The 72,089-nt window shown below is 37.1% G+C and overlaps 2 protein-coding genes and 1 pseudogene across 2 annotated transcripts; 1 reads left to right on the top strand and 2 right to left on the bottom strand.

Annotated features, from left to right (window-relative positions):
• The first annotated feature begins 7,823 nt into the window (after positions 1-7,823).
• On the top strand, positions 7,824-9,215 carry LOC117915231 (crocetin glucosyltransferase, chloroplastic-like). The gene has a single exon (XM_034830793.1). It carries the CDS (start codon positions 7,824-7,826, stop codon positions 9,213-9,215), a length of 1,392 nt encoding a protein of 463 aa, XP_034686684.1.
• Positions 9,216-15,987: 6,772 nt separating this feature from the next.
• Positions 15,988-53,660, bottom strand: LOC117915230 (annotated as a pseudogene).
• A 2,376-nt stretch (positions 53,661-56,036) lies between these two features.
• Positions 56,037-57,772, bottom strand: LOC117915043 (UDP-glycosyltransferase 75C1-like). Its single transcript, XM_034830591.1, has one exon. The coding sequence runs from the start codon at positions 57,744-57,746 to the stop codon at positions 56,349-56,351; it is 1,398 nt and encodes a 465-aa protein (XP_034686482.1). The 5' UTR covers positions 57,747-57,772; the 3' UTR covers positions 56,037-56,348.
• Between the last annotated feature and the right edge of the window lie 14,317 nt (positions 57,773-72,089).

Genomic DNA, 72,089 nt, shown 5'->3' with positions numbered 1-72,089 from the left:
TGCATATGTCAAGCTAGCTTTTATCATTTCTTGACACTAGCATAGATGACATATGTGAATACCGATCTACCTTAACAGATATACCTTATCTTGACGATGAAAAACTGTCAATGAAGAGCTTTTTTTCTTGTAGTCTGGAAGCTCACTAAGGCTCATTGGTTGTTGCAAAAAAAGAAGCATGTTGCACTTAATTTGTACAAGACTCAAGGGAAAGTTTGTAATGATGAGTTACATGCTATAAAGGGTACTTCCTTGGAGTTGTGGCATAAAAGTTTGGGACATATGAGTGAGAAAGGATTGCAAGTTTTGGCAAGGAAGTTCTTAATTCTCTTGGCCAAAAATGAATCCTTGTCTTCTTGTGATCATTGTTTGGTTGGAAAACAGCATAAGGTTTCCTTTAATAGTAGATATAAGAAGTTAAAAAAGTTGGAGTTGGTACACTCTAATGTTTGTGGCCCTATGGATGTGGAAACTCTTGGAGGAAATAAATATTTTATCACCTTTATTGGTGATGCTACTAGGAAGGTATGGATTTATTTGCTCAGATAAAAGGATCAAGTATTTTAGTATTTTCTACGATTTCATGCCATGATTAAGAAAGAGAATGGAAGGAAATTGATATGTCTTAGGTATAATAATGGAGGTGAGTACAACTCAAGGGAGTTTGAAGTTTATTGCACTACAAATGGTATAAGACATGAGAAAACAATCTCAAGCACTCCACGACATAATGGTGTGGTTGAAAGGATGAATCACTCCACATCATTGAGAGGGTTGGTGTATGTTGAAGATTGCAAAGTTGTCTAAGGTGTAAAACTTTTGTCCATGTTCCCAAATAACAGAAATCCAAACTTGATGATAAGGCAGTTCCACATGTCTTTGTTAGGTATGATGATGAGGACTTTGGATTCAAATTTTGGATCTAACCAAGAAGAAATTGGTAAGAAGTAGAGATGTGGTCATTCAAAAAGATCAAAATTTAGGAGATTTTAACAAACTTAATTGTAAACCCCTTAAAAGACCAAGGGTTCTTTTCATTTGTTTGGGACCACCCGGTGAGAGAAGGGAGGGGGGGGGGGGGGGGGGGAGAGAGAGAGAGAGAGAGAGAGAGAGAATTTTCCATTCATTTTTTTGAGATGAGGGGGGACCCCTTTTCTGCCATGAAGAAGCTGCATGGACAAGTGGCCAAGAACACGACTCGCCCATGGTGGTGGGTGAGGATGACGCATTGGCGGAATGGTGCACATGAGAGCAGGTAGTGGCTTGCTAAGGAAGACGGGAAACAGAGGAGATTTGGAGGTGAGGGGATTCTTTCTAAAAGAGGGGTTCTTTGGCTGAGTAGGAAAAAGAAGGGAAGAGAGTAGAGCAGGTGGCCAAGAAACTTTTGGCTTGAGGAAAACATCTAGGTATGACTACTAGACCACTCGTTTGCTTTGAGGGATCTATCCTTTGTATGCATGCTCTGTTTTGGTTTTGTTTCTGGTGTTTTTTGTTTTTTTTTCTATCTTTCTTGTCAATGCCTGATGCTTTGTTTCCTCTTCTGAACTTGATGTATCAAAATCATTTTTCTTTTTTTTTTTTGCTTCCTTCCTATGCCACCTGTATCCAGCCCATTGATCGTTATGAAATGGAGCCGAGTTTAGTAGTATCTTTTTCATTTGTATATGCTCTGTTTTTCTTCACTTCCTCTGTTTTGTGCACTTTTGGAATGTTGGGTATCATGTTTGGGTTGGCTATGAGACAGGAAATTAGTATTGCATCGAACCTGGACAATGTGAAGGTCATTTCGGATATATCGAATTGCCTAATACCAGTATGTCATCCTAGACATGTTAGTGAACTAGAAAAGACGTTAAGCTTGCTGAAAATAAAAGAAAAAAAACAAGGTGACAAATAATGGTATAACTGAACAACTATCATCTCCATGTTGTCGGAATGCTTCCTAAGTTCCTATAAGGGTATCCAGACCAACAGAGGGAGTTTTGTTTCTTGGAATTGAAGATATCATTTGGACCAAGACCAAGGACAGTCTCTGAGATTTTTTTTAGCCAGATATGGTTACTGCTAGGGTCACAACTCATCTAGAATTATGTTTCCTTTTGAGGTAATGGGAATTCCAAAGAGGATTCCTAGATATATTCGAAAGAAGTTTGATAAGAAAGAGTGATCCAGTTGATGCGAGCTCCACTGCATGGTTTTGCTTTCTGGTTTGATGTCGAATTAAATGGGTTTGTAGGATTTTTATTTTTTATTTATTTCCTACTAGTGGCTGACTCCATTACCTTGCCCATGTCATTATTTTTCAATACCCACTCATCAATCTTCATTCAAAAGCTGTTTGCTCAGGTGGTGGAAAAGAATATATAAAATGGGTTTATGGCCATTACACTAGAGACGTGCACTTGAAGATCACCACAATCCATATTTCTTTTTATTATTTCTTCACATTTTGATATCAAAACAAAATTTTCAAGATTCAATTTTCCAACATTCCATTCTCAAAATAATTTTTCAGGTTTCCAGTTTTCGAAATTTAATTTTCCAACATTCCGTCCTTAAAATAATTTTTCGGGTTTCTAGTTTTCGAAATTTATATTTCCGACATTCCATCCTTCAAATAATTTTTTTGGGTTTCCAGCATTCAAAATTTAATTTTTTGATATTCCATCCTTAAATTAATTTTTCGGGTTTCCAGTTTTCGAAATTTAATTTTTCGACATTCCATCCTTAAATTAATTTTTCGGGCTTCCAGTTTTCGAAATTTATATTTCTAACATTCCATCCTTAAATTAATTTTTCGGGTTTCCAGTTTTCGAAATTTAATTTTTCGACGTTCCATACTCAAAATAATTTTTCGGGTTTCCAATTTTCGAAATTTAATTTTCCGACATTCCATCCTTAAATTAATTTTTCGGGTTTCCAGTTTTCGAAATTTATATTTCTGACATTCCATCCTTAAAATAATTTTTCGGGTTTTCAACTTTTGAAATTTAACTTTCCAACATTCCATGCTTAAAATTAATTTTTTGGGTTTCCAGTTTTCAAAATTTAATTCCATCCTTAAAATCCTCACGCATGCATGGCCATACCAACCTCCACACCCACTCATCAATCTTCATGCAAAAGTTGTTTGCTCAGGTGGTGGAAAAGAATATATAAAATGGGTTCATGGCCATTATACTGGAGATGTGCACGTGAAGATCACCACAATTCATATTTGTTTTTATTATTTCTTCACATTTTGATATCAAAACAAAATTTTCAAGATTTAATTTTCCGACATTCCATCCTCAAAATAATTTTTCGGGTTTCCAGTTTTCGGAATTTAATTTTCCAACATTCCATCCTTAAAATAATTTTTTGGGTTTCTAGTTTTCGAAATTTAATTTTTGACATTCCATCCTTAAAATAAATTTTTTTTGGGTTTCCGGTTTTCAAAATTTAATTTTCCGACATTCCAGCCTTAAAATAAATTTTCGGGTTTCCAACTTTCAAAATTTAATTTTCCAACATTCCATCTCTAAATAATTCTTCATTTTTCCAATTTCTAAATTAACTTTTCAATTTTCACAATTATTTATCTAATCATTATTATTCTCGTTATTACTATTATTCCATTTATTTATTTGTTTATTTATTCTAAAAATTCCCTCTTTAAACAATTTTTCAAATTTCAAAAATTCGACTATTCACGTTCATTCGTTTAAATATTGCTTTCATTGTTATTATTATTATTCTATTTCTTTCTTTCTTTCTTTCTTTCTTTCTTTTAAAAATTCCAATCATTAAAGTTCAATTTTTTCAAAATTCCATTTTCCAAATTTAATTTCCAATCTAAAAAATTCCACTATTCACTTTCTGTTGTTTAATGATTATTTTCGTTATTATTATTCCATTCATTTATTTATTCACTTATTCATATATTTAAAATTTCATCCCTAAATAATTCTTTAAATTTCTAATCCCTAAGTTCAATTTCCAATTTCCAAAATCCTAACTTCCGTAATTATTCATCCAATCATTATTATTTCGTCATTATTATTATTTCATTCATTTATTTATTCACTTATTCATTTATTTAAAATTCCGTCCTTAAATAATTCTTCAAAATTCCGATTTCCAAATTTAGTTTTCTGAAATTCCAATTTTCCAATTTCCGAACTTAATTTTCAATTTCCAATATTATAATTCTTGCATTTATTCTGTTACTTATTATTATCATCATTATTATCATTTTATTCATTTACTTCTAAAAATTCTGCCTTCGAATGATTTTCAAGATTTCCAATTTTTATAATTCAATTTTCATAGTTTCTACTTCTAAAATAATTTTCAATTCTGATTTCTTTCAAAATTTAATTTCCAAAAGCCCTTATTTCGTAATTTAATTTTTAAAAAATCCCAAACTCTCAAATAATTTTCAAAATTCAAATTTCTTTCAAATTTAATTTCTAAAATTCTCATTCTTACATTTAATTTCTAAAAATCCAATTTTCAAATAATCTCCAAAACTCCAATTTTCAAATAATCTCTAAGACTCCAATTTTCAAATAAATTTCAAAAATCCAATTTTCCCTCAAGCAGTTTTAATTTCTGTTTGGTGATGCATGTGATATGTTTTGTTCTCTTTATTGTACACTGACCCCATTTTTATGATAGTGCATTGCTCGTTCGTGGCCTAGGTACCCATCCACTCCCATTCTAGTCATTCTCTATGCATGTTTTGATTCCCATATGTGCATGACCGATTTGAGTATCCATTAATTTTCCTATTGATTGCCACGTCAGCTTCATTTTATTAGTAGAGACCCGACTTTAGGATCTTAAAGGGGTGCTACAGTCTTTACCGTACCTTCCCGATAAGTAACCTGACCCCCGAGCATGATCCGATTTTTCATAGACCACATTTTCCAAAATAAGGAGTCACACTTAGGGTTTTCTTTCTTATTTTGTTTACCCTTGTAAAACTAAAACAAAAATAAGTGGCGACTCCAAGTCTTTTTTTAAAAAAATAAAATCATTTTCAAATAAAAATCGAGCTCGCCATCGAGTGGAAAACGCATGAGCCAAAATACGGGGTCCACACTAATCAATCCAAAGCTATAAGTGATGACTTTATTGAGTTGGTACTTATTCCTTCATCATTAGAGCAGCCCAAAAATGAAGAGGAGGAAATTGATGAGCTACCAAGATATGATAGTGCAAATGACATAGCTACACAAGAGCCAAGTGAGCATGGGGAGCAGGGGGAGCAATCACTTCATTAGGAGGCTTTGGTACCCCAAGCTAAGAGGTCTACTAGAGAGCATCGTCCTTCTACTAGATATTCTTCCTCTGAGTACATGTTAATAATTGATGAGAAGGAGCAATAGAGTTTCCAGAAAGCTAAGTCTTATGAGAATAGTTGCAATTGTTTGAGAGCCATGCAAGATGAGATGGATTTCTTGCATAAAAATTATATGAGTTGGTACAACTTCCTAAAGGAAGAAAATCATTAAAAAACAAATGGGTATTCAAGTGGTTAAGGGATATAGTTGAAGAAAATAAGTCAAGTTGATAAAGATTCACACCAACAAAAATGTCTCAAATATGACAAAGGTTGTCCCTAAGCAAAAGCTTTAGTTCTGCATTGACATAACAGGTTTGAACTCCATGTGATGGGGTTATGGATTCACATTCCTCCCTCATATGTTGGAGGGGGAGATTGTTGGGCTAAGTTTGTCCAGCCCATGAGCCCATATATTAGACTATTTTATATTTGGGTATTCCTTAAGCGCAAATATAAATAACATTAAAGTTTTGGTATTATGAGAGAAGGGGTGATTGAGAAAAGGAATATATATATAGGATTGTTTTCTGGGCACTTTTCTAAGGCTCAAGGGTGAAGTTACAAGTTCTTTCATCAACCTTTTGGGGAAATCCCTGTGGTACGAATAATTTCTTCCTAATCTTTTTTTGTTCATTGTTTTCTAAGGTGATGGATTCCCACCTCAAATATTGAGATATATTTGTATAAGTTTTCAAAGTGAAGAAACCTATGAGGACTTAACTATTGTATCACCATTTGGAGGGTTTTTCCATGTTATATTTGATGTCCCTTTTTTTATTAAATGTTCTTGGATTATCATTCTTGATCCTTGTTAGGTTGCTATTATTGTTGAGTGGTGGTTATTATTGTGGAAAATCTTTTGAACTTGGCAAGTGAATACTCTAGATCTCTCATTTTAACTTCTTAACAAAGCCATGGGTGGATTGACCATTTTCTTCACAACAAAGCAAGATGATCAGAGGACATATTGTAGCACCAGCAATTGCGATCATGATTGTCCTTACATATTGGCCTTGCTTTCCTTCTTTCTTTTACACATTTACATCAGGATGATTTATTGCCCTTTTTTGAACATGTGATTGTTCTACACTTCACTTAATTGTTCATTTTCTTTCCTCCTCATGATAAAAGTTCATAATTTGGTCCCTTGCTTCCACTAGTTGTTTGAACTTTAAGGAAGTTCTTTGGCGATTTTCTTTGCCTCCATCAACCTCATGTAATAACCTTTCCTTGAAATTCACCTAAAATGCCTCATTTCATTCTATTTTGTTGCATACCCATGTTAGCTCTAAAATACGACTTACAAGAATTCAAGTAAAAAAAGATATGATTAATACTCAAAAATGATAATAAAATCTATGTTTTTAAGTGTGAAAATAATGTTTTTTGTAGTGTTAATCACTTTCATCTTGTTATATGAAATAGAAAACTCATTTTTCTCAAAAACACAAAGGCCTTGCTAATAAATGTTATCATCTAAGATAGCATCAAGTTCAACAAACATAATGTTATAATGACTTTGTATCCTTCTTTCTAGTTGTTTGAAAGGTTGTTAATAGAAAATGTGTGCCACAAGTCCAAATACACCAATAACAAGGTTGAGAATGAGGAGCCAAAACTTGTAGAAGTAGAAGAAGAGGAAAAAGAAGATGAACCTAATAAGGGGTGGTTCTCTTTGTCATTGATTAAAGTTGAGATCGATTAATAAGGGAATGCAATATATCATTGATTAAAGGGATGATATATTGCCTCAATAGTGTCAAGCCCCCAAGTGCAAGGACTTAAAATTGTAATAACTTCTAAAGAAGGTTGAATTGTGAGATTATGATTATAAAGATGTTGACAATGCAGTAACTTATTGAGAATTCATAATAGGTAACATTTCTAGCTACTAAATTGTCCAATCTACAAAAGGAGAAGATGAGGCTTGAGGATCCCTGAAATATCAATGATAACCGATTTTATTCTTTATTTTGCTCCCTTGTGATGTAACTTAGGAGTTAATTTAAATTTTATATGTTTTAATTTTTACTTAAGTTTTTTAATTAATTTTTTTAGAATTAGTCATTTTATAATTAAAATTTAAAATTTTAAACTATTTTACCTTTTCAATTTATTTATTTATTTTATTTATGTATGCTTTTCATCCATCTTCTGAAATTTACTTTCGGTAAAATATAAAAATACACCTCTCTCCTTTGATTCACAATAAAGACTTGAAAAATAAATATAATAATAATTATTATTCGAATTGAAATTGATGAACTAAGGAAAAGGAAATAAATTCATGGTTGAATCAGTAGAATCCGGTCAGATACTGTTTCCATCCATAAAATCTGAAAACACATTTTTTTCCTTTCAATATCAAATGTAATTTAATACAATATTCATTCTGCAAACTGCAGCCCTTTATTTAAGGTTTCACACCCCTTTACAATACCAGTCATGAGCAATTCTCCACATTTCACCCCTTCCCTGTAAACTAGCCCCGGCCATGGCTCCTCCTCACTTCCTCCTTGTCAGCTATCCAGCGCAAGGCCACATCAATCCAACTCTCCGGTTGGCCAAGCGGCTAATACAAACCGGTGCTCAGGTCACCTTTGTCACTACCGTCTATGCCCAACGCCGCATGGTCAAACCGCTGTCTGTTTGTGGATTATCCTTCGCCCCCTTCTCTGATGGCTACGACGATGGGTGTGAAAACAAAGACAATTTACATCACGTTCTGTCAGAGATTAAGCGCCAAGGAACGCGAAAGCTCACTGAGCTCGTGCTGGAATGTGCTGACCAAGGTCGGCCCGTTGCTTGCATAGTGTACACCATGATCTTTGATTGGGCACAAGAGGTGGCACGTAGGGTTCAGGTCTTATCTGCTTATTTCTGGAATCAAGCGACCACAGTGTTTGACATCTACTACTATTACTTCAATGGTTATGGTGATGAGGTTAGAAATAAAAGCATTGATCCCTCATCGTCCATTGAGCTTCCAGGACTGGAGCCACTGTTCACTAGCCGAGACCTTCCCTCTTTTCTACTGTCTTCAAATAAATTGACTTTTGTTCTCGAATCGTTTCAAAAGAATTTCGAAGCACTTAGCCAAGATGAAAACCCTAAAGTACTGCTAAACACCTTTGATGCATTAGAGCCCAAGGCTTTGCGGGCCCTGGACAAGCTTAAATTGATTGGAATTGGCCCCTTGATCCCATCTGCTTTCTTGGATGCAAAAGATCCAACTGATCTTTCTTTCGGAGGTGACCTATTTCAAGGTTCCACTGACTACATAGAATGGTTGAACTCCAAGCCCAAATCATCAGTCATTTACATATCCTTTGGGAGCTTAGCTATTTTGTCAAAGCCGCAAATGGAGGAGATTGCCTGTGGTCTGCTAAATAGTGACCGACCTTTTTTGTGGGTCATAAGAGAACCCGATAAGGGAGAAGTGAAAGATGAAGAAATGCTGGGTTGCAGAGAAGAATTGGAACAGAGAGGGATGATAGTACCTTGGTGTTCCCAATTGGAGGTTTTGACCCATCCATCATTGGGATGTTTTGTGACGCACTGTGGGTGGAATTCAACCTTGGAGAGCATGGTTTGTGGGGTTCCGGTTGTGGCATTTCCCCAAGCGACAGATCAAGCCACCAACGCAAAGCTGATCACGGACATGTGGAAAACTGGCATTCGGGTGTGGGTTAATGAAGAAGGAATGGTTGAACGTGATGAGATAAAGATGTGCTTGGAAATTGTTATGGGAGATGGAGAAAGAGCAGAAGGATTGAGAAGGAATGCTGAGAAATGGAAGGAGTTGGCGAGGGAAGCTATGAAGAATGGTGGAATTTCGGACAATAATCTCAAGGCTTTTGTGGATGAAGTTGGACAAAAATTGTAACTAGTCAGTGCATCTAGATTCGTTCATGAAAAGTATCTTTTCTGGGATACAAAAAGCTCCTAGTCAGTGCAGTTATATTACCTGAAGATCAGTGTGTTCAAGTTTATGTTTATTTATTTATTTATTGTTTTTTTCCTAAGTGGAGAAAGTTTTTTAAAATTTTTAGATGTCTTAAAATAAGATTTGAATATTTATTAAATAATGGGATCTGACTGTTTGATTTTGAAATCAACTACTCTTACCAAATGTGGTGAGCAATCGGTAGACCTCAAGCCACTATCGTTTGTATCCCCATGTTGGTTTGCAATTTGACATCAAAATGTGGTATCAAAATAAATAGATAGTGTTTGAAAGAAAGAGAAAAAGCAGAAAAGAAAGAAGGAAGATTACCAATACCTTCTATGTTTTTCATCTTATTATTATTCTATAGAAAACAGAGTTCTTTCAATAGTAAGTCACCTGTAATTGCTTGAAGAGTTTTTAATAACAAAAAGAGAACTAACTAAGCTATAGCTCAAGTAATCAACAACTGTAACAGTTGTAGCTGAACGAATCTTCTCTAACAGCCCCCTCAAACTGAGTAGGGACCTTGTGTGACACTGAGTTTGTCTCACATGCTAAGGAACTGAGAGCTAGGGAATAGCTTAGGTGAAGAGGTCTACAAGTTGAGCGCATGAGGGAGCATGATAGATATGGATTTACTCAAAGGTGAACTATGTTGAGGTTGCCGCACCAGATTATCAGAGTGGTAGAGGAAGTAATGTGGAGTTCTAGAAGAAGAGATTAGAGCCATGAAATTTCGACCAACAATGTAACAACACTATGATATTCACTCATGGCCTGTTTCCAATGACTAAGTTGGAGTGCTTCAATGACCGAAGTTGGTATGGTTGAGATAGTAAAGTCCTTGGGTTTAAAGATGTCAAACTTGGAGTGTGTGGTCATGTGATGGCTAGTAGAAAGAGGCTAAGTAGGGGGTGGAAGTAGGAGTTGAACATATAATGAGAGGTCAGGCGGAGAGGCGTGAGTGAGGTAGGGTGATTTGGAAATTGGACTAACAAATGAGGAAGGGGATACTTGTGAAGGAGCCAAGTAAGAAGAAGAAGTGGGGAAAACCATTAACGAGAATGAAGGAAGTGGGGAGGGAGATGGTGAAATGGGGGAAGATGGAGATGCTTATTGTGCAAAAGGGAAGGTGAATTTATCAAAAATAACATCCCGAGAGATAAAGATACAATCATCAGGGCTAAGACATTTGTAGCTCTTGTGGTTTAGACTATAGCCAAGAAATGTGCAGGGAATGGAGTGGCATTAAAGCTTGTTTTTTTGTGAAGCTGGAGATTAGGATACCTGTTGAATTTTGACTTAGTATCTGCTGGAATTTGAATTTTGAAGTTAAATATTGCAGCTGGAGTCCTTAACAAAATATGCAACATCCAAATATTTTCTTGTTTTTTATTTGGTCAAGATTTGGTTATTTGGTTTCTATTTTATAGGAAGTAGTTGCTCATTATCTAGTAGCTTGATTTTCTGCTATTCTAATGTCATTTCAGTTACAAACTCATGTATAAATTCATCACTCTTCATCAATAAAACGTGTGTTCCAGCAACCCAAAATATATATTCTACATAAGTGTTTAAATCTTAGACCAACATTGTGGTATCAGAGCTAAAGTTATCTTGAGGGGCCAGTGAGTTGAGTAAGCCTGAATACCTTGAGAGTGCCTAAACACCTAAAAACCCGTGAGGTGAGTGAACCCAAACACCTTCTAAAATCATATAGCAATGGAGGAGTCAAGTCTCACAGCTGCACCATCAATTCTTGATGGAGACAATTATGAAACTTGGGCTGTTAGAATGACAGTTCATCTACAAGCACTTGATGTTTGGGAAGCAGTGGAAGAAAATTATGAAGTTCCTCCCCTGGTAGCCAATCCAACTGTGGCTCAAATGAAGTTGTATAAAGAAAGAAAGACAAGAAAGGCTAAAGTGAAGGCTTGCTTGTTTGCTACAGTTTCACCTTCAATTCCCATAAAAATCATGAACATTGATTTAGTTGCGGAAATTTGGGAGTATCTCAAGGAGGAATACAAAGGAGATGAAAGAATCAAGAACATGAAGGTGATGAACTTGATTCGAGAATTTGAAATGAAGAAAATGAAGGAGTCTGATGCTGTTAAAGACTATGGTGCACAACTTCTTTCAATAGCAGACAAAGTTAGGCTACTTGGAAAAGAATTTTCCAATGAGAAGATTGTTCAAAAGATATTGGTTACACTTCCTGAGAAATATGAAGCTACAATTTCCTCTTTGGAGAATTCAAAGGATATGTCAACTATTAGCTTGACAGAATTATTACATTCCTTGGAGGCTGTGGAACAAAGAAGACTCATGCGACAAGGAGATTCTATAGAAGGAGCATCATTTCAAGCAAGAATGCAGAAAAATGCATGCCATAAAAATGGCAAGATGAACAACAACAAGCCAAGCAACAACAACCAAAAAAAATGGATTTTTTCCACCATGTCCTCATTGTAAGAAGACAAATCATTCTCCACAAAAATGTTGGGGGAGACCAGATGTGAAATGCAATAAGTGTGGTAAACAAGGACATGTAGAGAGGATATGCAAAAATCAACAGCGAAAAGAAACTAGTGCAGTAGTTGACTATTTTCAGGAGGAGCAATAATTTGCAGCAACGTGTTTTGCTAATAAAAGCACCTCTGAAAGCTGGCTTGTGGATAGTGGTTGTACAAACCACATGACAAATAATCAAGATCTCTTTAGAGAACTTGATAGAACAACTATTTCCAAAGTCGGAATTGGAAATGGTGAGTATATTCCAGTAAAGGGCAAATGAACAGTTGCTATCGAAAGCCAAACAGGTTTGAAACTCATTTATGATGTTTTGTTTGTGCCTGACATTGACCAAAACTGACTAAGTGTTGGACAACTCATTGAGAAAGGATTTAAAGTTTATTTTGAAGATAGGAATTGCATTATTAAGGATGCTGAAGGCAAAGAGGTGTTTAACATAAAAAATGAAGGGCAAGAGTTTTGTCTTGAATTTATTGGAAGATGAGCATGCTGCTATTTTACAACAAGATAGCACAACAAGGCTTTGGCACAGAAGGCTCAGGCACTTTCATCATGATGTTGTGCTCTACATGAAGAAAAATCAAATAACCGAAGGACATCCTGACTTAGAAAAAGATCTTCCTATAAGTGCTACTGGTCAATATGGGAAGCAAACTAAACTTTCCTTTCCAAAAAAAAAAAACATCCTAGAAAGCAACCCAAAAATTGCAACTGGTGCATACGGATGTTGGTGGACCTCAAAAGACGCCATCCTTGAAAGGAAATGCAGGCATCGTTCACCAGCTCACTGCACCATATAATCCACAACAAAATGGAGTTGTGAAGAGGAAAAATAGAACGATTTTGAAGATGACAAGATGTCTTCTGCATGAAAAATGATCTACCTAAAAAATTTTGGGTTGAAGCTGCAAGTACAACAATATATTTGCTGAACAATTTGCCAACAAAAGCATTAGAGAAGCAGACCCCTTTCGAAGTTTGGTTTGAGTTTTTACGTGGAAGACTTGGAGTTTGCATCTACTAAGTCAACGAGGAGTGTTGAATTTTGACTTAGTATCTGCTGGAATTTGAATTTTGAAGTTAAATATTGCAGCTGGAGTCCTTAACAAAATCTGCAACATCCAAATGTTTTCTTGTTTTTTATCTGGTCAAGATTTGGTTATTTGGTTTCTATTTTATAGGGAGTAGTTGCTCATTATCTAGTAGTTTTATTTTTTGCTATTCTAATGTCATTTCAGTTACAAACTCATGTATAAATTCAGCACTCTTCATCAATAAAACGTGTGTTCCAGCAACCCAAAATATATATTCTGCATAAGTGTTTAAATCTTAGACCAACAATAACAAGTATAACTAAATACCTTTAGCTGGTAGTTAGCTGGTTTTGTGCAGAAAAGTAGTTCAAGTGGGGTTATGTTTTTTCGAATCAGGGTGGGTAATCTATTGGTAACAAAAACACAGGTGCGAAAGGCCTCATCCCAATATTTGAGAGGTAAAAGAGTCTTATGCTAAGAGGGTAAGTATTTGCTCAATGATATGTTTACGCCTATTTTGTTGATGAGTGTAGGGACATGAGGTTTTGTGGATAATGCCATTTGAGAGAAGATAATAGGTGGAGGTACAACACTCTCCACCCTAATCAGTTTGTAATATAGCTTTAATTTTGTATCCTAGTTGAAGTTCAACTTGAGACTTGAAGGGAAGAAAGGATTGAAATGCTTTAGACTTTTGTTTCAACATGTAAATCTATGTAAGCTAAAAGTAGACATCAACAAAGTGAATATGATACTGATATCCATTCAAAGAGGGTACTAAGCTGGGCCTCATAAATCAGAATGTATTTGTTCTAACGGTGTTGTATATGAAGAGGTTGAAGGAAAAAGTGGAAACTTATGAATTTTCTCATGCAACAAGCAAAACAAACAGAAGAAGACCTTTTCTGTTTTCTCAACAAATGAAGGTTACATTTGTTGAGTACAAGAGATAAGAATTGAGTAAATAGGTGACTTTGGTAAGCCGAAAACTATTTTCTGTTTTCTGTTGTCAAGAACAAAAAATAGGGTGTTTTCAGATAACATCTTTTAATTGTTTTTAGTTTTCACTTGTTTTTAGAGCTATTTTAAAAAAAAAATTATACAAACACGTATAATGATTAAAAATAAAGCTCTAGATATAAAAATTATTTTTAAAGCATATTTAAAAATATTAAAAATAAATTAGAAATATTTTATATTTCCAAATAGACTTTTGTTTTATAAATCATCATATAACAGTTTATAAAAACTATTCTTAAAAATTATATTTTTAGAACTATTTTAAAGAATAATTACCAAATAAGGCCTAAATATAGATAATATATATGCCAATATGTTATCAAAAAACAAATGGCCATCTTAATGCCAGGGTTTCCAACCCACCCTCCCTCTCCTTCAACGACAAGAAGTGGTAAACAAGAAAATAGTAAAGCACATTAATGGATTGTATTTGTTAATTTACACAAAAATAATAATAATAATAATAAAAGTATCTTAATTTTCAGATTAATTTCTTATTTAAATAAATTAAAGGTCGCATGCATCTTCCTCTCACTCACATTACTGTTTGACATTACTAATACTTCTCCCATTCTAACTTACAAACCAAATGCTCCACTTATCCTTCTTTGTGACTTGATTGTGAGTACTCCTTTTTAAACAAAAGAATTATGAAAATTTTTATTATTTATGTTCTTCTACTTTTTAGTGTTTAATACATGATAAAGATCCAACTTCTTTGTAGAATTTTCTACCAAATTTTTTAATAAAATTATTAAATCTCTCAAATTAATTAGGTATGCAGAAGATTGTCAATAAATGATATGTATAGTTTAAAGTCACATTGGAGCCATAAAAAATTATCCATAGCCTACCTCTATGCCACTGAAAAATTACTCTTTAGTTGTACTAAAAGTAAATACGATAAAATTATAATACAAATGAAATTCAAATGAATATTAATAAAATGCTAATGAAGTGTGAATAAAATAAATTATAAAATTTTATTTCACTCTTTAATAATATATGATATTTCTTCTAAATAATTAAATACAATAATTCTCCTATTTAATGAAATAAAAATATTAACACATTCATATTTTATAAAAAGTATAATAATAGTGAAAATAAAATACTAAAATATTAATGCATTTGTGTTTTATATTTAATATAATAATATTAAAGATAAAAGAAGTAAATATTTTAAAATTTTAAATTATTTAGTCATAATTTTAACTTCTTCCCAATATTTTGAATTATAATAGTTCATAAATTATATATTTATAATATAATATTAATGGTTGGATTACAATTTAACTATGGGTAAGAGATTAAAATTCTTTATAATAGTGATTCTAACAAGTGTTTCTAATTTAATACTTGAAATTTTTTATCCTTTGATCATATATTGGAGAAAACAAAAATGTTTTCTAGGATCATTATTATATGTACTCTAAGAGTATGTTTGACAATGATTTTCTAAAGTATTTTTATTCTAAAAAGTGTTTTTGAAAAATATTAGGCATTTCATAAAATTTAAAAAATATTTTTAAAATTTTAAAAAATCATTTGTAGTATTAAAAAATTACTTATAATATTTTCTAAAAAAACACGTTATAGGTGACTCTTTTAATTAGAAACACGTTTTGGAAAAATATTTCCACTAAAAACAATTTGAATAGATGCATTTCAAGTATTTGTTTGTAAGTAATTTTAAGAAATATTTTTATTTTTTTTAATATTTGAAAACAACTTTTTTAATAAAAAATTTCAAACATTAGAATTTTTTGTTTTTTCTAAAAAAAAAGAAAACCATCTTATATCAAACTATTCTAAATTATCCATAGTATAGAAAAATAAATATGGATTTTATTTCAAAATCAATTGATTAAGCCAAGCAAATGGCTTAGAGAGAGATCTTTTAGTTCATGGGCTGGAGATCACAAATTTGAAATTTCTCTTTTTTCCAGAAGCAGTTACACTCGCACCTAGGACATGGTTCAGAGTACAAATGTCTTTTATTTGAATGTGATCGCCCCATGCTAAATTGGGACCAAAGCAAGCACTCTAAGCATTTAGGAAAGCCATAAAACAGCATAAAGTAAGTCGTACAACTTCATATCAACACAAGTTAACTTTCATTAAAGAGTATTGCCTCCTCCAAATTCATCCAAAAAATCCTTCAGATTGTTGTTGGAAGATCCACCATCTTTCATAGTTTCCCTTGCCAAATCATTCCATTTCCCAGCATTCCTTCTCAATTCTTCCCCTCTTTCTCCACCTCCCATGACGACTTTCAAGCACCTCTTGATCTCCTCGCCTTCAACTATTTCGTCCTCATTCGTTGTCACCCGAACGCCTGTCTTCCACACATCTTCAATTAGCTTCCCGTTGGTCCCTTGATCTGTCTTTTGGGGAAATGCCACAACTGGAACCCCAGAAGCCAAGCACTCTAACTTTGAGTTCCACCCATAATGTGTAATGAAGCATCCCAACGATGGATGTGACAGAACATCCAACTGAGGACACCAAGCCACTATCATCCATTTCTCTTCCAACTGTTCTCTGCAACTCAGCTTCTCTTCTTCCACTTCTCCGTTTCCGGACGCTGATCTTATGACCCACAGGAAAGGCATGCTACTGTGTAGTAAAGCACGTGCAATCTCCTCCATTTGTTGCTTTGACACAACACAAAGTGTCCCTAACGATACATAAACGACTGATGACTTGGGTTTGGAGTTCAACCAATCGATGCAGTCACTTGGATCTTAGAAAATATCTACTCCAAAAGAAGTATCATATGGATCGTTGGCATCCAAGAAAGCAGATGGAACCAAATGTCCAATTCCAATTACTTTAACCTTGATGCGCCTCGGCTTCCAGTGCGTCGAAGGTGTTCACCAACACTTTGGGTTCGTCTCTTGCCTAAGTGCCTCAATTTCCTCTTGAAATTTTGAGAGCCATATGTTGAGATATTAGGAATGTTTAGATATTAGGAAAGTTAAGATATTAGGAATGTTGAGATATTAGGATATTAGTTGTTATTTCCTTATATCATTCCTTCCTTGTATCATTCTTTCCCATTCTTAGAATGGTGATTACCCTTTATATATACTTTGTACATGAACGAATGAAATAATCAATGAAAAACAACCATTCATCAATTTGAAGATGGTATACTAGAAGGAAATTCAGACTCTTGATTATGATTATCATATCTCTGAGGAGGATGAATCTCGACAATCTAAACTAGTGAACTAGGAAGTGAGTGAGTTGGATATGAGTGTTACAACTTTGGAACCAAGTAGTAATGACCACCCAGAAACTAAAGAAGAGATAGAAGAAGAAAGAAACAATACAATTGAATCATCACCACCATCTGAACAATTTGGGTCCGAAGATGTCTTCACTGAAATACCAAACCAATCGTCGTTTGTTGAGGGTGTTCTTAATTTGGAACCTGGTCCATTGATGAAACGGTTACCACACCGTCATAATAGGGGTATTTGATTACTACCAAAAAGTGCTATTTTGTAGACCTAATTATAATGGTTTTAAGCACCTTTGTGTAGTAATCATATTCATTTAACCCAATTAATTCATTAAGGTCCTTAGTAATTGGTTTTAACCATTTTGTGGCAAGTTTACATGTTTTTATCAGTTTATGAATCAATTCAAGCATGCCAAATGATGGAGGAGCTACTTGGACAAGTTAAAGCAAGGATTTTGGAAGTTTACAGGCTTGAATTTCAAGTGGAAGCACGAGCACAAGCAAAGAGAAGCGAAGAGGAGAACAGAGGACAGCAGCTGCAGTCTTCTTTCGCACTTTTGGGGCACTTCCCAAAGTCAATTTTCTACATACTATATACCATTTCAAAGCTCAGGAAGTCAAGAATCCAACACTTCAAACCGTGTACAATTTGGAGCTGAAATGAGGAAGATATGGCCTTCGGAAGACAACTGCATCAAACCTTGCGGGAATTTCGCAAGGTGAATTTCTCCTTGCGAAATTTCGCAAGGGGATTTTCCTCACGATGCGAAATTTTGCCATTTCGCAACATTGCGAAATTTTCGCAAGGAGAAATTCACATTGCGAAAATGCCAAATCTCCTCTGTTTCTCCACGCACGCACCACCGACTTCCCAGATATTTTTAGCTTGATATTTTCTCATGTAAATTCCTTTTGTAACCTTGTATTCAGCCATCATAAGGCTTTATCTTGTAATTTTGCTATATATAGAGGTGCACAACACCTCCAAACGAAATTGGATTGGAATATAGGATTGGGGGGATCGATCCTCTGTACATGAACTTAGTAATATATAAAGCTCTTTTTTCTCTCTTCTCCGGTTCTTCCCCATTTATATTTTCTTAGAAGCCAAACAGCCTCTGAGGACTTTTCCTCAGAGGATGGTTGGATAAAACCTTTAAGTTTCTCAAAGTATGGATGTTATGTGATGGCTTGGATGCAATCCCATGGAAATTTCTCGCACCCAGAAGGTAAGGTAGTCGTTTTTCATTAATGGTTCATTAATGCAAAGTTTGGTTTTTATTTCCTTTGGACAACTTCCAACGGCCAATACTTGATAAGCTTTTGGATTTCTATCCATTAGTTATCTCCTACGAGCTATTGGAAGGTGAGGTTTTCAATTCCAAGTTTTGCATTAATCCATTAAAACCAATTTCAATGGCCATTGAAAGGTGAGTTTATCACCTGGAATGACTTTGAGTTGCCAATATTTGGTAAGCTTTTGGCTTTAGACCATTAGTTATCTCTTACGAGCCATTCAAAGGAAGTCTAAGTGAATAACCATTGATGAAATTCACTACCATCTGTTTTGCCATTTTAAAGGATTAAAACTTGATTTGCTAAATCCATACCGGTTCGGGAAGCAAGCATCACCATAGTTGCAACCCCAACGCAAGGAGCCTATCCTGAGATTTCCAATTTGCATAAGAGCCAGAGCATAGTTATCCTATCTTTGAGAAACTTGTTTTTACACCCTTTCATTTTAGTCTTTAATGTTAGCTTAAGTTAGTTTAAATCTCTTTAAAATATTTTCATCTTCTTTTAAAGCTAACATCCATAAGAAAATCACATATTTTCCTAATTTGAATATCACTAGTGTTTGCGAAAACCCTTCCCAGTGAACGATCCTAGAACCACTATGCTATAGTAGCTTGGCTACTTTAGTAATAGTATTTAAGGTATAAGTTTTGTTGATACGCCTTTAAAGCTAAGCTACCATGAGTCGCATCAGTATTCCTAAACCCATATATGAACCTGAATTGTCTACCAAAATCAAATATCCCATGAGCAACTGTGTGTCTAACCATCGTTTGTCTGAATCAAATAAGTCATTTGTAAATCAATTATCTACTGTAGTTATTCCTAACAGTGTGCAGGAAGCCTTAGCTGATCCAAGGTGGAAAGCAGCCATGAATGAAGAGATGAAATCATTACAGAAGAATGAAACATGGGAACTCGTAGAATGTCCACAAGGAAAGAAGTCAGTTGGATGTCGTTGGATCTATAATGTGAAGTACAAGGCAGATGGTAGTATTGAACGATTTAAAGTAAGACTGGTAGCAAAAGGGTACACTCAAACTTATGGAATTGACTACATAGAGAGATTTGCACCTGTAGCTAAGATCAACACAGTTCGAGTATTACTGTCTTTAGTTGTAAACCTGGATTAGCCATTACAACCGTTCGATGTGAAAAATTCCTTTCTGCATGGCGAGTTATCTGAAGAAGTATATATGGATCTTCCACCAAGATGTATTGTGTTAGAAGGTGTGCAAATTGAAGAAGTCATTGTATGGGTTGAAGCAATCCCTGAGAGCATGGTTTGGAACGTTCACAAAGTCAATGAGAGCTTTTGGCTATCATCAAAGTAATTCAGATCACACTTTGTTCCTGAAAAAGCAACATGGTAAGATAACGACACTCATTGTATATGTGGATGACATGGTAGTTACAGGAAATGATCCTGAAGAAAGAAAAGTTGTGCAAAATTATCTATCTAAAGAATTCGAAATGAAAGATCTAAGTCCTCTGAAATACTTTCTTGGGATTGAAGTTTCTCGATCAAGTGAAGGAATTTTTCTGTCTCAAAGAAAGTATGCTTTAGATCTTTTATAGGAGACTGAAATATTGGGATGTTAACCTGTTGATACACCAATAGAAGAAGGTCTGAAATTGTGTGTTGAGACTAATCAAGTATTAACTGATAAGGGAATATACCAGAGACTTGTGGGGAGATTAATATGCCTAGCTCATACAAGACCAAATCTTGCTTATGCATTGAGTGTAGTAAGTCAATACATGCATAATCCTAGAGAGCAACATATGAATGCAGTCATGTGTATTTTGAGGTATTTGAAGAATTCTCCTGGGAAGGGAATTTTGTTCACTAAAAATGTTGATCATCAGAGTATAGGAGTATATATTGATGCTGATTGGGCCGATACAGTGGATGATAGGCGATCTACATATGGTTACTTTACCTTTGTAGGTGGTAATCTTGTGACATGGAAAAGTAAGAAGCAAAATGTCGTCGCTCGATCAAGTGCAGAAACGAAATTTAGGGATATGGCTTTAGGACTTTGCGAGGCATTATGACTAAGATTCCTCTTACAGGATTTAGGTTACCTATCTAGGCAACCAATCCGATTGTTTTGTGACAATAAAGCCGCATGTGATATTGCTCATAATCCAGTACAACATGATCGTACAAAGCATGTCAAGGTGGACTGATTCTTCATTAAGGAGAAGTTGGATGATAAGATTGTGGAATTGCCTAAGAGTCGATCAGAAGATCAATTGGCCAATATCCTCACCAAAGCTGCAGTCTCAAGTTGAGTGTTCTCAAAATTTTTAGACAAGTTGGGCATGTGTGACATCTATGCACCAACTTGAGGGGGAGTGTTGAGATATTAGGAATGTTTAGATATTAGGAAAGTTAAGATATTAGGAATGTTGAGATATTAGGATATTAGTTGTTATTTCCTTATATCATTCCTTCCTTGTATCATTCTTTCCCATTCTTAGAATGGTGATTACCCTCTATATATACTCTATACATGAACGAATGAAATAATCAATGAAAAACATGTGTGATATTTCACGAGTGTTGTGTGCTTCAACATGAGGGAATCCGGATAGCATTGCGCCGCCTTTCCGCTGGGGGAATCCGGATGGAGTTGATCCGGATAGCCATGTGCACTCCGTGTCATCCGGGAGAGGGGTCCCTACACCTTGCACACACAGACGATCCCCCTTGCGCAACATAGCTCAGTCCACCCGGAGAGGAATTCCGTGCGCCGACATTTTACATCCGGATATCTCATAGCCGATGGGAGAGGAGGACGTTTCAACTTCTCCGGTCAGACATATCTGGACCCTCTGGTAGCGCCTACTCGGTCAGACATGCATAGCTGCGGTGTTCTCCTGAAGCTTCCTGATATTTTCGACCGACATGTTGAGATATTTTGGGATATTTTGCTTTAGATATTTGTTGTCTAAATCCTCAAACTCTCCTTGTAATCCACCTATCATAGGATTCCTTACTCTTTAAGCAAGGAAAAGGGTGAATAAGCTTATATATATAGTTTGTAATTTTCTTTACAAAGATATCGATCAACCTATTATGTAATCGGCAGAAGAAAGAAATAGATTTTAGAGAGCACTTGCTCTGTTTTTTCCTGCAAATATTTGTTTTCTTGTTAGTTTTGTTTCTAGCCAAACAAGCTATGAGGAAGTTTCCTCAGGGAATGAGTGGCTAGACTTTTAGTTCCTTGGAGTTAAGGTAGCCGGGAAAGGTTCCAAGTGCATAAATTAGTAGCTTTGTGGTTTCAACCATTAATGAAGAGAAAGTGTGATCCTTTAATGATTTCTATGTTTTTAGTTAACTTAAAACACCTTCAAGTCACTTGAGCCAACACTTGGTAAGGCACGTGATCTCCGTCCATGGAGATGCACTTGTTTATCTCTTGTGAGCTTTTGGGAAGTGACTTGGAGGTAGGATTTTCTAGAATTGCCAACACTTGGTAAGCTTTTGGACTCCAAGGAGGCATCCATTAGTTATCTCTTGCGAGCTTGAGAAGGGAGGTCCAAAGTTAAAGATCACCTTGAATGGCAAATGCTAGGTGAGAGGCACGAGCCATTGCAAGTTGCATCAGTGAGAGGGAATTAGAGCTGAAATCCATTTAAAGGTTACCTCTGTACAGCACTGGTTAGAGAATTGACTATATGTTAATTATCTAATGCGAGGAAATGAACCAAATGACCAGAGCTCTGTTTTTGCATAAGGAACCTCCCCTGTGAACCTAAACCTCCAAGGAATGTTTTTCTTCGTAAGTAATTTCCATTACTTTCTTTTTGGTTAGTTTAAGACCAAACCCTTTTCACTCAAACCTCTTTATGTTTTCCTTTAAAGTTAACCTTGAAATGAAAAAGCACCAATTTAACTTTGAATTGGTATCAGTTGAGAGTTGAAAACCCTTCCCAGTGAACGATCCTAGAGCCACTATGCTATATTAGCTAAGCTATCCTAATGCATGGTGATATAGGTTATAAATTTTGTTGATCACTCACTCAGTCAAGGAACACTAGCTGAACATGAGTCAGCTGAGACACCAATTGGGAACGAATCAAATGGCGTCGTTGCCGGGGAAGGTGCCAACTTCATATTGATATTATTTCAGTGTACTTGTGGTTTTCATCACAAGTTTGGTGAATTTTCCTTCATTTTACTAACTCTTTTAGTTGTTTCTTTTACTTGTTTATATTTTAGCATAGTTTTTAATTTAGTTTTAGTTAATCGAACTCTTTTTGGTAGTTTTGTTTTTGTTTTCCTCTGCTTTTGTTTTTCTTTTCTTGTTACAGTCGATACTTAATTCATGCCTAATTGGTGTCTCAGCTGATTCATATACAGCTGGTGCTCCTTGATGGCGGGAGTAATCAACAAAATTTTTAACCTATAACACCATGAACTAGGGTAGCAAAGAAAAAGCTACTATAGCATAGTGGCTCTAGGATCGTTCACTGGGAAGGGTTTCCAAGCTGAAAATGATACCAATTCAAAGTGAATTGGTGCTGTTTCTTTTCAAGGTTAGTTTAAGAAGTAAAACAATAACTTTGGTTGAAAAAGATTTAGACTTAGACTAATGACACAGCAAGTGATGAAAATTACTTAAGAAGAAAAACATTCCTTGGAGATTCAGGTTTACAGGGGAGGTTCCTCATGCAATAGCATAGCTCCGGTCAGTTGGTTCAATTCTTCACATTAGAGAATTAACATAAAGTCAATTCTCTAACAGGTGCTGTACAAATGCATCCCTCAATTGGATTTCAGCTTTAATTCTCTCACTGAAGCAACTTGCAATGGTTCTAGCCTCTCACTTAGCCTTTACCATTCAAGGTGATCTTTAACCTTGGACTTCCCGTCAAAAGCTCGTAAGAGATAACTAATGGATGTCTCCTTGGAGTCCAAAAGCTTACCAAGTGTTGGCTATTCTAGAAAATCCTACCTTCAAGTCACCTCCCAGAGGCTCGCAAGGGGTAAACTAGTGAATCTCCATGGTTAGAGATCACTTGCCTTACCAAGTGTTGGCCCAGGTGACTCTAAGGCGTTTTAAGTTAACTAAAAACATAGAAACCATTCATGGGACACACTTTCTCTTCATTCATAGCTGAAACCACAAAGCTTCTGATTCTTGCACTTGGAACCTTTCCCGGCAACCTTCACTCCAAGGAACTAAAAGGTTTAGTTACTCATTCTCTGGGGAAAGCTCCTCAAAGAGTGCATAACTTAGTAAATGAAAAATACAATCAAAGTGAGAAGGTAAGGTAAGATAGAGCTCAAGCTCTGTATATTACTTTCTTTGAAACTTACAAAATGTTCAACACCCTCAGAACAGGCTCCTCGGGCTATATTTAAACCAAAAATTACATTAACAGCTATTACATGGATATTTAGCTAATTTCCTAACTTAAAAGCTAAGGAATCCTATAATTGGTGGGATACAAGGAGAATTTGGGGATTTAGACAACAAAAATCTGATGAAAAATATCACCAAGTGTCGGTTACAAATATCGGGAAGCACTAAGGACCATTTCGTAGGAGAAAAAGAGGTCTGCGAAATTTCGCAGACAAACAAGAAGGGCTGCGAAATTACTTCGCAACAAAAGGCTGATTCCGCAGCGCTGCGAAGTTGGCTTTCATCTTGTGGTGTTTGGCTTCCATCATGTCGTGAAACTTCAGGGGAAATCCATAGCACTGTGCAAAAAGGCTGCGAAATCATTCCGCAACAAAAGGGTGATTTCGCAGCACTTTTCTGAATCCTTCCTTCAGCTTGGAGCAGTTGTCTTCCAAAGGCTGTAACTTCCTCATTTCAGCTCCAAATCGAACACGGTTTGAAGTATTGGATTGTTGACTTCCTAAGATTTCAAATGACATATAGCATGCATAATTTGGACTTCAGGAAGTGCTCCAAAAGTGGCTGAAATGACTGTCATCAAGAATGCTTCATGACAGATTTCTCTTTGCTTCCCCTCCTTGCATTTCAACTTTGCTTATGGCAAAGGGCTTCAAAGCTTTGATTCTTCATGCCTTTGAGATTCCCATTGCTTTGCCAAGGATTCCAAATAACTCTCCTCAATCTCAATTTGCTTTGGTGATCAAAAAGCTATCAAAACACCAAAACTTAAGACAATTTGATTAGAATTGATTGAAAGGGGCCTTAACATGTTAATTGGGTTAAAAGGCAATAACTACTACTCAAAAGTGTTTAAAAGGATTAATTACAAGCTATCAAATAGCACTTTTTGAGTAGTAATCAATACTAGTTGTGTATGCCAAAGTGGATACGAGATTGTGGAGGAAGGCTTGTTAAACTTGAAACACCTCATAACAAGGAGTTGGAAGTAATCTTGAACATCATGGAAACTACACTGATTACTACCCAAAAGTGTCATTTTACACCTTTAAGTCATTATGTTTTAAGCACTTTTGTGTAGTAATTCTTCACCTTTATTCCAATTGGCATGTTAAGGACCTAGCAATGACTTCTAATCATATTTGTGGCTAGTTTTAGTGTTTTGACATCTTTTTGGATCATTAAGACAAGCCAACCAAAGAAGAAAAGCAAAGAGAAGCAAAGAAAATCAAAAGAGAAGCAAGGAGGAAATCTGAAGTGAGCAGCTGCAGTGTTCTTTGGCACTTTTGGAGCACTTCCCGAAGTCCATTTTTTACATGCTATATACCGTTTCGAAGCTTAAGAAGTCAAGAATCCAACGCTTCAAACCGTGCACGATTTGGAGCTAAAACGAGGAAGTTATGACTTTCGGAAGAGAACTGCTCCAGGTATGCGAAAATTTCGCATACCTTCTGAAGGGTATGCGAAATTCGCATACCTGTGCGAAATTCCTTTTGAGGTGTGCGAAATTCGCACACCCCCTCCCCTGTTTTGCCGACTCCACTTTAGATATTTTCTTAAGTTCTTTTGATGTAATTTCCTTTCTTCTCCTTGTAGCAAGCCAATGAAAAGCTTTGCTTTTGTAAAAACTATATAAGGGGTGGAAATCACCTCTTGAAAAAAAGAACACGAGTGTTGAGCTGAACACTTAGCAATATACAGAGCACTCTTATTTTCTATTTTCTCGTTACTATTTTCTCTTTCTTGGAAGCCAAACAACCTCTGAGGATGTTTTCTCAGAGGATGAGAGGCTAAACTCTTGGTTTCTTGGAGTGAAGGAAGCTAGGTGAAAAGTCCAGATGAAAAGTTGGAAAATGCTCGTGCATTAAATTCAGGTAGTTGAAGTTCATAAATGGCTTTTTAATCTAAAGTTTTGCTTTAAATCCCTTAGAATCACTTTGAATGGCCAATACATGGTAAGCTTCAGGTCTTTATGGATGCTTATTGCTAGATCCATATTAGTCCATTAGTTATCATGTACGAGCCATTGGAAAGTGGTTCAAGGTGAAGACCTATATAGTATCTAAAGCCATTAATGGACCTTGACTACCATTTCTATTGATTTTTATGGATTAAATCTTCATTGTCAAACCTACACCGGTTCGGGAAATAACTATAGGTTAAATCCCCAATGCGAGGAGAAAAATCCGGAATTTTCCACTTTGCATTTTAAACTTGATCCTAGCAATCCTTAGCTCCGAGAAACTTTCTTTCTTCCATTTTTAATTAGTTTATGTTAATTTAGTTTCAAATACTTTCAAAACAAATTTTATTTTCTTTTTAAGCTTTAAGTTTTTGATAAAGGAAATCATTAAATTTAATTTCTAATCATGAGTATATCACTGGTAGAATGAAAACCCATCCCAGAGTTCGACCCTAGAGCCACTATACTATAGTAGCTTTGCTACACTAGTATGAGGTCATAGGTTTTATAAATGTTTTTTATTAAATGACCCGACTGGGAATCCATGTGTGAATCAAAATGGCGCCGTTGCCGGGGATGGTGCCATAATACAGTGATACAACCTTTTAGAGGCTACTTGTGATTTTCATCACAAGTTTGGTGAATTCCTTTTTCACTAACTTCATTTTTTTTTTCTTCTTTTAATTTTAGAATTTTTTTTTTGTTTTCTTTCTAACCTTAACTTTCTTCTAGTTTTCTTTTGTTTTAGTTGTTTTTGTTTTGTTTTCAGACAAGTAGAGATTTGTGCATGCCCTATTGGATTCGGGACCAAGAGGGAAGATTAGTAAGGATTGAGAATCCTCAAGACACAGAGTTGAATATCTGTGTAAACATCATGGACCCTCCACAAGAGGATCAGAATTCTCAACAAGGTCAAGGGGGGGGGGGGGGGGGGGGGTAATCCAAATGCATATCTATCCATGAGGGATAGGATGCACCCACCAAGGATGAGTGCACCCTCATGCATAATACCTCCTCTTGAGCAGCTGATTATAAGGCCCCATATTGTGCCCCTTCTACCAAATTTCCATGGAATGGAGAGTGAGAATCCATATGCCCACATCAAGGAGTTTGAGGAGGTGTGCAATACCTTTAAAGAGGGAGGAGCTTCAATAGACTTGATGAGACTCAAGCTATTCCCTTTCACTTTGAAGGACAAGGCAAAAATATGGCTTAACTCTTTAAGGCCAAGGAGCATAAGGAATTGGGTTGATCTTCAGGCCGAGTTTTTGAAGAAATTTTTCCCCACCCATAGAACCAATGGGTTGAAGAGGCAAATCTCAAACTTTTCTGCTAAAGAAAATAGAAATTCCATGAATGTTGGGAAAGGTATATGGAGGCTATCAATGCTTGTCCTCATCATGGCTTTGATACATGGCTCTTGGTGAGCTATTTCTATGATGGAATGTTTCCTCCATGAAGCAAATTCTTGAAACCATGTGTGGGGGAGATTTTATGAGTAAGAATCCGGAAGAAGCCATGGATTTTTTAAGTTATGTATCTGAGGTAACAAGAGGATGGGATGAGCCCAACTCAAAGGAATTGGGAAGGATGAAAGCTCCTATCAATCCAAAGGGTGGATTGTACATGTTAAGTGAAGAAATGGACATGAAAGCTAAAGTGGCAACAATAGCAAGGAGGTTGGAAGAACTTGAGTTGAAAAAGATGCATGAAGTTCAAGCCATTTCCGAGACTCAAGCCCATGCCATGCCATGCACCATTTGCCAATCATGTGATCATGTGGTAGATGAGTGTCCAACCATGCCAGCTGTGAGGGAGATGTTAGGTGATCAAGCCAATGTTGTGGGGCAATTTAGGCCTAACAACAATGCACCTTATGGAAACACCTATAATTCAAGCTGGAGAAACCATCCAAATTTTTCTTGGAGACAAGACCACCTCCATACCAACCACAAGCCCAAATTCAAGCACCTCAACAAACCTCTTCAGTGGAGCAAGCCATGGCAAACCTAAGCAAAGTCATGAGTGACTTTGTGGCTGAACAAAGGACAATCAACTCCCAATTGCATCAAAAGATTGAGAATGTTGAGAGTTCTCTAAATAAGAGAATGGATGGGATGCAAAATGATCTATATCAGAAGATAGATAACATTCAATACTCCATCTCTAGGCTTACCAACCTCAACACAGTGAATGAGAAAGGAAAGTTCCCCTCTCAACCAAGCCAAAATCCAAAGGGTGTTCATGAAGTTGAAACCCAAGAGGGGGATTCTTCAAAGTTGAGGGAGGTCAAAGCCGTGATCACATTGAGGAGTGGAAAGGAGGTTGATCAACCTTTGCCTAAGGTGAGGCAAGATGAAGAACCTTTGTCAAAGAAGACCTTGGTTAAAGAGAGCAATAACCAAGAAGAGAAGAGTGGGAAGAAAAGTGCATCCAAATCAAGCATTGAAGAAGAGCCGAGGATAGTGATTAAAGAAGATATGATGAAGAAACATATGCCTCCCCCTTTTCCTCAAGCTTTACATGGAAAGAAGGAAATCAAGAATTCACCAGAAATTCTTGAAGTCTTGAGACAAGTGAAGGTGAATATACCCTTACTTGATATGATCAAGCAAGTCCCCACATATGCAAAGTTTCTGAAGGATTTGTGCACGGTCAAGAGAGGGCTACATGTGACAAAGAATGCATTTCTCACTGAGCAAGTAAGTGCTATCATTCAGAGTAAATCTCCAGTCAAGTATAAAGATCCGGGTTGCCCCACCATTGCAGTCAACATTGGAGGAACACTGGTAGAGAAAGCTTTACTAGACTTGGGGGCGAGTGTGAATTTGCTCCCATACTCTGTGTACAAGCAACTGGGACTTGAGGATTGAAGCCCACAGCCATCACTCTCTCCTTAGCTGATAGATCTGTCAAAATCCCAAGGGGAGTGATAGAGGATGTTCTAGTGCAAGTGGACAAATTCTACTATCCCGTGGATTTTGTTGTGCTTGATACCGATCCCACTGTTATGGAAGCCAATTATGTGCCAATCATCCTTGGGAGACCTTTCCTGGCTACCTCCAATGCCGTCATCAATTGTAGAAATGGGGTGATGCAACTCACATTTGGAAACATGACCGTGGAATTAAACATATTCCATCTTTGCAAGAGGCATCTTCACCCAGAAGAGGATGAAGGATTGGAGGAGGTGTGCCTGATCAACACCTTGGTTGAAGAGCATTGTGACAAGAGCTTAGAAGAGAGCTTGAATGAAAGCCTTGAAGTTCTCGAAGAAGGGTTACCTGAACCCTTTGATGTGCTAGCTATCATGTCTCCATGGAGGAGACGGGAAAAGATCTTACTACTGTTCAATAGGGAGGAAATCACAGGAAAGAGAAAGGGGAAAAGTACAGAGAAAGATGACTACATAAATGAAGAACCACAAAGGATAGTCATCAAGGAAGAAATGATGAAGAATTACATCCCTCCACCTTTCCCCAAGCTTTGTATGGCAAAATCATACAAACCAAGTCTCAAAAGAGGGATGCAAACTTCATATGGGATCCGGGCAAGCTAAATCAGGGTCAAATTTCATGGGTGAACTTAGTCTCTCCAAAGACTAAAATGTTCATCCTCTTTTTGTTTTCTTTTAAGTTGATTTTAGTTTAACTTAGTGTTTTCTTGTATTTATGCATGTTTTGATTTCTATTTTTGATGTTAAATTCATTCTAATATGGTTTGAATTGTGTTTTTTGTGTTAACATGTAGGTAGGAAGGCTTGAAGAATGGAGTCTTGGTGGAAACAGAGGAAAACAGTGGAGGAAAAATCAAGTTCAGCAAATTTCGCACACCCCCTTTTGAGGTATGCGAATTTCGCATACCTCCCCTACCCGGTGCGAATTCATTTTTGCTCCACTTTTCAAAATTGCATACTCTCTGTCCCCCTGTGCGAATTTCACAGGTATGCGAACCTGATGCGAACCCGGTGCGAATTTGTTTTTGCGCCAATTTTCAAAAACACACTCTCTGTCTTGGAGAATTACAGGTATGCGAAATTTTCGCACACCATTTTAAGGTATGCGAAACTCATTTTTCTCTTTAAAAGCTTTCATTCTCCATTCAAAACTTCAAGCTCCTTCTTCAATTCTCTCAAAACCTCTCTTCCGATCACCCATTCCCATCCATAAAACCCCTTTTCTTCATCAATCATCATCATCAACACCACCATAGCAGCCCATCTCCAATATTCCACTCCATTCCCGCGGCAATCACTATTCATCATCTTCCAAATTCGGCAATTCCATCCTCCTCCACCATCAAAATCCTTCCAATTCATCACCCAACACTCTAAAAACTTCCATAATCCCATCCAAACCTTGTTCATGCTAATCCAAAGCCCAAACCATAAGCATCCAAGCCTTAATTTCTTCAAAAGAAATTCATTGCCGCCGGCCATGGGAGCTCCAATTCTCCAATTTTCCACTTAAATAGCTCCAAATTCCAAGCCCATTCACCATGACAAATCCTTTCCTTACCTAAGCCACCAATTCCCATCCTCAAAAGCCCCAAATTCTCACCATTTCAAAAGAGCCATAATTCCTTAGCCGCGTGGGTGAATAGTGCCCTGTGCGAAATTCGCATACCCCCTCTTGAGGTATGCGAAATTCGCACACCCCCTCTTGAGGTATGCGAAATTCGCATACCCCCTCTTGAGGTATGCGAAATTCGCACACCCCTGTGCGAAAATTCTAGCTTCTCCACCCTTACCTGCCATAAACCCAAGCTTCTGAGCCTCCTTTCATCATTTCATCATGCCCAAGACCCGAGGAGGATCTACTTCAGCTTCCCAGAGCAGTCAGAGAGCCGCCCCTGTGCGGGCCCCACTTGATGCGCCCTCACTTTTACTTGATTCGGCACCTCAGAGCAGATATTATACGAGGAGAGCATCCGCCACGTCTGTGGCCCCTACACAAATTCCACCTCGAAGTCCTCCTTTAAAGAAAGCGAAGACTACAAAGCGAGGAGAGTCATCCAGAGCACCTCAGCCTTCTTCTCCCAGGCGCCCTAAACCCAGCTCGCCCATTGAGGGCAACTCCGATTGCCGATCGAGAGACTTTCATGGCGAGACCTATTTCGATCATTCTCTGATGCGACAGCGGCATGAGTTACGAGATTCATATCATCTACTTAAGAGGTACCATCTTGTACCCTTTATGACTTTGCCCCAGTTCTTCTATCCTCGAGTAGCTCTAGACTTTTACCAGTCTATGACTACTCGTGGCGTCCCGATACCAGCCTCGATCCTTTTTACCATTGATGGACGCCAGGCTATTTTGGGGGCTAGACAGATTGCCGATGCTTTCCATATCCCTTATGCACCGGCACATCCCGCTGCATTTAGACGCTGGGCCCCACTTTCTGAGTGGGACATGGTTCGTAGCCTATCTCGAGGGACATCTTCCCAGAGGACCATTTTCAGGAGAGAGCTCCCACCAGAGATGCTCTTAGTCGATGTGGTGCTTCGCGCCAATCTTTTTCCTCTCCAGCATACAGTGCAGAGGCGAGGGGCCATTTTGGAGGCATTATTTCGTATCTATGAGGGCTACTACTTTGCCCCTCATCATTTGATTATGGCCGCTCTCCTCCATTTTGAGGAGAAGGTACATAAACGACATCTTGCGAGGGCAGACTCCATTCCTTTACTTTTCCCTCGGCTGCTATGCCATGTTTTGGCGCATATGGGTTTTCCTGCAGACCCTCATTCTGAGCCTCGCCGCCATTGTCGAGAGACCTTCTCTCTTGACCAATGGACTCAGATATGGCTCCATCGCCAGTTGCCAGAACTTCCCGAGCCAAGGGAAGTCCTTCCTGCTCCATCCACTTCAGAGCCTCCACAGCCAGTACCAGAGGCCGCATCATCTGATGCCCCACCTGCTGTTCCTCCTATATCAGAGCCGCCCATTACTATCCCTGGTGCCGAGTATCGTGCTTTGCTCGCTTCTTTCCAGACTTTGACCACTACTCAGACAGCCATTATGGAGCGCATGGACCACTTCCAGCTTCAGCAGGACCAGCAGACTCTCATTCTCCGGGAGATTCAGCAGCATCTCGGTCTTTTATCATCAGTTCCACCTGTAGAGGTTCCTTCCACAGTTGCAGCGGAGGACCCCTCCTATCCACCAGAGGAGCCTACCACTTGATCATACGATCACTCCTCTCCTTTTTTGTATCTATATGCTACGTGTTTAGATGTCTTATATATTTTGGACCACTGTTATACTGGGATTGGATGTACTCCATGTTTATTTTGTATATTGTACTCTCTCAGTTTATATAGACATCTTCTCTTTTTGTGTATGTTAGCTTCGATTTTATTTCCTCTATTCAGTACACTTATGATTTTCCTTTTCTTATGAAGCATGTGGTTTCTCCTGTTCATTCAGAGTCCCTTACTATCAGGAGGTATCACTTCCTCCCTTATTTTATCTTTTCTTTTGGAACATTGGGGACAATGTTCGTCCTAGTTGGGGGGAGAATTGAGGAAGTAAGTTGTTGAATTGTTGGTTAAATTATTTTGCTAACAAATTTTTTTGCAAACTCTCTTTGTTTTCTCAAAGATAAATTCTCAAAAGTAAATGGGAGAAATTAAATTCTTATCTTATTGCCATAGTCTTAGAGTTTGTATTATGCTTACTAAAGTTGATAAATTGTTGAAACTTCTATTGAATTCAAGCTTAGTTCTTCCACTTTAAGCCATCCACACACTAAACACAATAGGTTCCGATTATAAGATGAAGAACTATTTCCCTCTTGACTTAGAAAAATTTTAGACTTGGTACCTTTGACCTCAATTAATAGTGTTGGGACACCTTGTAAAAGGCCAATGAGCCCTTGAAAAAGAAAGAAAGAAAAATGTTTGCTTGCCTTGAAACCCGAGCAAGGTCTGAGGGGTATATGGTGAAAATCTTTGAAACCTGGTGCCCTAAGCCTTAATTGGTTGGGAGTCACCGACCTCAATGCTCGTTACATGGGTGAATAGGTGGAGTTTAACATACTGTAGGTGCTTGGGTATTTAAAAATTCATTCTCAAAAGTCCGGGGTGAAATCCGAGGAGTTAGTGGTTGAAAAATCCTTAAAGCTTGATGCCCTAAACCTTGATTGGTTGGGAGTCATCGATGGACCCCCGTTACATGGACAATTTAGAAAAGAATGCCTTTAAGCTTTGCACTCCTACAAGAAAAAAAATGTGAAAGAAAAGAGGTGCGTTCTTAGCCTATTGGAGGTTGATTAGTTTGCTAAGCTTTGAAAAGAACTAGGTTGAGGGGAGAGATTAGTTTGACATACTATATTCGGAAACTAATAAATAACACATAGATTTTTGTGGAAGATTAAGTATTGATCCTTTGGGAGTGGAAATTATTTTGATACTCAAATTTGCATAATGCCCACTCTTTGCAAGTTGTGATTGGTAAGTTATTTGATAACTCTTGTTGATGATTGAGTTTTATATCTTTGACTTGCCATGTGAGAGTTTGATCCAATCATGCCACTTGATTATTTTTTGGAGTGATCAGCATGATTTTGTGAATTATTATTATCTATTTTTCTTTCTTTTTCTCTCCTTCATTGCTCAGGGATGAGCAATGTGTCAGTTGGGGGGAGTGATTACTACCCAAAAGTGCCATTTTACACCTTTAAGTCATTATGTTTTAAGCACTTTTGTGTAGTAATTCTTCACCTTTATTCCAATTGGCATGTTAAGGACCTAGCAATGACTTCTAATCATATTTGTGGCTAGTTTTAGTATTTTGACATCTTTTTGGATCATTAAGACAAGCCAACCAAAGAAGAAAAGCAAAGAGAAGCAAAGAAAATCAAAAGAGAAGCAAGGAGGAAATCTGAAGTGAGCAGCTGCAGTGTTCTTTGGCACTTTTGGAGCACTTCCCGAAGTCCATTTTTTACATGCTATATACCGTTTCGAAGCTCAAGAAGTCAAGAATCCAACGCTTCAAACCGTACACGATTTGGAGCTGAAACGAGGAAGTTATGACTTTCGGAAGAGAACTGCTCCAGGTATGCGAAAATTTCGCATACCTTCTGAAGGGTATGCGAAATTCGCATACCTGTGCGAAATTCCTTTTGAGGTGTGCGAAATTCGCACACCCCCTCCCCTGTTTTGCCGACTCCACTTTAGATATTTTCTTAAGTTCTTTTGATGTAATTTCCTTTCTTCTCCTTGTAGCAAGCCAATGAAAAGCTTTGCTTTTGTAAAAACTATATAAGGGGTGGAAATCACCTCTTGAAAAAAAGAACACGAGTGTTGAGCTGAACACTTAGCAATATACAGAGCACTCTTATTTTATATTTTCTCGTTACTATTTTCTCTTTCTTGGAAGCCAAACAACCTCTGAGGATGTTTTCTCAGAGGATGAGAGGCTAAACTCTTGGTTTCTTGGAGTGAAGGAAGCTAGGTGAAAAGTCCAGATGAAAAGTTGGAAAATGCTCGTGCATTAAATTCAGGTAGTTGAAGTTCATAAATGGCTTTTTAATCTAAAGTTTTGCTTTAAATCCCTTAGAATCACTTTGAATGGCCAATACATGGTAAGCTTAGGTCTTTATGGATGCTTATTGCTAGATCCATATTAGTCCATTAGTTATCATGTACGAGCCATTGGAAAGTGGTTCAAGGTGAAGACCTATATAGTATCTAAAGCCATTAATGGACCTTGACTACCATTTCTATTGATTTTTATGGATTAAATCTTCATTGTCAAACCTACACCGGTTCGGGAAATAACTATAGGTTAAATCCCCAATGCGAGGAGAAAAATCCGGAATTTTCCACTTTGCATTTTAAACTTGATCCTAGCAATCCTTAGCTCCGAGAAACTTTCTTTCTTCCATTTTTAATTAGTTTATGTTAATTTAGTTTCAAATACTTTCAAAACAAATTTTATTTTCTTTTTAAGCTTTAAGTTTTTGATAAAGGAAATCATTAAATTTAATTTCTAATCATGAGTATATCACTGGTAGAATGAAAACCCATCCCAGAGTTCGACCCTAGAGCCACTATACTATAGTAGCTTTGCTACACTAGTATGAGGTCATAGGTTTTATAAATGTTTTTGATTAAATGACCCGACTGGGAATCCATGTGCGAATCATACACCTGAGGATCAGCATAGTCACCATGATCATCAGGACAATCCCAATGAATTCAGATCAATGAGGGACCGTATGCATCCACCTCGTATGAGTGCACCATCATGTATAGTGCCCCTTACAGAGTAGCTAGTGATCAAACCTCATATTGTGCCACTTCTGCCAACTTTCCATGGAATGGAAAGTGAGAATCCCTATGCCCATATCAAGGAATTTGAAGATGTTTGTAATACATTCCGAGAGGGAGGAGCTTCTATCGACCTGATGAGGCTTAAACTATTTCCTTTTACTTTAAAGGATAAGGCCAAGATTTGACTTAATTCTTTAAGGCTAAGGAGTATCCACACTTGGACTGATTTACAAGCTGAATTCCTCAAGAAGTTTTTTCCTACTCACAGAACAAATAGCTTGAAAAGGAAAATTTCAAACTTCTCAGCTAAAGAGAATGAGAAATTCTATGAGTGTTGGGAAAGATACATGGAAGCCATTAATGCTTGTCTTCACCATGGCTTTGATACATGGCTGTTGGTGAGTTATTTTTATGATGAGATGTCTTCCTCAATGAAGCAACTCCTTGAAACAATGTGTGGAGGGGATTTCATGAGTAAGAATCCTGAGGAAGCTATGGATTTCTTGAGTTATGTAGCTGAAGTCTCAAGGGGATGGGATGAACCGAATAGAGGAGAAGTGGGAAAGATGAAGTCTCAACCAAATGCTCTTCATGCTAAGGGTGGGATGTACACCTTGAATGAGGATGTTGATATGAAAGCAAAATTTGTAGATATGACAAGAAGAGTGGAGGAGCTAGAACTGAAAAAGATGAATGAAGTGCAAGCTGTTGCTGAAACACCAGTGCAAGTAAAGCCATGTTCTATTTGTCAATCTTATGAACACTTGGTGGAGGAGTACCCTACAATTCCAGTTGCTAGAGAAATGTTTGGAGAACAAGCAAATGTCATTGGACAATTCAAGCCCAATAGCAATGCTTCATATGGCAATACTTACAACTCAAGTTGGAGGAATCATCCAAATTTTTCATGGAAGCCAAGAGCACCTCAGTACCAACAGCCGGCTCAACCATCTCAACCATCCTAACCTGGTTCAAGTCTGGAACAAGTAATAGTGAATCTCAGCATGGTTGTGGGAGATTTTGTTGGAGAACAAAAATCCATCAATTCTCAACTTAGTCAAAGAATTGATAGTGTAGAGAATACTTTGAATAAAAGGATTGATGGGCTGCAAAATGACTTATCTCAGAAGATAGACAATCTCCAATACTCAATCTCAAGGCTCACTAATTTGAACACAGTGCAGGAGAAGGGTAGATTTCCTTCTCAACCTCACCAAAACCCCACATGAGGGAGAATCTTCACAGGTGAGAGATGTTAAAGCCTTGATCACTCTAAAGAGTGGTAAAAAGGTTGAGTCACCAACACCCAAGCCATATGCGGAAGAAAAGGAAGAAGAAGAGACAAAGAAGAGGGAGGAAATGAAAGGAAAGAAGAAAGATAACAGTGAAGAGAAGGAGAACCGTGATTCAACAGTGAATGCAAATCCGGAGAAAGAACTTATTAAGGAAGAATTGATGAAGAAACGCACATCTCCGCCTTTTCCTCAAGTTTTGCATGGGAAAAAGGGGATAAAAAATGCATCAGAAATTCTTGAAGTATTGAGCCAAGTGAAGGTCAACATTCCATTACTGGACATGATTAAGCAAGTTCCATCATATGCAAAGTTCCTAAAGGACCTGTGTACTATCAAAAGAGGGTTGAATGTGAACAAGAAAGCCTTCTTGACTGAACAAGTAAGTGCCGTTATACAATGCAAATCTCCTTTGAAGTACAAAGATCCGGGATGTCCTACCATTTCAGTCATGATTAGAGGAAAGGTAGTGGAAAAAGCTTTATTGGATTTGGGAGCAAGTGTGAATTTGCTACCACACTCTGTTTATAAGCAATTGGGACTTGGTGAGTTAAAGCCAACATCAATCACTCTATCTTTAGCTGATAGATCAGTGAAAATTCCAAGGGGGATAATTGAAGATGTTTTAGTTCAAGTTGATAATTTCTACTATCCAGTAGATTTTGTTGTTCTTGATACTAATCCTTTAGTTAAGGAAGCTAATTATGTTCCTATCATCCTTGGAAGACCATTTCTTGCTACTTCAAATGCAATCATAAATTGTAGGAATGGACTTATGCAACTCACTTTTGGCAATATGACACTTGAGCTTAATATCTTTCATATGTCAAAGAAGCTGATTACTCCGGAAGAAGAAGAAGGTCCAGAAGAGGTATGCATTATTGACACTCTAGTGGAGGAGCATTGTGATCAGAATATACAAGACGAGTTGAATGAAAGTATTGAGGATCTTGAAGAAGGGTTGTCTGAACCCACTGATGTCCTTGCTACTCTACAAGGCTGGAGGAGGAAAGAAGAGATCCTACCTTTATTCAATAAGGAGGAAGGACAAGACGATGTAACAGAAGAATTCCCGAAGCTCAACTTGAAACCTCTGCCCATGGAGTTAAAATATACATACCTGGAAGAAAATAACCAATGTCCTGTTGTTATATCTTCATCTCTTACCAGTCATCAGGAGATTTCTCTACTGGAAGTTCTTAAGAGGTGCAAGAAAGCAATAGGATGGCAAATATCTGACTTGAAAGGAATCAATCCTTTGGTTTGTACACATCACATATATATGGAGGAAGAAGCTAAACCAATTCGTCAACCTCAAAGAAGATTGAATCCTCATTTACAAGAAGTGGTGCGAACTGAGGTACTGAAGCTACTCCAAGCGAGTATTATTTATCCCATATCTGACAGCCCTTGGGTGAGTCCTACTCAAGTGGTACCAAAGAAGTCAAGGATTACTGTGGTTCAGAATGAAAAAGGAGAAGAAATTGCTACACGCCTCACTTCAGGCTGGAGGGTGTGTATTGACTACATGAAATTGAATGCTGTTACAAGGAAATATCATTTTCCACTCCCATTTATTGATCAGGTGCTGGAGAGAGTCTCTGGCCATCCTTTCTATTGTTTCTTGGACGGGTACTCAGGGTATTTCCAAATTGAAATTGATGTTGAAGATCAGGAGAAGACCACTTTCACATGTCCGTTTGGAACATACACCTACAGAAGAATGTCGTTTGGTTTATGCAATGCACCTGCAACATTCCAAAGATGTATGCTTAGTATCTTTAGTGATATGGTGGAGTGAATTATGGAGGTTTTCATGGATGATATCACCGTATATGGAGGTACATTTGAAGAATGCTTAGTAAATTTGGAAGCGGTTCTTAAAAGATGCATTGAAAAAGACTTGGTGATCAACTGGGAGAAATGCCATTTTATGGTACATCAAGGAATTGTCCTTGGTCATATTATCTCCGAGAAAGGCATTGAAGTTGATAAAGCAAAAGTGGAACTTATTGCCAAATTGCCATCCCCAACCACTGTCAAAGGAGTAAGACAATTCCTTGGCTATGCAGGGTTCTACAGGAGGTTTATACAAGACTTCTCTAAGTTGTCAAGGCCTCTTTGTGAACTTTTAGCTAAGGATGCTAAGTTTGTTTGGGATGAAAGATGTCAAAAGAGTTTTGATCAACTGAAGCAATTTTTGACAACCGCTCCAATAGTAAGGGCTCCTAACTGGAAATTACCTTTTGAAGTAATGTGTGATGCTAGTGACTTTGCTATAGGAGCTGTACTTGGCCAAAGAGAAGATGGGAAGCCCTATGTGATCTACTATGCAAGCAAAACATTGAACGAGACTCAAAGAAACTACACAACTACAGAGAAAGAATTGTTAGCTGTGGTGTTTGCCTTAGACAAGTTTCGTGCTTATTTGGTAGGGTCTTTCATCATTGTTTTCACTGACCATTCAGCCTTGAAGTATTTATTGATGAAGCAAGATGCAAAAGCAAGGTTGATTAGATGGATTCTTTTGTTACAAGAGTTTGATCTCCAAATCAGAGACAAGAAAGGGGTGGAGAACGTGGTAGCTGACCACCTTTCAACGTTGGCTATAGCACATAATTCCCATGTATTACCTATTAATGATGACTTTCCTGAGGAATCACTTATGTTGCTAAAGAAAGCTTCTTGGTATGCTCATATTGCTAACTATTTGGTTACTGGTGAAGTTCCAAGTGAGTGGAAAGCGCAAGACAGGAAGCACTTCTTTGCAAAGATTCATGCTTATTATTGGGAAGAACCCTTCCTTTTCAAGTATTGTGCAGATCAGATCATAAGGAAGTGTGTCCCTGAAGAAGAGCAACAAGGGATCCTCAGCCACTACCATGAGAATGCCTGTGGAGGCCACTTTGCCTCTCAGAAAACAACCATGAAGGTTTTGCAATCAGGGTTTACTCGGCCATCGCTTTTCAAAGATTCCCACATCATGTGTAGGAGTTGTGATAGATGCCAAAGACTCGGGAAGCTTACAAAAAGAAACCAAATGCCCATGAACCCCATCCTTATAGTTGATCTTTTTTATGTTTGGGGTATTGACTTCATGGGACCTTTCCCAATGTCTTTTGGAAACTCTTATATATTGGTGGGGGTGGACTATGTTTCCAAATGGGTGGAAGCAATTCCCTATAAACAGAATGATCACAAGGTGGTTCTCAAATTCCTTAAGGAGAACATCTTCTCAAGATTTGGGGTGCCCAAGGCCATAATCAGTGATGGAGGTACTCATTTTTGCAACAAACCTTTTGAAGCCCTATTAGCCAAGTATGGAGTGAAGCATAAGGTAGCTACACCTTATCATCCTCAAACTTCCGGACAAGTGGAATTAGCAAACAGGGAAATAAAAAACATACTGATGAAAGTGGTGAGTACAAGTAGAAAAGATTGGTCTATTAAGCTGCATGATTCATTATGGGCATATAGAACAGCTTATAAGACTATTCTTGGCATGTCCCCCTATCGTCTCGTCTATGGCAAAGCATGCCATCTCCTTGTGGAAGTTGAATATAAGGCTTGGTGGGCAATCAAGAGATTGAATATGGACTTGATCAGAGCTGGGGCAAAGAGATGTTTAGACCTTAATGAGATGGAGGAATTAAGAAATGATGCTTACATCAATTCCAAAGTTGCAAAACAGAGGATGAAGAAGTGGCATGATCAACTAATCTCCAACAAAGAATTGCAGAAAGGACAAAGAGTCTTACTCTACGACTCAAGGCTCCATATTTTTCCATGGAAGCTCAAGTCAAGGTGGATAGGTCCTTTCATTATTCACCAAGTACATCTCAATGGAGTAGTGGAATTACTAAATTTCAATGGCATAGACACCTTCAAAGTCAATGGTCATCGCCTCAAGCCATTCATTGAACCGTTCAAGCCAGAAAAGGAGGAAATCAACCTCCTTGAGCCACAAAAATCCTGATCAGAGAAGGATTAAATGGACTTGGTTTCACCAAAGTCCATAATTTTGTTAAATATGTTAATTTTTAAGTTTTGTAAATTATTTGATTGTAATTTTGGTTTTGAAATTATGTAAATTTTAACTAACTTAATCTTTTTGAATGATTAAAATCAGCAGGAGCAGATTTTTGCCACCCAAGCCCAGCACACTGCCATCCTGAGGCAGATTCAGCATCATCTTGGCAGTATATCAGCTCCTGAGCATGCCATTCCCACCTCATACGAAGCCTCCTACAGGAGAGACAGCTGAGCCATTATTTCCACAACATCACTTCATGTCTCTAAGGAGGTACCACTTCCTCCCTATTTTTCAATCGCTTTTATCACATTGAGGACAATGTTCAGTTTGATTGGGGGGAGAGTTGAGGAAGGAAGTTTTTATTATTAATGCTAAATTATTTTGGTAATTTAGTTGCTTTTTGCTTAATTTTGGTTTTTGCTTAATTTTTAAGTTTTTATTCTACTCTCCATGGTTATTAAGGAAAAATTTTCAAAATGAAATGAGAGAAATTGAATTTTTGTCTTTTTACTTGACTTAGAGTTTGTATTATGCTTACTAAAGTTGATGAATTGTTGAAACTTCTATTGAATTCAACCTTAGTTCTTCCACTTTAAGCTATTCACACACTATGCACAATAGATTCTGATTATAAGATGAAGAACTATTTCCCTCTTGACTTAGGAAAATTTTAGACTTGGTACCTTTGACTTCATTTTAATAGTGTTGGGACAACTTGTAAAAGGCCAATGAGTCTTTGGGAAAAAAAAAAAAAGAAAAAAGTTTACTTGCCTTGAAACCCGAGCAAGGTTCGAGGGGTATATGGTGAAAATCTTTAAAACCTGGTGCCCTAAGCCTTAATTGGTTGGGAGTCACCGACCTCAATGCTCGTTACAAGGGTGGATAGGTGGAGTTTAACATACTGTAGGTGCTTGGGTATTAAATTTCATTCTCAAAAGTCCGGGGTAAAATCCGAGGAGTTAGTGGTTGAAAAATCCTTAAAGCTTGATGCCCTAAACCTTAATTGGTTGGGAGTCATCGATGGACCCCCGTTACATGGACAAGTTAGAAAATATATATATATATACCTTTAAGCCTTGTACTCCTACAATGAAAAAAAATTGTAAAAAAAAAAGGTGCGTTATTAGCCTATTGGAGGTTGATCAGCTTGCTAAGCTTTGAAAAAGAGCTAGGTTGGGGGGAGAGATTAGTTCAACATACTATATTCGGAAACTAATAACTAACACTTAGATTTTTGTGGAAGAGTAAGGGTTGGCCCTTTGGGAGTGGAAACTCTTTTAAAGCTTAAATTTGCATAATGCCTTCTCTTTAAGAATTATGATTAGACAAGTTATTTGATAACTCTTGTTGAAGTTTGAGTTTTATTTCTTTAATGTTCTATGAGAGAGTTAGATCTTCATGCCACTTGAAAATTGTTTTTGGATGAGCATGATGTTGTAAATTATAGTACTGTTTATTTTTATTTTTCTCTCCTTTATTGCTAAGGGACTAGCAATATGTCGGTTGGGAGGAGCGATTACTACTCAAAAAGTACTATTTCATAGCTTGTAATAAACTCTTTTAAAACACTTTTGAGTAGTAGTTATCACTTTTTAACCCAATTAACATATTAAGGACCCTTGCAATCAATTCTAATCAAATTGTGTTAAGTTTTGGTGTTTTGATAGCTTTTTGATCACCAAAGCAATAAGAGATTGAGGAGAGTTCTTTAGAATCCTTGGCAAAGCAATGGAAAGCTCAGAAACATGTAGAACCAAAGCTTTGAAGTCCTTTGCCATAAGCAAATCCGGAATGCAAGGAGTAAAAGATGTCCGGACAGGATATGCTATCGTTCGGGTGTGATATTTCACAAGTGATGTGTGCTTCAACCTGAGGGAATCCGGATAGCATTGCACCGCCTTTCTGCTGGGGGAATCCGGATGGAGTTGATCCGGATAGCCATGTGCACTCTGTGTCATCCGGGAGAGGGGTCCCTACACCTTGCACACGCAGACGATCCCCCTTGCGCAGCATAGCTCAGTCCAACCGGAGAGGAATTTCGTGCGTCGACATTTCATATCCGGAATTCCGTGCGTCGACATTTTACATCCAGATATCTCATAGCCGATGGGGGATGAGGACGTTTCAACTTCTCCAGTCAGACATATCCGGACCCTCTGGTAGCGCTTACCCGGTCAGACATGCACAGCTACGGTGTTCTCCTGAAGCTTCCTGATATTTCCGACCGACATGTTGAGATATTTTGGGATATTTTGCTTTAGATATTTGTTGTATAAATCCCCAAAGTCTCCTTGTAATCCACCTATCATAGGATTCCTTAGTCTTTAAGCAAGGAAAATGGTGAATAACCTTATATATATAGTTTGTAATTTTCTTTACAAAGATATCGATCAACCTATTATGTAATCGGTAGAAGAAAGAAATAGATTTTAGAGAGCACTTGCTCTATTTTTTCTGCAAATATTTGTTTTCTTGTTAGTTTTCTTTCTAGCCAAACAAGCTCCGAGGAAGTTTCCTCAGGGAATGAGTGGCTAGACTTTTAGTTCCTTGGAGTTAAGGTAGCCGGGAAAGGTTCCAAGTGCATAAATTAGTAGCTTTGTGGTTTCAACCATTAATGAAGAGAAAGTGTGATCCTTTAATGATTTCTATGTTTTTAGTTAACTTAAAACACCTTCAAGTCACTTGAGCCAACACTTGGTAAGGCACGTGATCTCTGTCCATGGAGATGCACTTGTTTATCTCTTGTGAGCTTTTGGAAAGTGACTTGGAGGTAGGATTTTCTAGAATTGCCAACACTTGGTAAGCTTTTGGACTCCAAGGAGGCATCCATTAGTTATTTCTTGCGATCTTGAGAATGGAGGTCCAAAGTTAAAGATCACCTTGAATGGCAAATGCTAGGTCACTTTGTGAATATTAATTACTTGATTCCAATCAGGTTTCAATGGCCTTGCATATAAAATCTCCATGGATGACTTTTATAACGGCTTAATGGAGATAATGGCCTTGAATTTATAAATCTCCATGGATGAATTTTATAATAGCTTAATGGAGATAATGGCCTTGAATTTATAAATTTCCATGGATGAATCACGGAATATATGGTTGTATATGGAGAATTCCTTTGAAGGTAGTGATTACTACTCAAAAAGTGCTATTTCATAGCTTGTAATTAACTCTTTTAACCACTTTTGAGTAGTAGTTATTGCCTTTTAACCCAATTAACATGTTAAGGACCCTTGCAATCAATTCTAATCAAATTGTGTAAGTTTTGGTGTTTTTGATAGCTTTTTTTATCACCAAAGCAATATGAGATTGAGGAGAGTTATTTGGAATCCATGGAAAAGCAATGAAGAGCTCAAATTCATGAAGAACCAAGCTTTGGAGCTCCATAGCCCTTTGCCAAAGTCGTTCAAAGTATGCATGAAAAGAACAAAGGAGAGAAGCAAGGAGAGAGGAAAAACAGAGTGAAGAAAACAGAGGACAACAGCTGCAGTCTTCCTTCACACTTTTGGAGCACTTCCCGAAGTCCATTTTCTACATGCTATATACCATTTCAAAGCTTAGGAAGTCAACAATCCAATGCTTTAAACGGTGTGCAATTTGGAGTCGAAATGAGGAAGTTACAGCCATTGGAAGCCGATCACTCTAAGCTGAAGGAAGATTTTGCAAAGTGCTGTGAAATCACCCTTTTGTTGCGAGATATTTCGCAGCCTTTTTGCACAGTGCTTTGGAATTCCCCCTGAAGTTTCACGACGCGATGGAGGCCAAACACCACAAGATGAAAGCTAATTTCCCAGCGGTGTGGAATCAGCCATTTGCTGCGAAATGATTTCGCAACCCTTTTTGTACATCTGCGAAATCTCGCAGACCTCATTTTGCACAGTGCAACGGTCCTGAAGCTTCCCGATAGTTGTGCACCGACTCTTTTAGATCTTTTCTTCTGATATTTTTGTGTCTAAATTTCCATTTTCTCCTTGTATTGAGCCACTCATGTAATTCCTTAGCTAGAAAGTATCCAAGGAAGGGTAAATTACCTTCCTATATAAACTCTCAGGGAGACTCTCGAAGGAGCTTGTTCTAGGGGATCCTTTGTACAAATTTGCAAGGAAGTAAAATACAGAGCACTTGCTCTGCTTTTCATATATATTTTTGTTTTCTCGTTCTTTTTCTTTCTAGCCAACCAAACTCTGAGGATTTTTCCTCAGAGGATGAGATGCTAGGCTCTTCATCTCTTGGAGTGAAGAAAGCCGGGTAAGTTTCAGAATGCATAAATTGGAAGTTTTGTTGTTTTAGTTTTTAATGAAGAGAAAGTGTGACCCGTTAATGGTTTTTATCTTTTTAGTTAACTTAAAACGCCTTTAAATCACCTGGGCTAACACTTGGTAAGGCAAGTGATCTCTATCCATGGAGATGCACTAGTTTACCCCTTGCGAGCCTCTAGGAGGTGACTTGAAGGTAGGATTTTCTAGAATTGCCAACACTTGGTAAGCTTTTGGACTCCAAGGAGACATCCATTAGTTATCTCTTGCGAGCTTTTGACGAGTAATCCAAGGTTAAAGATCACCTTGAATGGCAAGTGCTAGGTGAGAAGTATGAGCCATTGCAAGGTGCATCAGTGAGAGGGATTTAGTGTTTGAACCCATTAATGGGAAGCATTTGTATAACACCGGTTGGAGAAGAAACTATATGTTAATTCTCTAATGCGAGGAAAAGAAACAAGTGACCGGAACTCCCTTTTTGTACAAGGAATCTGAGCCTAGTGATCTGAAACTCCAAGAAACACTTTTCTTTGTAAGTAAAATCAGTTACTATTTTTGGTTAGCTTAAAACCAAACCTTTTTCATTCAAACATCTTTATGTTTTCTTTTAAAGCTAACCTTGAAATGAAAAGCCACCAATTCAGCTTTGAATTAATATCATTTGTGAAGTGAAAACCCATCCCAGTGAACGATCCTAGAGTCACTATGCTATAGTAGCTTTGTCTTTGCTACCCTAGTATATGGTGTAATATGTTATAAATTTTGTTGATTAATCCCTCAATCAAGGAGCACCAGCTGGACATGAATCAGCTGAGACACCAATTAGGCATGAATCAAATGGCGTCGTTGCCGGGGATGGTGCCACTTTGCAGTGATATGATCTTTTGAGAACACTTGTGATCTTCATCACAAGTTTGGTGATTTTTCTTTTCTTTTACTAACTCTTTTTAATTGTTCTTTTTCTTTATTTATGTTTTAGTTTACCTTTCAGCTAGTTTTAGTTAGTCGTAATTTTTCTTAGAATTGTTTTTCTTTTGTTTTATTTTGTCTTCTCTGTTTTTAATTCACAAATTGCTAGTTGTGCATGCCATATTGAATATGAGATAGCAGAGGAAGCCATGAACTTCATCAGTTGTATGGCTGAATTTTCAAGAGAATGGGGTGAACCAAATGCTAGAGATATGGGAAGAATGAAGTCTCAACCTAAAGCTAAGGGTGAAATGTATATTTTGAATGACGGCATGGACATGAAGGCAGAGATTGCAGCTATGGAAAGGAGATTGGATGAGTTAGAAATGAAGAACATGCAAGAAGTGCAAGCCATCTCTCAGACACCATTGCAAGCTATGCCTTGTGCCATTTGTCTATCTTATGAGCACTTGGGGGAAGAGTGTTCTACCATACCAACGGTGAGAGAAATGTTTGGTGATTGCAACACCTACAATTCCAATTGGATGGACCATCCAAATTTCTCTTGGAAACCACAACCGCCTCAATACAAGCAACCTGCTCAAGCACCATAGCAAGCCTCAAACCTTGATCAAGCTATGATGAATCTTAACAAGGTCATGGACGACTTTGTTGAAGCTAAAAAATCCATCAATGCTCAGCTCAGTCAAAGAATTGATAGTGTAGAGAGTTCATTGAACAAAAAGAGGGATGAAGTGCAAAATGATCTATCTCAGAAGATAGATAATCTCCAAGATTCAATCTCAAGGTTTGCTAACCTCAACACAGTGCAAGAGAAAGAAAAATCTCCTTCTCAACCTTATCAAAATTCCATGAGTATCCATGAAATGGAGGCTAAGGAGGGAGAATCTTCACAAAAGAGGGAAGTCAAAGAAGTGATCACTCTGAGGAGTGGTAAAGAGGTTGATCTGCCCACATGCAAGCTAGAGCATAAGGTAGAGAGTGAAACAGAGAAAGAAAAGAGGGAGGGAATCAAAGGAAAGACAAAGGGGAAAAGTATAGAGAAAGATGACTATATACATGAAGAACCACAGAGGATAGTCATCAAGGAAGAAATGAAGAAATACATGCATCCGCTTTTTCTCCAAGCTTTGTATGGCAAAAAGGGAATTGGTTTTGTTGCCATCATACACAGCAAGCCTCAAGTGAGGGATGCAAACTTCAGATGGGATCCGGGCAAGCTGAATCAGGATCAAATTTTTTGATGGACTTAGTCTTTCTAAAGACTAGCTAGTCCATATCTTTTTGTTTTACTTATTACTTGTTTTAATTTTGATTTCAATGCTTTAATTTTAATTTTAATGCTTTAATTCTACTTTGTTTTGATGTAATATAGGTTTTTGAATGATCTCAGGTGGGAGAAAATGCAAAAGAAGAAATCGGGAAGAAATCGGAGCGAAAACAGAGCAAAAACAGAGCAAAAACAGGGGAGGAAAAGAGCTCTGCGAGATTTCGCAGCAAAAGAGGAATTCTCTGCGAAATCGGCCTTTTGTTGCGAAATCAATTCGCAACACTTTTCAATCCTCTGCCAAAATTTTCGCAACTGCGAATCCAAGATTGGCACATGAGTGCCACTTCGCAGCACAGGAGCCCCCATTTCGCAGCTGCGAAAGCGGTTGCGAAGCTCCAAAGCATGAACTCCTCCATTTCACAGGGAAAGCTCCATTTGGAAGGGTGTTTCGCAGCTGCGAAGCCAATTTTTGGCACACGAGTGCCATTCCGCGATACAGTGACCCCAATTTCGCAGCTACGAAACGGCTGTGAACCACCAAAGCATGAAAGATCCCATTTCCATAGGGAAAGCTCCATTTCGCAGAGGATTTCGAAGCTGCGAAGCCAACTTTTGGCACACGAGTGCCATTTTTGCAGCACAGTGACCCTTATTTCGCAGCTGCGAAACGGTTGCGAAGCATAAAAACTCCCAATTTCGCAGCCAAAGCCCCATTTCGCAGGGTGTTTTGCAGCGGTGAAATGGCTGCGAACGTAAAAACTTTCAATTTCGCAGCCAAAGCTCCATTTCGTAGGGCACTTTTGGGCTGCGAAATCACTTTTGAGCTTCGAAATGGCCTTCAAATTCTGAAATTGACTTGCAAAATGGAGGGAAGTTTGCAAAAACACCTTGCAAAGCTAAGGGAAGTTGCTAAAATGCCAACAGAGCCCCACGCACCAGCTGAGTACCCTCTGGAACTCATGAACAACCATCTCTCCATTTCAGCCATGGTTAAGAGAAGAGGAGAGCCCCGCGCACCCTGAGATCACACATGAAGCCTCTCATTCCATTTCTTACCTCCTTAAAACTATCAAATCCCATAGCTACCAACTGAGAGCTCCAGTTGAGGAGACTATGCCATCTAAGGAGACTACCAGAACAAAGGCCAAAGTTATGATCCAATCCACTCAACAGGCCACCACAGATGCATAAGCTCCACAGGACCTTACCATTACTTGATCATCTCTTTATTTTTTGTATTTACTTATTATATTAGTATAGATAATTCCATGTTTTGATGTTTTATATTGGATGTATTACTGATGATGCCTCATATATAGACATCATTTTTTGTTTAAACTTGGCATTTTTCTATTTTCTCTTCTCACTAATTCTTTTGTTTTTTTTTAAACATGTGGTTTCTCCTACATGACTCAGACTCCATGTCACTCAGGAGGTACCACTTCCTCCCTATTTTTCAATCGCTTTTGTGACATTGAGGACAATGTTCAGCTTAGTTGGGGGGAGAGTTGAGGAAGTAAGTATTGCTATTAATGCTAAGTTATTTTGGTAATTTAGTTGCTTTTTGTTTAATTTTTAAAATTGTTAAGTTTTTTATTCTACTCTCCATGGTTATCAAGGAAAAATTTTCAAAATGAAAAGGGAGAAATTGAATTTTTGTCTTTTTACTTGACTTAGAGTTTGTATTATGCTTACTAAAGTTGATGAATTGTTGAAACATCTATTGAATTCAACCTCAGTTCTTCCACTTTAAGCTATTCACACACTGTGCACACTAGGTTCCGATTATAAGATGAAAAACTATTTCCCTCTTGACTTAGGAAAATTTTAGACTTGGTACCTTTGACCTCATTTAATAGTGTTGGGACACCTTATGAAAGGCCAATGAGCCTTTGAAAAAAAAAAAGAGAAAGAAAAATGTTTGCTTGCCTTGAAACCCGAGCAAAGTCTGAGGGATATATGGTGAAAATCTTTAAAACCTGGTGCCCTAAGCCTTAATTGGTTGGGAGTCACCGACCTCAATGCTCGTTACAAGGGTGAATAGGTGGAGTTTAACATACTGTAGGTGCTTGGGTATTAAAATTCATTCTCAAGAGTCCGGGGTGAAATCCGAGGAGTTAGTGGTTGAAAAATCCTTAAAACTTGATGCCCTAAACCTTAATTGGTTGGGAGTCATCGATGGACCCCCGTTACATGGACAATTTAGAAAAGAATGCCTTTAAGCTTTGTACTCCTACAAGAAAAAAATTGTGAAAGAAAAGAGGTGCGTTCTTAGCCTATTAGAGGTTGATTAGTTTGCTAAGCTTTGAAAAAAAAAAACTAGGTTGAGGGGAGAGATTAGTTCAACATACTATATTCGGAAACTAATAAGTAACACTTAGATTTTTGTGGAAAAGTAAGGTTTGACCCTTTGGGAGTGGAAATGATTTTAAAGCTTAAATTTGCATAATGCCTTCTCTTTATGAATTGTGACTAGGCAAATTATTTGATAGCTCCTATTGAAGTTTGAGTTTTATTTCTTTAATGTTCCATGTGAGAGTTAGATCATCATGCCACTTAAAAATTGTTTTTTGATCAACATGATGTTGTAAATTATAGTATTGTTTATTTTTATTTTTCTCTCCTTCATTGCTAAGGGACTAGCAATATGTCAGTTGGGGGGAGTGATTACTACTCAAAAAGTGCTATTTCATAGCTTGTAATTAACTCTTTTAACCACTTTTGAGTAGTAGTTATTGCTTTTTAACCCAATTAACATGTTAAGGACCCTTGCAATCAATTCTAATCAAATTGTGTAAGTTTTGGTGTTTTTGATAGCTTTTTTATCACCAAAGCAATATGAGATTGATGAGAGTTATTTGGAATCCATGGAAAAGCAATGAAGAGCTCAAATTCATGAAGAACCAAGCTTTGGAGCTCCATAGCCCTTTGCCAAAGTCGTTCAAAGTATGCATGGAAAGAACAAAGGAGAGAAGCAAGGAGAGAGGAAAAACAGAGTGAAGAAAACAGAGGACAACAGCTGTAGTCTTCCTTCACACTTTTGGAGCACTTCCCGAAGTCCATTTTCTACATTCTATATACCATTTCAAAGCTTAGGAAGTCAACAATCCAATGCTTCAAACGGTGTGCAATTTGGAGTCGAAATGAGGATTTTACAGCCGTTGGAAGCCGATCACTCTAAGCTGAAGGAAGATTTTGCAAAGTGCTGTGAAATCACCCTTTTGTTGCGAGATATTTCGCAGCCTTTTTGCACAGTGCTTTGGAATTCCTCCTGAAGTTTCACGACGCGATGGAGGCCAAACACCACAAGATGAAAGCTAATTTCGCAGCGGTGTGGAATCAGCCATTTGCTGCAAAATGATTTCGCAGCCCTTTTTGTACATCTGCGAAATCTCGCAAACCTCATTTTGCACAGTGCAACGGTCCTAAAGCTTCCCGATAGTTGTGCACCGACTCTTTTAGATCTTTTCTTCTGATATTTGTGTCTAAATTTCCATTTTCTCCTTGTATTCAGCCAATCATGTAATTCCTTAGCTAGGAAGTATCCAAGGAAGGGTAAATTACCTTCCTATATAAACTCTCAGGGAGACTCTCGGAGGAGCTTGTTCCAGGGGATCCTTTGTACAAATTTGCAAGGAAGTAAAATACAGAGCACTTGCTCTATTTTTCATATATATTTTTGTTTTCTCGTTCTTTTTCTTTCTAGCCAACCAAACTCTGAGGATTTTTCCTCAGAGAATGAGAGGCTAGGCTCTTCGTCTCTTGGAGTGAAGAAAGCCGGGTAAGTTTCAGAATGCATAAATTGGAAGTTTTGTTGTTTTAGTTTTTAATGAAGAGAAAGTGTGACCCGTTAATGGTTTTTATCTTTTTAGTTAACTTAAAACGCCTTTAAATCACCTGAGCCAACATTTGGTAAGGCAAGTGATCTCTATCCATGGAGATGCACTAGTTTACCCCTTGCGAGCCTTTGGGAGGTGACTTGAAGGTAGGATTTTCTAAAATTGCCAACACTTGGTAAGCTTTTGGACTGTAAGGAGACATCCATTAGTTATCTCTTGCGAGCTTTTGACAAGTAATCCAAGGTTAAAGATCACCTTGAATGACAAGTGCTAGGTGAGATGTATGAGCCATTGCAAGGTGCATCAGTGAGAGGGATTTAGTGTTTGAACCCATTAATGGGAAGCATCTGTATAACAACGGTTGGAGAAGAAACTATATGTTAATTCTCTAATGCGAGGAAAAGAAACAAGTGACTGGAATTCCCTTTTTGTACAAGGAATCTGAGCCTAGTGATCTGAAACTCCAATAAACACTTTTCTTTGTAAGTAAAATCAGTTACTATTTTTGGTTAGCTTAAAACCAAACCTTTTTCATTCAAACATCTTTATGTTTTCTTTTAAAGCTAACCTTGAAATGAAAAGCCACCAATTCAGCTTTGAATTAATATCATTTGTGAAGTGAAAACCCATCCCAGTGAACGATCCTAGAGCCACTATGCTATAGTAGCTTTGTCTTTGCTACCCTAGTATATGGTGTAATAGGTTATAAATTTTGTTGATTAATCCCTCAATCAAGGAGCACCAGCTAGACATGAATCAACTGAGACACCAATTAGGCATGAATCAGGTAGTTTCATGCAAAGGGAGAATTCTTGAAAACTGAATTTTGTGGTGGACACGTGAGAATTGTGGCTGTGAATGGAAGCTTTTTCATGGTTGAAAATTCACAATGAAATGTGTTGGAAATTTGATGAAAGACTCTCACTCATGGTGCATGCGATTACTCGATTAAGTTTGTCCGAATTAAGGCACTGAAGAACATATGGCAGTATGTGGTTAGGAAGATCATGCTCTAAGAGGAATTTCTCTCCAATATAGACGGTTCAGTGAGATTGGAGCAGCAGCACACACTCCCATTGATAACAAGAACATGCACCAGATGGAGAAGCATCACGACAGTCGCATAAAGAAAGCACAACATGCACAATTTTATTTTTTTAGGAAAAAGGTAGCACGCATCACCAGATTTTAGAGGAACCACGGCTGCACCTTGAAATAGACAACACCGACACATCACCAGATTCTTGACCACCCACCAGAAGATGGATGAGGTCATTGGAAAATCATGAAGATTGGCCTCTACCCTCACCTTTATTAGTCTTGTTGATTACTGAGAAAATTTTACTTTGTAATTTTGTTTTATTTTGGGTCGTTTATATTTGATCTTTGCGAATTGTTTGTTTGTGAATAATGTCTTTCCTTTTAAAATAAAATAATTTTCTCAAAATGTTCCTTAAAAACCCCTATTTCAAAAATTCATTTAGAGTCCTTAGAATCAAAAACCCCATTTTCTTAAAATAATATGCAACCATTTTTTTTTATCAGTTTGCATCTTTCTCAGTTTTTAACGAAAATTTTGGTTTGAAATCAGACACTAATCAAAGCTCGTGGTCTCAAATAAATGGGATAATTCTAAGCTAAATTCGTGTATATCGATTGGGGAATTGGTGAAACCCTTACATAAGAAAATCTTTTCAAAAATTATTTTTGTTGCCACCTTTGTCACTTGTTGAAATTATGTCTATCTTTTTTAGGAATTGTATACAAGATGAGTGTGATAATTAGTGTTTTCATATACTTTGATAATTTCTGCTATGCTAATTAGTTAACGAGCATGCTAGGATTTCTATATTTTATTATTTATTATCTAACCCCTCATGTCTTACGGAAGCGCATTGTAAGTTATCTATGTTATCCAGGTATGTCCCCTATCGCCTACTTTCTAAATTTTGTAAACAATCATGTCACTGTGAAATATGCATATGTTTGATAATCTTTAGGTGCTTAGATGTATGCTAGATTCGCTATGATTAAATACATGTTGTGTGCTATACTTCTATACTAACTTTGATGTCTTGTGATAGCGCTTAAGAAGCAGTCCAGGTACGTACCCTAAAACTTCTTCATGATTGTGATTGGTTTTCCTGCTAAGCATGCTATTTTTCGAAATCACCTAGCCTACTTAGGTATCCATAATTAGCCGATTAATTGCCACATTCCTCTTAAGTTAGTTAGTAGAGACCTTTATAGGGCTTAGAGGGGTACTACCTTTTAAAGGTACCTTCCCAATAGGTAACCTAATCCCCGGATCTAGACTCGGGTTTTTTTCAAAGACATGCTTTTTCCAAAAATTATGGAGTCATTTTTTAAGGTTTTTTTTTTCTTGTTTTATTTTTTCTTTAAAATAAAAATAAAAGGCGACTCCAACTTTTTTTTTTTCCAAAAGTTAATTTTTCACAAATAAATAAAAAGCGAGTCTCGCCGATCGAGTGGGGGCGCACGTGAAAAATGCGGGTCCACAGAACGAATCAGACTTTAATCCTCATTGCTGCAGTTACCAACCACATAACCATAACCATTGAAGTAATGATAGTAAATGGTGAAAACAGTGGTGCTCTGAATCCAAAGAAGTGCAAACGGAACCTGAAGGCTACGCACTAGTTTTGCCGCCCAAGCAAGGAGGATGATGTGTACTAAGCAAGTAACTGGTCGGCCTTGGTCAACGGTTATTGCAGTGATCCGCCTGAAGGTTTCTGATCCGCAACGCTTGATCTCGGACAAATAGTGTTGGGGATGATCTTCAAGCTTGAACCCATCATCATAGCCATCGGAGAAGGGGACTAGGGTTAAACCGAGGAGGGCTGGACCTTTGGGCATGCAGCGATGGGCAGAGACGGAGACGGCGAAGGTGACGTGGGCGCCAGTTCTGATCAGGCGCTTGGTGAATTGGAGGGCTGGGTTGATGTGGCCTTGCATTGGATGTGATATAATGAGAAAGTGGTGCTGCTCCATTACTATGGCTAAGGATGTGTTTGTGTGGCCGGTGAGTTGCATGGGTGATATATATAATGATTGGAGGGGACACTAACAACAACAGTAATAATAAACAATAAGCTTAAATTTGCAAATTTATTATTTGTAACTTTAATTCAACATTTTCAGTTTCATTATTCAAAATTATTATATTAATTTAATATAATATATTTTATGACATCATTTAGTTAGCGAAAAATAATGTTAGTATGATTCAATTCCCTTAGTTTAATTTCTTGCTTCTTTTCTAATCATGGCTGTTAAAAATAAATTTAAATGTTATTACATTATCTCATATTCATTGGGGTAAATTATAGTATTCGAGGTATTGCGTCACAAATATGGATTATGATATAGGTGCTAAAGAGTAAGTTTTAGGTAGCGGTTGTCAAGTAAAATTGTGTATTAAAATTTTATATTGTGGATCATCGATCTAAGATCTCATTTTTACTTCCACACTTTATATTGGGCTTTTCTAAGTAAAATCATTTATTCTCCTTGTGATTGATTGAGAATTTCAACTCTTATATTAAAATCTTTAAAAATTACTCATTCAACCATTTTACCCTAGTGCAATTAAGGTATTTCAATCAATACCTTATCCATTATAACTTTCAAACGAAGTAGATGTTTGATAAACCAACTAACTTAAGTGACTTAATAACTTAATTTAAATCATTAAATAAATTAAATATGTTAGGTAAAATAACGTATGACTTAAAGTTAAAAATAATTTTAAATATTAAGAAAAAATAATTAACTTATTCTTAAGTTTAAATTTTCATTTTACCTTTTTACCTTCATTTGTCATAATTACCTCATCGATCTCTTTTTCTAATCTACAACCTCCATAATTACTTAATCTCCTTTACTCTAATTATAATTTATGAAGATAAATATGTTAATTTTATGATTTAGAGTTAGTTTTAAGTTAATTTTATTAAACAACCTTAATACTTAAAGTAATAAGTTTTAAGTCAACAACTTTAATATAATTTAACTTAAAGTCAACTTAAATTATCAAGTAATAAGTATTAAGTTTTACAAAACATTCTCTCATTGACTTATCCTCATTTATGACTTGATCGTGAGTACTCTTTTTTAAACAAAAGAATATGAAATTATTTATTTTTTTTATATTATTCTTATTTTTTTAGTGTCTAATACATGATAAAGATCCAACTGCTTTGTAGAATTTTCTACCAAATTTTTAATAAAATAATTAAATCTCTGAAATTAGGTATGTAGATAATTAGTCAATAAATGATATGTTAGCTGTAAAGCCACATTGGGGCCATAAACAACTATCCATAACCTACTTGCATGCCTCTTAAAAATGACTCTTTAACGAAATACTAATGAAGTGTGAATGAAATAAATAATTAAATTTTATTTCACCATTCAATAATACATGATATTTCTTTTTAATAATTCTCCTATTTCACAAAATAAAAAAATATTAACACATTTGTATTTAATATTTAATATATTGAAAATAAAATAATGAAATATTAATACATTTATGTTTTATATTTAATATGATAATACTAAAGATAAAAAGAATAAAATATTTGAAAATTTTAAATTATTTAGATATAATTTTAACTTCTTCGTATTAATTTTAATTATTATAATAATAAAATTATTATATCTGTAATCCAATTATTTTATAGAGATTAAACATTTGTTAGACAATGATTTTAATAAGTATTTTTATCCAATCTAATATTTGAAAATAATTTTTTTATATAAAAATTTTGAAGTGGTAGAAAAATAAAAAATAAAAAATAAAAATCCTATATCAAACAAATTCTAAATCATCAATATATATATATATATATATTTGGTTAAAAAATCAATTGGTATGAACATGGAGATTTCAAATGGAAAAAAAAAAATCCCAAAAATGGGTGTAAAATAAAAAATAAAAAATCACGAATCCACCATGTAAAATGGAAAAGCGTGGGTCGCACATGTCTTTTCCCAGGATAGGACAGAGCGACAAATGCTTTTCTTGTCACGCTTGATGGAGTCTCCCCTAGAATTCTCTGGGTTCTATGAAAAACTCTCTCTGTGGCATAGCTGACAAACACAGTTCATTTCATGTGGATCTCAATCTCATAATCAACTGATATGGCTGGCAAACAAGGTAGGGAGAGATGATAGAGATCTAGAGAGAGAGCAGGTTTAGTACCGACATTAGTGACAACTGACAACCACGGTAGAGAGAGATGAGAGAGACAGATATCAGGTTTGAGTACAGAGTATATGAGGAGAGAGAACAGTTTTTCGTGAAGGCAAGATGTTTTTATTCCAAAAGCTTCAAAGTATATATGAATTTTATTTCAAAATCAATTGATCAAGCCAAGCAAATGACTCAGGGGGAGATCTTTTAGTTCATAGGCTGGAGAATACAAATTTGAAATTTCTCTTTTCTCCAGATGCAGTTACACTTACAACAAGCACTCTAAGCCTTTGGGAAAGCCATAAAACACCAGAAACGAGTTCAATCAGTAATACAACTTTATATCAACACAATTTAACTTTCACTAAATCATACTGCCTTGTCCCAATTCATCCAAAAAAGCCTCATTAAAGAGTTACTTCATCCAAAAAATATGCATAAAGTAAGTCGTACAACTTCATATCAACACAAGTTAACTCTCATTAAAGAGTACTGCCTCCTCCCAATTCATCCAAAAAAGCCTTCAGATTGCAGTCGAAAGATCCGCCATCTTTCACAGCTTCCCTTGCCAAATCCTTCCATTTCCCAGCATTCCTTCTCAATTCTTCCCCTCTTTCTCCACCTCCCATGACGACTTCCAAGCACCTCTTGATCTCCTCGCCTTCAACTATTCCCTCCTCATTCGCTGTCACCCGAACGCCTGTCTTCCACACATCTTCAATCAGCTTCCCGTTGGTCCCTTGATCCGTCCATTGGGGAAATGCCACAACTGGAACTCCAGAAGCTAGGCACTCTAACGTTGAGTTCCACCCACAATGTGTAATGAAACATCCCAATGATGGATGTGACAAAACATCCAACTGAGGACACCAAACCACTATCATCCCTTTCTCTTCCAACTCTTTTCTGCAACTCAGCTTCTCTTCTTCCACTTCTCCGTTTTCGGACGCTGATCTTATTACCCACAAGAAAGGCCTGCCGCTGTGTAGTAAAGCACGTGCAATCTCCTCCATTTGTTGCTTTGACACAACACAAAGTGTCCCAAACGATACATAAACGACTGATGACTTGGGCTTGGAGTTCAACCAATCGATGCAGTTGCTCGGATCTTGGAAAATATCTCCTCCAAAAGAAGAATCAGATGGATCGTTTGCATCCAAGAAAGCAGATGGGATCAAAGGTCCAATTCCAATCAATTTAACCTTATCCACAGCTCGTAGCGCCTCGGCCTCCAGTGCGTCGAAGGTGTTCACCAGCACTTTGGGGTTCGTCTCTTGCCTTAGTGCCTCCATGTCCTCTTGAAATGCTGGGATCCATGAAGCATATATGTTTGAAGAGAGTAAAAAGGACGGAATATCACGGCTAGACAGCAGCATTGGAAGCCCCGGTAACTCAATTGGATCTGAACACTCATTGCTGCAGTTACCAACCACATCACCATAGCCATCGAAGTAATGATGGAATATGATGAAAACAGTGGCGCTCTGAATCCAAAGTAGCGCAGACGGAAGCTGAAGGCTACGCGCCAGCTCTGCCGCCCAAGCAAGGAGCATGGTGTGCACTAAGCAAGTAACTGGTCGGCCTTGGTCAGCGCTTATTGCAGTGATCCGCCTGAGGGTTTCTGATCCGCAACGCTTGATCTCGGACAAATAGTGTTGGGCATGATCTTCGAGCTTGATCCCATCATCATAGCCATCGGAGAAGGGAACTAGGGTTAAACCGGGGAGGGTTGGACCTTTGGGCATGCGGCGATGAGCGGAGACGGAGACGGCGAAGGTGACGTGGGCGCCGGTTCTGATCAGGCGCTTGGCGAATTGGAGGGCTGGGTTGATGTGGCCTTGCAGTGGAAGTGATATAATGAGGAAGTGGTGCTGCCCCATTGCTGTGACTGAGGATTGTGTTTGTGTGGCCGGTGAGTTGCATGGGTGATGTATATAATGATTTGAGGGAACAACAACACCGACTACAATAACAACTACAAGGCTTCCCCATTTCATTTTTAGAATATTAAAATTATTTTTATAAATATTTTTTTTTTCTCTTTAGTGTTAGGCTGTAAGTTCACCCAATGTTTGATGATCTTTGTATTTTCATTATTTCTATTTTGGAATAATATTTTATGATTTTTTTTTTCAGTTTTTTTAAATATAACTTCTAAAATTATTTACTTAAAAAAATTAATTACAAATCTATTTTTTTATTGAAATGTTCTAATCTTTTGGTTTAAGTAGTATGTTAATTTTTTATTTATTAACTTTTTTAAATAACTATTTAATGTGATTTATGTTAAATTATTATGAATGAAATTTGAAGAAAATGTAGATTCTAATTATTTTATTTTTTATTATTTGTAAATTTAATTAATCATTTTGAGTTTCATTATTCAAAATTATTTTATTAATTTAATATAATATATTTTTATGATATCATAATATATTACTTATTGAAAAATAATATATTACTTAATTATTATTATTATTATTATAATGAACCTCTTTCATGTTTTTTTTTTTAAAGAGTAACCCATTTTTAACCCGTGTCAAGCAGAATATGGCTAACCCATCTAGTATTTGCTACTAACAAGATCAGGTTAGAGCTTTGCTTCGAGACATGCTCCTCACATCAATCTTGTCACAACCTCTTGTTCTTCATGCCAATCTTGTCGTCGCCCTTTGTTCCTCATACCAGTCTTGTCGCCACCCCTTGTTCCTTGTATTAGTCTTGTCGCAACCCTTGGTGTCTATGTCATATGAGTCAGAGTGCAAGCCAATACGTTGGCTTCGGGACCACATATGTTCAGATTTCTCAGATCGACTAGTAGGGATCTCAGGTAATCCAAGCTTTGATTTTTCGAGGGCATCCTACCCCAATGGGCGACCCATGGTGGTTGTCTCCTAGGTGAGCTTTATTTGTTCTAGGAAGATTTGATCTGGTGAAGTGGTGTCATTCTCTTTTGGTTAGAAGTTTACCGACCTAGTTCTGAGAACCAGTCCATTCGAAAGGATCTATCCCGATCACGCAATTCTGGTTACCCTTTTGGCGAAGGCTTTAGTTCTAAACTGGGGGGTACTAGCCACTCGAATGAGTGGGTGGACCCGTGGGTTGGCCACCAATTAAGCCTCGTACCTCTTATACCCCATTTCACAGTCAAGAAAGCTAGGAAAAGTGCTAGTAGGGCGTTACTTAGGCACAAAACCTATTTACTAGCTCTACGTAGAGGTTCATAGGCAAAACACGCGTTGCTTGGAGGGTGCAACGCTTAGGGAATCACATAGAATGGCACCATGATGGCAGACACCAAACTTGATTGGCGTGTTACATCGAGTGGATGTGCATGGGGGTGGGTCAACGTCGCCTTACCCCTTAGCTCTGGTTATGCTAGTGTTCCACAGTGGTGGTCTTATATCATGTGTGTTGCTAGGTAGTCCCATAGCTTCCAAGGACATCGTTAGATTCCAAGAATTAGGATAGTAAGGAGCAACCCCTTATTGATCGTCAATTTTGAGTAACCTTGTCAAGCTTAATTGCTCGCAAGTGTGTCAATCCACGTAGGGTTGTCAAGCCATTGCGTTCTAGGAGGGTTTCTTTTATGGAAGAGTTTCATGCTTATTATGATATTTTGAATGATCTGAGGGTTGTTTTCCTAGAAAATCTCGACGACTTGAGATCTACATTGAGCTCCTCTTACGGGGAGATTTTCTTTACCTGGGAACAATTCCGGGTAAGGCTTCAATTGTTGTTGCCTTCTCTAGTGAGGTAATTTTTGCACCATATTGAGATGCACCCCGCGCACATGTACTCAAACATTGTGTGTGTACTTATGGGTTGTGCGGTATTGAATAGGTTATATGTCCTTCATTGTTTGAATTACTATTCATGTATATAGTTTGATTAGGTGTTGTCGGTTGGTTCACCTTATCAGCATAGTGTCGCACTTTCTAGTTTGTGATAGAGTTACCAAATTTTGGTAAGGAATGGCTAAAAGGGAACGTGCTCATTTCCAGGGCTTGGGAGATGATCCTTAGTGATCCAAATAAGGAGTTCGAGGTTCATCGGTCAATTGTCTATTTGGGTATTATTACCACATCGACATGTCCTTTATTCATTTGTTACTTTTTATTTATTTTTTTCTAATGGCGGGTTTATTGCAGAAGATGATAAATGAAGGCACCTTGTCAAGTGGGTGGAGAAGGCATCTTTTGATTGTATTGCTAGCTGCTAAACATTGAGCCGAATCAAAGGACTTCTTAGGTGTTGCTAACTTCTTTGAACTTGCTTGACATCCAAAGACATCCAGAATGATTCGTTCGAGTCGATCTGCCCAGGAAGGTGCTCCGTCCACAAGTGCGAGGTGAGCACTTTATAATAAAGGACATAGAGAATTAGGAGAAGGCTCATGCACATGAATTGGAGGCGCGCTAAAAGCTCCTAGCTAAAAGAGATCGAAAGAGGCAAGAAGGTATGCTTTGACAGACGCAGGCTCAGCGGGCAACTTATACAAAATTACTTTAGTAAGCCTCGGGATCCCTCAAAGTGGCACAATCATCAAGCAAGCCAGCAACTTCTTAACTAGTTAGCCCCATACTCGAACAGATGAGGCCAAAATATATTATTTCTAGGGCAAACGAATGACGAAAAAAGAGAAAGGTGGTCGCTTCTCAAGAGGGTTCGACAACCTCTTAAGGTGATACTCCTGGGGACAATTCTATGCACTGCCCGACAATTAAGATATTGGACCCGCCTCACCGATCTGAAGAGGTTCACCAAACCCACTCAATGATTGTGACCTTGGCAGTTGGGGATCTTATTGCACAGGTTTAATCGGATTCCTCATTTATCCCGTCTATGGTGGCTCTGCTATTGAGAGTTTTTGCCTTTTAAGATGTGTTTATTGCTATACCATAATTCTCCACTCGAGATTTGAGTGTGCTGGTAAGGTTTTCTTTTACTTTTATTCAGTGCTCTCTAATTCCTATCATGCTTTTAGTTTATTGCACCTCCCTTCCTTTTTCTTTTTCTTTTTGTCATTTGTAGATGAAGTATGGTATTGGGGATTTCGAGAGGCGTGAGAATGATCTTTGCGACTACATTTCTGACATAGATCAGTTGAAGCATACCTTCATAGAACTAGAAAGTGATGCCCAAGACCTCACCAAAATGCTTTAGGCGATGGAAACTGAGAAACTGAAAATGAAAAAGACACTGGAGGAGCAGAACTGAAAGCTCTAGTCTGAACTAGACATGTCAAATCAAGAACACTCCCGGCTAGAGAAGGGTGGCGGTACTTCGTGAAAAATTAGAGAAGGCTTCCATAGAATTGAAGGAACTTGTTTCTCAGTACACCGATAAGGTAGATCATGCTTACGAGTTGGGCTATGAACGCAACCTGAAAAAGCACAATATTTAGAACAATTAGGATACTGATGACAATGGCGATGCTGGGGATGACGGTGCCATCAAGGAGGTTTCGGTTAGGACTATTGAAGTTGGGGCTTCTAGTGCTGATGGAGATGTGTGACTTGGGTTTGTAGTATTTTTTGGACATGTTTTAGTGGACTATTTTTGGTTTCCTATTTTGGATGTTCTTATTGCCATGTGAGTTGTATTGAAATTCAAACTTTGTTCTTCGCTACTTCCCATGTTGGATGCGTTTTTGTTAATTTCTAAGGTTCATTGTCTGAGTGTAATTTTTGTATGTAAGTCCAATTGCTTTTGTGAATTTTTGGGGTTCCCAAGCCGAATGCTTTTTCCAAGCATTAAGGGATAGGGTCGAATGTTTTCTCATTCGACTATCTAGGCATTGCTTGTTTTGTGTATCCTAGGCTTTTTAGCACTTCTTGGCTAAATGTTTTTATGCATCGTAGGCTCTTTAGGGGCTTGGCTTTGGTTGGGTGCATCTTGGTGCATCTTAGGCTTTTTTAGGCACTTGGCTTGGTCGGATACTTTTGGCTCATCTAAGGCTTTTTTAGGCACTTGGCTTGGTTGGATGCTCTTGGCACATCTTAGGCTTCCTAGGTACTTGGCTTAGCCGAATGCTATTTACCCACCTTAGGCTCTTTTAGGCACTTTCTTGTCTGATGCTTTTGGCACATCTTAGGTTTTTTTAGGCACTTGGGTTGGTTGGATGCTCTTAGTGCATCTTAGGCTTCTAAGGCACTGTCTTTGTCAAATGCTCTTAACACACCTTATGCTCTTTTAAGTACTTGCTTGCTCAGATGCTTTTGGCGTATCTTAGACTTTTTAAGGCACTTGGCTTGACCAAATGCTTTTTTTTTTTTTTTAAGTTGTCTTCATTAGATAAAAACTAAAGTACATTTTAAGGACATGGAGTTTATGTTCAAAAACAGCTTTCATGGACAAAATTTCTTTAAGTGAAGTACATTTCAAGGACTTAGAAGGGCCTTGCTATCCAATGCTTCCAAGTGATAAGCGTCATTAGGCCCGACTCATGTCACTCGGTAGGGTCCTTCCTAGTTAGGGCCAAGTTTGCCATCTCTCGACTCTTTTGTATTTTTGAAAACATACTGGAGTATGAGATCCCCAAGATGAAATTTTCGACTCCAAACCCTTCTGTTGTATTGCGCCATGACCCGTTGGTGGTAAGCAGGCATTTATGGTCATCTCATCTTACCTTTTGTTGGTTAGGTCCAAAGCAAACTCGATTAAGGCTAAATGGGTGTTTGCGTCTACTAAAGTTGTATGTTTTATGGGTAGACCAATTTCTGTTGGAATGACGGCCTCCATTCCAAAGGCTATAGAAAATGACGATTCTCCAATTAGTCTCTTTTAAGTTGTCCGGTAGGCCCATAAGACACTCAGGAACTCTTCGACTCAATTTTCTTTGGCCTTCTCTAACCATTTTTTTAGACAGTCTAATATGGTCTTGTTGGTGGCTTCAGTTTGGTCATTGTTTTACGAGAAGCGTTGTGTAGAGTAGAAGTTCCTGATGTTAAGGTCAGTGCAAAACTGGTAGAAAATACAATTGCCGAATTGGATGCCATTGCCAGATACTAGTGCTTGGGGGATGCTGAATCGACAAACAATTGTTCAATACACAAAGGTTCGTATGTTAGTGTCCTTGATGGAAGCATAAGTCTCCGCCTTAACCCACTTAAAGAAATAATATGTGTCTACCAAGAGGAAACGTTTCTAAGCGAGCATCATAGGTAGCAGTCCAACAATGTCAAGTCCCTATTGCATGAACAACCAATGGCTCACAATGGATGTAAGCTATTTAATTGGGAGGTGACAAACCAGCACATAACGTTTGCACTTATCTCATTTTTCAACATATGCGGCAACGTCTTGTGGATGGTTAGCTAATAGTACCTCTTGGATAGTATCTTATGAGCTAAAGATCGTCCCCCACTGTGATTACCACACTATCTTTCATGGATTTTGAAAAGTATTTAGCTTCATCATTCTATACGCAGTTAAGATATGGGTTGTCATAAGAGCGCCTATACAAATGGTCATTGATCAGGCATAAGCATGTGGCCTTCACCTGGAGCCTATGGGCTTCTTTATCGTATTTAAGGGAGCATGTCATCTTTTAGGTACTCGACATACGAGTTCATCCAGGAACTAGCGAGAGCGTCGAGTGTATTCATCGGTTCCTCCATTTCCATAAAAAAAGATTCTTCCAAAAACTCAATCGGGAATGCTTGACTCTACTTATTCGAATAGGAGGAACCCAGGTCGTCGTTGGATGTTGGGAAACCTAAGTTGATGGATTGTTCTAGTTCATCTCCAATAGGGGACTTGAGGACAACTCTGAATCCAGTTCCTTTCTTTTTTGAAGAACCGTCTACGTAAATAATCCATGTCTCACTGTTCTTGTTGCTCTCGGTTTCCAAGCTCTCACATCCCAAAAGTTCGATGATGAAATCCGCTAATACTTAGTCTTTGAGGCTTTGTCGCGGCCTATACCTAGATTGATGGCCCACTTAACCAGCTGATTGGAGATATCCGACTTGTACAACACGACCTACATAGGCCGATCCATAAGGACGACATGATGTGCGCTTAGAAATATGGCCTAAGCTTATTAGCCACAGTGTGCAATGCTAGGGCCACATTTTCAAGCTTAAAGTATCAGGTCTTTGCGTTGAGGAGAGTTTTGTTGACAAAGTATACCGACTATTGGGTACCTTATTCATCTGAACAAACTAAGGCAGAACTTACCACCATACTTGTAGTCGTTAAGTATACATACAATTTGTCATTTTCGCATAGTTGGCTAAGAACAGGAAGAGAGCCAGTTAGCTTTAGATGGCAGTGAAGGCCTAATAGCACTGCTCATCCCACTCAAACTTTTTTTTCTTCCTTAGCACTTCGAAGAAAGGTAACAACTTGTCGGTCATCTGTTTTCCCGTTAATCGTTGGACCTATTTAACTATTATGGGGGGAACCATTTCTTGTAGGCTCTGATTTGCTCTTAGCTAGCTTTTATCCCACGCATCATCACCAAGTAGCCAAGAAATATGGTCGTCTACACTCCAAATGCACAATTTTCTAGATTCAATGTCATGTCATTTATGCTAAGTAAAGTGAAAGCTTTTACAATGTCCTAAAGGTAGTTCTACTTTAGCTTACGTTTGATCAACATGTCGTCGATGTAGAATTCTATGTTTTGTCTTGACAAATGCTGAAATATCTTTGTCACCAATCGCTAATAGGTTGCTCCGACATTCTTGAGGCTAAACGACATTACGTCATAACATAGTAAGCCCCAACTAGTAATGAAAATCATTTTCTCCGCATGTGGAAGGTATATTGGTATCTGATTGTACTCGAAAAAGGCATCCAAAAAGAAGAAAAGCTCATGGTCTATTGTGGCATCAACGATTTGGTCTATCGAGAAGAAAACTATTTTTTGAGAAAGCTTCATTAAGATCAGTGAAGTCAATGCACACACGTCATTTACTATTTTTCTTCGGGACCACGAAAACATTGGCCAACCATTCTGGGTATTGCACCTCCTGAATAAATCCGGCTTCGAGCAACTAGTCTACTTCTTCCACAATGATCTTATGTAATTCTTCATAAAATCTATGCAATTTTTGTCTAATCAAGCACCATCCTCCATTTACATTCAAGTGGTGGCAAGCTATTGAGAGGTGAATCCCCTCTAAGTCGAAGTGTTTTCATGCTAAGACATTTGTATTTTTCCTTAGCAACTAAGTGAACCTGTTCTTTTCCTCTTCCTACAATATTTCCTCTAAAAACACTTTATGGAGGACTCGTCAAATAGATTGATAGTAATTAGCGGCTCAATGGCCAAGGACTCCTGCTTGTTCGATTTCAGGCTGGAATCCTTTGGTAGTTCCTATTTTTTCCCCATGGAACCCCCTTATCCTTTGCTTATACTGGGGATTAGAAACATCGCCATTTGCTAGTATCGTCGTGACGTCGTTTGATCTTTGTAAATGTCTATTTGCTCTTGAGTCATCAGGTAACTCACTTTCTGGTGGTACGTCGATAGTATGGCCTTCATGTCATGAATCTAAGGCCTATCGAGGATTGCATTGTATGGAGAAGGATCCTCTATGACCGAGAATTTCACCATCATGATGAAGAGTCCTATAGAGACGAAAAACATAATGTCATCAAGGGAAATGGTGGTTGAGCTATTGAAGCTCATCAAAGCCCTCCTTGGACTTTCCAACGCATGCATCGAAAGGTTGATCTACTTGTAAGTAGATATATGTACAAAGTCCACAAAACTTCCTTGGTCAATCACTATATAACACACATCTTATTTGGCAATGTTCAACGTTAAGATGAAGACATTTTCATGTGGTTGAGTGACATAGAGTAGGTTTGCTTTGGAAAATACAATGGTTTCGTCCATTGGAACTAGGCTTTCAATGACAAATATGACTCCCACATTGCAAATCTGGGTCACACGTTTTGCATCTTTTATCAATGTTTTAACATGTCATTTTCTTTTTCCATTGACTATCGATTGGTCTCTCATGTATGACATGGATCACTTGTCTAGCTTCAACGCCAATTCTAGAGGCAAAAGTATCTTGGCAGGCGAGAGAAGTTTATGTTTGATTGTGGAGATACTTGCTGAGTTGATCGGCTTGCACCATCTATTCGACCAAGAAATGAAGGTGGTGGCACTCTTCGATAGCATGACCCTTGTCCTTGTGGTATTCGCAAAAGCGATTTTGATCTCTTTGAATTACATCCCCTCGCATAGGATTCGACTAGCGAAAACCCTCTAGATTCTGAATCATTGAGAACAATTGGCTATAATAGAGAGTGAGCTTTGTAAAATGAGGTGTCGACTTGTCTTCCTAGTGTTGAGCTTTAAGTGTCCTTCACGGTTGGTTTCTTTTGCCCTCTTGTTGATGAAGTCCTTCGATGGGCTGGTTATGCTCGCTCTATCGGGAAGTAATCGTCCTAGATGTCGCAACAATTTGCTAGGATGCCGCTTTGAGATCCTCTTTTAGCATGGTGTACTTGGTGGTTCTCCGGAAGACACTACAACAAATATAATGTTTCACAACAAATGTTTTTACAACAAAGAGTTAAATTATTTTGGCAAATATTTTTTGTCACAAAAAACATTCGTCGCAAAATAATTGCAACAAGTCCGTCACTAAAAAGTTTTACCAACGAATAAAATTTTTTGTCACTAAAAGTAAATTTTAGCAATGAATAATATTTGTGGCAAAAAAAAAAAAAAAAAAAAACTATTCATGATAAAAAAAAAAAAAAAAAAATTCTCTATTTTGAGAAAAGTTTTGTGGCAAAAAGTCTCTTTTAACAACGAATGTTATTTTGTGGGAACATAATATCTTTAGCGACAAATTTATGTTTGTGGTAAAAATGCCATGATAATATTTTATCTTTCATTTTTTATGGAGGTTAGGAGCATGAGTATCCATTTCTAGAAACATGATGACACCCCCACACCTATTTCAAGCCTAGGGAAGGATATTTTGGCCCCCTAATAATTCTTATATTCAACTATAATCATTGGGATTCGAACTCATGACCCTACATTTTATCACCATTCTTTGAAGAGACTTTCATCATATTTTCTATAAATCAATCGATGTTTAAAGAAAAATAACAAATTTTTAATTAGGTTCAACATTATTTCTTTCTTTATACTAATCTCAAATTACGATTATTTTTTATGCTCTATCAATAAACAAGTACAAACTTGAAAAAAAAAATTAAAGATTTCAAAACAAACTTTATAAATTATCAATACTTATTTGCATAATTATTCTTGAAAAAATATTCAAAGATAGAATTTTAAAAATAAAAAATAAAAACTAAAAAAAATTAAAAATTATTTGTTTGTGATTTTGAACTTTTATAGTTATGTAAATTAAAAAATTAAAAGAAAAAAAATTTACATTAAAGCCGAGAGTCTATTTTTTATTTTCACAATCTTATTTTATTTGATTCATTATATTTTTAATTAATAAGTAAATTTCTTTCCGTGAAAATTTTAAAATAAAATTTAGACTTCAAAATTTATATATTTTTATTAAATTTTTATAAATTTCATCTATATATTAAAAATTATAATTGTTAAACTCACATAAAATATAAATGACTTTTTTTCATTTTTTCAATCAAACTTTTTTATGTTTAAGAAAAAAATTATTTTTATAATAAAGGACTATTTTGTATAATTATTTAATAGTTCTATTTAATATTTTAATTTATTATATAAAAAGTTGTGCATATATAATTAAAATAAAAAGTAATTTTCTACCTCTAATTAGATTGTGAAAAAAAAAATTGAACAAAAATTGAAATTTCTAAGTCATTTCTTATATTTTTTATTAAAAATAATTTCATTTTAAAAAGTAAAGTTCGCAGCAGAATGTCAAATGCCATGTGAGAATTATTTTTACCATAATTTTAAAGATGAAATGTAAATTTGTGGCTAAAAAAATGATATTTTCTACAAATAATTTTGAGGTATAAAGTTGAATTATTCCCACCATACTTTTAGCAACAAAATTAACTTCATATCAACAAGTAATATTTTACCATGAATAATTTTGTGGCAAAAAAATGAGTTTATGGTAAAATGTTATATATTTTGTAAGAATTATTTAGGTCATATTTTTAGTGACGAAAATGAAATATGTGGCTCAAAGTGACATTTTGCCACAAAATTTAGTTTATGGTAAAAAAATAAATCGTGGCAAAAAGCGATACTTGTTGTAGTGAGAGGTCATCCATTGTCTATGGTGGCTTCTTTGATATAGATTTGAAGAGTGGGGCCCTCAGGATGAAACTTCGTTTGAAGGCTCGCATGATCACATTGGTGCTGCAAGGCTCCATTTAGATCAAGGCTTGTCCAAATCTTCACATAAAATCCCGGATGGACTTAGACTCCATCATTTTCAAATTGCTTAGGCTACTGAGGCCCTGTTTATGCCTAGAGGAGCATAATGGTGTTCCACAAACACCTCTGACAATTCTCGAAAGTCATTGATTGAATTGGTCGGGGGTTGATGGAACTAGACAAGGGTTGGGCTATATAGGCTAGTGGGGAATACTTTGCATAAAAGTGCATTGTCTCCTATGTCCAGGGTTATTACTTGGTGATAATGGTCGAAATGGTCTATGGTACCATCATACATGGTGAATTTAGGTATCGTGAACCTTGGGGGATGCCTTTTTTGTACGATATGGGGAGTCAGGAGTGTTGACAACATATCATCAAGAAGGTGTGTGGTGGTTCTGAGCGAAGCTTTCTCGATGGCCTCACACAGGAAAACTATTTGCTCAGTTCATGGTCGATTAGTGTCTTTTGGGCGATACCTTTTGGTTCAACCCTGGGCAGGGTTGATAACTTTGCTCAAGGAGTTCTCTTTCTAGGGTTTGGCGGTTGCATATCCCCTCTCGAGGGTTTGTAATCCTAGGTGGATCAGCTCATTCGATAGACCCAAGAGGTTTTTTTTCGAAAGGCCGACTAGGGCCTCATCATCTGTCGATGGTTCTTGGATAGCTGCATTGAGTTGGGCTACCAATATCTTGTTTTGTTTCCTCAACCGATCAACAATTCTTCTCAACTCATCTAGTTGTCTCTGATACTCCATTAGCTAGGGCTCAGGTGCCAGCTATTGCTCCATAGTTGGCAAGACAACATACGTATTATCGGCGTGGCTAGCTACCCATGTAGTCATCATGGTTGACCTTTTTGTTACGTTGCCATAGATGGCGTCAATTGTTGATGCACAATCGTTTTGAAGACGAGGATCTAATGACTATTCGGAGGACTAGACTAGCTACCTTTAAGTGTGACCTTCTCTTCTGATATGTGCCTTTGCTTTTTTACCTTTCCTTTATTCTTCTTCTCCTTTTATAGGGCTTCCAAGTTATCAACTGACTAGTCAAGTACGTCAACTTTTTCTTAGGGGAGTGGTGTGTTAGGGGACAACATCAAAGGTTGCATAGCATCCACGGTTGGGTGGACGGAACTTGTTTTAGGCGACGCATAGGTGACCTTTCCAGTATTTGTTTCTAACAAAATCTGTTAAAGATTTGCTTTGGGACTTGCTCCTTGTATCAATCTTTTCGCAATCCCTTGTTTCTCATACTAGTCTTGTCGCCACTCCTCGTTCCTTGTATCAGTCTTGTCGTAGCCCTTGGTGTCTATGCCACATAAGTTAGGGAGTAGGCTAGTATGTTGTTCTCGAGACCACATATGTTTAGATTTTCTAATCGACTATTAGGGGCCCTAGGTGATCCAAGCTTTGATTTTTCAAGCATCCTATCCCAATGGGCGACCCATGGTGGTTGTTTCTTGGGTGAGCTCTATTTATCCTGGGAAAATTTGATTGGGTGAGGTGGTGTCATTCTCTTTTGGTTAGAGGTTCATTGACTTGGTTCCGAGAACCATTACGTCTAAGGAGATCTATCTGGATCGCACAATTTTGGTTACCCTTTCAATAAAGGCTTTAGTTCTATTGATGGGGGTGGTACCGACCACTTGAATGGGTGGGCAGACTCGTGGGTGGCCAACAATTAAGCCCAGTATCCCCAAGGTATTTTTGTCAAAATGAGGCCAAAAATGGATGAAGAGATGGACTTTCAAAATTGGGTTTTCAATGAACCTTTTAATCAAATAACCAAAAAATAAGGCATAAATATACATAATATATGTGTTAATATGTTATAAAAATAAAAATAAAAATGGCCATCATCAATGGCAGGGTTTCCAACCCCTCAATCTCCGCAAGCCAATAAGAAAGTGGTGAACAAGAGAATAGTAAAGCACATTCATTCATTTCACCAAATTTTCATCTTGGTGGTGACAGGAAAGCAATAAAAAAGAGTACAATGAAGCATATTAATTCCAATAATATGTTCCTAACTACCAAAAATGAAAATGGCTTCTTTTGGGTTGCTAACATTGGAACATGCCCTCATGTCTCAAAAATTGATCCTGCTATTTTATACATTTGGGTATCTTTCAAAATATATGCATGAATCCAGATTTAAATAAATGGTAAAATTATAGTGTTCAATCTCTATACTAACCTATATATTTTAATTTAATTTATATTGATTTTTATTATAAATATTCTTAATTTTTAACTATTTATTAAAATAAAAGCTCTATTTATTTCTATTTTTCTTGTTTAATACTTTTTAGTTATTTAAACCAAAGGTTAAAAAATAAAGACTTAACTTGAACCCATCTCTTGCTTTTAATGGATTGTATTTGATAATCATTCTAGCATAGGATCTTTTAAAATATCGACTTAGGTGATATTTGTTTTTTGTTTTAACTTAATTATAAATAGAACTTAAAATTAAATAGTGTTTAATAATGTTAAATATCATGTTGTTTGTTTTTATAACATTTTATTTTTATTAAGTATTAAAAGGTATAAAAAAAATTAATATGTTACCTTTTATATTTAGAAAAAACTAAATAGTTTGATTTCTTCTATTCAGTCAAAAATTTATATTAAGTCCTAAAATAAATTATCTAAAGTCTAAAAGCAAAATATTTTCAGGAATTTTTTTTTTTTTTATAAAAAAAACAAACAAACAAACAAACACTCTCTTACTCTTTATTGAAGATTTGAGATTGTTGTTCAATCAATCAAAACATCATAGATAAGTCTGAAAATATTTTGGTAAATATGAGTTAGTTTTTGAAATGGTATGGGTTAGATCAGAAACTTAAATTAAGCTAAAATGTTTTTAAACAATTTTTGAAAACTTGTAGTAATGCTCAAGCGCTCACCAAAGCTCTCCATCATTAAAGCCAACGTTTAAGCACTTATTTAAGTGCTCAAGTGGTGACTAAGTTTGCTTGAGCATTAGTTTCAAAATCCACTAGATTCTAGGAGTTTGTTGTTTGAAATTTTGAGATTTTATTTTATTTTTAATAAGATTTTGTTTCCAATCCTCTATGTTCTTGAGCTTATGTATGCTCTACATAAATGTGTTTTAAACTTGGATGTCCTTATTTTGAAAAACCCTAATTTGCTCTACCATTCCCAAAAGCTCTCAAAGATTTGTTAAACGAATTTTGGATTGTTGGAGAGACTTGCATCACCTTAAGAGTTGAGATGAATCCATTTAAGCACTCAAGGTGCTGCATCAACATGTATCATGATATATGTATTGAAGAGTAAGTTTTAAGTAGTGTTTGTTTAGGTAAAACCATGTATTACGATTTCATATAGTAAATTATTGATTTGAGATCTTAAACTCCATGATTTTTCATCTTCACACTTTGTGTGGAGGGTTTTCTACATAAAATTTTGTCCCCCTATTATTGATTGTTTTGTAAATTATTCATTCTCAAGAAATCAATTAAATTAAAATTTTCAACTCTTGTATTAAAATATTTAAAAATCACTCATTAACCCCCTTCACATTTTACAAGTTAGGTTATTTTTCAACTAATACCTTTTTCTATTGTAACTTCGAATAAAAATTCTCCACTTATCCTTCTTTATGACTTGAACGTGAGTACTCCTTTTAAAACAAAAGAATTATGATATTATTTTCAATATTTTTTAGTGCTTAACTCAATATGAAGATCCAACTGCTTTGTAGAATATTCTACCAAATTTTTTAATAAAATTATTAAATCTCTGAAATTAGGTAAGCAGATGATTGGGCAATAAATGATATGTACAGTTGTAAAACCGCCATTGGGCCATAAAAAACTTATCCATAGCCTACCTCTGTGCCACTAAAAATGACTCTTTAGC

The sequence above is a fragment of the Vitis riparia genome, chromosome 5 (assembly GCF_004353265.1).
Source record: "Vitis riparia cultivar Riparia Gloire de Montpellier isolate 1030 chromosome 5, EGFV_Vit.rip_1.0, whole genome shotgun sequence".
Lineage (NCBI taxonomy): Eukaryota > Viridiplantae > Streptophyta > Magnoliopsida > Vitales > Vitaceae > Vitis > Vitis riparia.
Note: the sequence above shows the minus strand (reverse complement) of the source record. Positions and strands in the feature narration are given on the sequence as shown.

Excerpts from the sequence above, each read along its gene's own strand:
- LOC117915231 (XM_034830793.1), top strand. The coding sequence starts at position 7,824 with ATGGCTCCTCCTCACTTCCTCCTTGTCAGCTATCCAGCGCAAGGCCAC.
- LOC117915043 (XM_034830591.1), bottom strand. The coding sequence starts at position 57,746 with ATGGGGCAGCACCACTTCCTCATTATATCACTTCCACTGCAAGGCCAC.